The following is a 67244-nucleotide window of genomic DNA, read 5'->3' as shown; positions in this document are numbered from 1 at the left end:
TGATACACTTGATTTATTTTAAGCGGCTTGCTATCCTTCTAGAAGCAGAGGGTTTACTAGTGCAGAGCAGCGCAGAGGAACAGAGCTTCCACACAGCTGTGTGACTTCAAGCCCCTGGGCACGCGGGAGGTTTGGACAGGGAGTCTCCTCCGTGCTGTAGGCCCCTGCTTGCCAGTCCTTTCCCCCTCAGCTTTATTTCCTCTTTCCTTGTCTTTAATCTTCCCGCTGCCTCCTTTCTCTCAGCCTTGAACATGCCTGATCCTCCCCCGGTATTGAAAACATGTTAATAAATTGTTATTAAATAAATCTGTCAGATTTGGGACCCATTTCTAGATGTTTTTCTTTATCTTTAATTGTTTTAATGACCAAACTGCTCAAACAAATACATGTATTCAGTATCCTCACTTTCTTAACCCTATTCAGTCCTCCACTCACTGGAGTCTGGTTTTTGTCCCTGACGCTCCACTGAAACTGCCCTCGTTAAAGTCACCAGTGGCTGCCTCCTGCTGTGTTCGAGAGCTCTCTGCAGGTTTTGCTGCTATGGCCCTTCCTTCTTTGCACTCCGTCCTCCCTTCACCTCTGCACGTCCCCATTTCCTAGATCCCCTCCTGCCTTTGTGATCACGCCCCCTCTATCACCTTCTTTAACTGGCTTTGCTTCATAACAGACACATCTGTTTGTGCACCAAAATGCTCACCTCTTACACGATAAAATCGGGACTCCTTAGCATGGGCTGCAAAGCCCTTCAGGGGCGGCCCCTACCTGCCTCTCCCACCCACCCAGGAACAGCCCGTCTTAGGCTTCAGCCATGCCAACCTTTTTACACTTCCCCAAACATGTCATGCTATTTCACGCTTCTGTACCTTTGTACAGAATGTTCTCAACTCCACCCCCGTCCTCCCCTGAGAAATTCCAGCTCATCTTTTAAGACTCAGAACAAAGGTGAGCCACTCTGGGAGGCCTTGTCTGCCCCCAAATAGAGGCAGCCATCCCACCTGGGTCCCCAGCAACTGTGACACGTCTTCATTGTAGAGCTCTGCACCCTGTGGCCTCACCCAGATCCGAGTCCCGTGATCCAGAGTTTACCGCAGCACCTGCTACACGATTAGGGTGCAAGAAATGTCACACTTCTTTTATTTCTCTGAGTTGAATTTCATTTGACCTGTACTCCCTATTCGCTCCATAGAAAAATTTAATCTCAGTTATTACTACTGGGACATCTCCGTTCCCCAGGGTCAGGTGGAGGGTCCTGGTGACTTGCAGGACATGGAACATGCAAAGAGGGCGCCCCAGACTCTGTCTGCACAGTCACCACATCCAAATCTATTATCCAGACCTGCATGGAGCCACGAGGGAGGTTCTTCTGAGGCTTGGGACTGGGGATTTTTCACGGGGATTCTCAAGGACACAGCCCTTAATGTTTAGTCATTTCTAACCCCCCTCTCCCCAACCAGCCTCCTCAGCTGCCCCCATCGTGGGTGCTGTTGTAAAGCAGGGTCCAGACGACCATACCTCATGGACACCCCAATGATCTGTTCTTTCTCTCACTTTCAGGGACTCCCTCAGGCCCCAGTCAGCTATGCACCCTCACACACACGGAGCAGCAGGATTCCCCTCCGGGAGCACAGGCAGCGGAAACAAAGAAATAGGGATGTCTTCTAGAAAGTCTGTTTTCAGCCCAGTAACTAAATAGATCTGGAAGACAAGAGCATGACAGGGTCTCGCTACCTTCTTGAGGCTGAGAAGAGTCCCCACAGCCAAAAGAACAAGACACAGATGAATAGCTGCATAAACTATTCTGCCATACAACCCTCCAGGAATTTGTTTAATTCATTAAAAGCAGAAATGTCCATGAAAGACACAAATGGAATCGCTCTCCCAAAGATAGACACCTCCACCTGGCAGCCCTCTTCTCTCAGCCTAGTCCTCCTCCCCGTGCCTTCCCCGAGGAGGGAGCCCTAAAATGGCGGGGGTCCTCCATCTGTGGCCCAGGAACACAGCTCACATGGCTGAGTTTATTGGAGCTGCTGACTGGGGCTGCTGACGCAGGGCATTTGCCGCAGCTGCACTAACCCACTTTCTCTCATGGATGATTTTAATCTCTTTAATTTTTGCCCAGCCTGTGAGAAAACTGAAAGCATGGTTGGGAGGGGGCGGGAGATAGAAGTTACAGGTCATGAGCTGAGTAGCAGCTAAATCCTGTGGGAGGAAGCGACCGCGAGTGTAATCCTTTCAGGAAAACAAGTATTACTGGAGAGGAGAAAGCTGCCAATGTAACTTTGTTCCAAGAATAAATAGCACATTTTCCCTCAGTGTTTGCTTTTCTCTCTTTGATCCCCTTGAAACCCTCTGGAAATGCCTGGCCAGCAATTTTTCTCCCCGCTGAGGCTGGGCAGAAGGAGCCACAAGCACTCGCTTGAGATTCCTCCAATGAAGGCAAATGCGGGGGCTCCCGGGCGATGCTGGAGCCACGCACGAGGCTGTGGCAGCCAGGGATCCTGACGTTGGAGTGAGGCTTAATCACCACAGATATGTCACGGTGTTTCCAAACATGCTGTCACAATGCCAGAAGCAGTTTCAAAGGCAATAATCCTGGAGAGGGTCTATTTGACCAAAGCCACTGGGAGTTTGAAAATGGGAAAGAAAAGGCAAAGCTCTAGTGGGTTAATGTTTAGCTTTGGTCCCAGGCAGAGTGAATGCCTGCACACACCACGGCCGACAAGAGCATGCCCTCACCCTGGGGAGTTTACGGCTCAAGTGCTCTAGAAACCACGGTCCTTAGTTACTCACGTGGTTTCCCCCCTTCTCCCAGAAGGAGATGAAACGAAGCTATCTGGGAGAAGTGACCATGAAAGATGAAAGTCTTGGCATCAGAGAGACTGCATTCAGTTCTGGTTCTTTCACTTACTAGTTGTGCTAAGACAAGCTAAGTACTCGGCATCCTTGTCTGGCAGATGGGAATAACAATACTTATCTTATGGGATGGTCATGAAGACTATATGAGGTGATGGATGCAAACACTTCACATCACGCTTGACTCCAAATGTTCAATAAATGTCAATTCCCTTCCACAGCTGCCTCCCCGCCCCCCATGGCATAGCATTCAAATCAGAAAATACTTACTAAGCACTGATGAATGGAAAGACTTATACCAGCTTGTGCAGGAAGCCAAGAGTATAAAACCCATTCAATTAGAAACGATATTCACAGTGAGGATCCAAGCCTGGAAAGTGTCGAGTAACAGGCACAGGTGATGTCATAACACTGCACACGAGGCACTGATTAACGGCCAGCCCTGACGGTCAGTCCTAGGGATGCCCCTGAGGGTAGAGGTTTCTAAGGAAAAGTGTTATGGGCTTGCTCTGCACAGAGAGGCAAGGAACAACTGGGCATATTTTGGAAAAGCTAATATACGTGTATCTGACTTAAGTAGGAACATCCTAAGGGACTTTTGGGAGATATCTGGAAAGGAAATTGGGAAATGTGGTAGGTTAAACATGGTGGTGACAAATTCTTTGTCAGTCTCCCCATTGAGAAGTAGAGTTTATGTCTCTTATTGAATCTGGGCTGGTTCAGTGACTGCTTCACACTAAGATGTAGCAGAAATGACGCTTCACCCCTGGCCCTTACGAGAACCAATAGCTTTTGCTTCCTGCTTCCTGGCACTTTTGCACTTCAGACACTGTCTCTTAGAATCTAGCCATCGTGCTGTGAAACATCCAAGCCAAATAGAAAAGTCATGTGTGGCTCTTCAATCAAAAGCCCCGACTGAGCTCACGGCCCACAGACAGTAATAAAAACCAGTCATGTGAATGAATCATCTTGTATATTCCAACCCAATCAAGCCCACAGATGACTGAAGCCCTAGTTGATACCACATGGAGAAGAAGAACCACCCAACTGATCCCAGGCAACCCATAGAAGCTTGAGAGATTGGCACTTGCTATTAGTTACAAATTATCTACACAACAATAGATAATTGAAACAGGAAGTCTTAGAGAAGGCATTGAACATCAAACACCAAAATCTATATTCATCATCATTATCATCATAGAAACCATTAGTAAATGATAACTATGGGCCAGACACTGTAAGTTTTTATATAGGTTAAAAATTTAGGCCGGGCGCGGTGGCTCACGCCTGTAATCCTAGCTCTCTGGGAGGCCGAGGTGGGCGGATCGTTTGAGCTCAGGAGTTCGAGACCAGCCTGAGCAAGAGCGAGACCCCATCTCTACTAAAAATAGAAAGAATTATATGGACAGCTAAAATATATATATAGAAAAAAAAAATTAGCCGGGCATGGTGGTGCATGCCTGTAGTCCCAGCTACTCGGGAGGCTGAGACAGGAGGATCGCTTGAGCCCAGGAGTTTGAGGTTGCTGTGAGCTAGGCTGACGCCACGGCACTCACTCTAGCCCGGGCAACAGAGTGAGACTCTGTCTCAAAAAAAAAAAAAAAAAAAAAAATTTAACCTACTTATAAACCTGTGAGGTTGGTACTATTACTCATATTTAATAGTCAAAAAAACTAAAATTTAGGAAGGTTTTGAAATTTGTTCAAAGTTATACAGCCAGAAAATAGTAGAGATGGGATTCAAACCAGTTACATTCTGACCACTCTCAGAAACCTGCCATCTTTCTGCAAGTAAAATAAGCAATGGACATACTGATAATCTAGAGACTTACAAAGAACTCTTCCAGCTGGAAATTGGCAACCAGTTTGAAAAACCATAAGCTTCCTGGGCTTATCAAATCATTCCAGGCAAGAAAACGGCAGGGTGTTTAACTCTTATTGTTTAGTGACTGTATAGCTACATAAGACAATTTGAGACAAACAAGAATGAAAAGTTTATTCAGGAAAATAGAAGCCACTTGTATTAGTTATCTATTTCTGTATAATCACCCCTTCCAAAGAAAAACTTAGTGGTGTAAAACAACAACGACCATTTATTACCTCTCATGGTTTCTAGGGGCCAGGAATTTTAGAGTGGCTCACCTGGGAAGTTCTAGCTTGGGGTCTCTCAGGAGGGTGTAGTCAGATGCTGGCTGGGATGTAAGTCATCTGATGACTTGCCTGGAACTGAGGGTCCACGCCAAGGCAGTTCACATCCGTGACTAGCACGTTGGTGCTGCTGGTTGGTGGGAAGCATCAGTTCTTCAGCAGGTGGGCCCCCCCGCAGAAGGCTGTGTGAGTGTCCCCATGGCTGGACAACTGGCTTCCCCTAGAGCAAGGCTTCCAAAAGGCAGAAGCCACAGTAGCTTTTAGGATGTAGCAGCCTCAGCAGCCACACACCAACTCTTCCACCTTATTTTGTGGATGCACAGGGCCATCCCTGATTCAGTGTGGGAGGGGACTCCACAAGTCATGAACACCAGGAGAAAGCAATCACTGGGGGCCATGTTGGGGCTGGCTCACACACTCCACCATCTACTCCAAGTACTATAGGACATTTGGGGTTTTTATATGTGTCTATAGGGCTAAAGAGAAGCCATTTGTGATCATCCTAGCCTGCGTCACTGACATAAGAAGTTCTGAAATACTCGTGTGGAAGTTATTTCGAAAATCAGGAAACTCCTACCATGTATCTCAGCCAGCGTCTCTGAAGTGAGAGAGTCTTTATAGGCCAACACTGGCTGTCTCAGCTGCCTACAGTACTAAAGAGGGTTATTCACTAGAGAGTACAATGGAGCTGCTAAAAGCCTTGTATCTGCCTTCTGCCTCTGCCTGCAAGTACTTCCTGCGAGTGTAGCCTCTCCCTCTCCTCTGATTTCCCGTCTCAGGCAAATGCTTCTTATGGACTGACACTAACCTAGGATCACAGAGAGAAGGGAATTCTGGGAAATGTCATCCTGGCCTCTCACCTTGGCAAGGCAGGGAGTTCGTGGAAGCAGGTGGTGGTGGTGGTGAGCTGAACACATGTCATCTGGCCCAGACTTGGGGGAGTTTTGAGCCAATGTAGCATGCGTGGTGCTATGCATTTTGACTTGAAATTCTCCCTCTGCTCCAAAATAATTGTAAACTGTCTCACACACACACACACACACACACACACACACACAAGTAAGATACAGCATGCTCACAAACAAAATAAATGATTCCATGGATGAGACAGTAATGAACAGGGGCTAAAGCCATGAAGCTATAGATCCAGAAATGGGCAGGTGGAGTCGGAATTCTACCCCTTTAGATAGTTCAAGTTCTGAAGGGTGACAGGACTCAAAAGCACCTTGTGCTGGCAAGAGACCGGGGAGCTGGGCTCACTCCTTGAAAGAAGGTTGCTCAAAGCTGAGACCACCAGCCAAGCCTATGGCTTGGAAAAGTGGTACACCTATGACTCTATTCCGAGTGATTGCCACCCATCCCCAGCATGAAGAAGAGAAAGGCCTTGCATGTGTTATCGCCTCACTGAAATCCACCACTTCTTCATATTAGCGTCTTTTAAATTCCTCCCCAGATTATTTTATTAGACTTATCAATATATTTTACTGATATTTTTGCTCTTTTTTTCTTACACCCCATTTCTTCCCTGTGAATTTATACCGCTTCTTGCTAAAGTACATGCTTTAGTAACTTTCTTCAATGGTTTATAAAAGGTATAAAAGATAAAAGCTCATACTTTTTATATTTTTGAAAATATCTTTATTTTTTCCCTCCTGTAAAATAGTTTGGACATAGAATTCTAGGTTGACAGTAATATTACTTCATAACTTTGAAGATATTATTCTATATATTCTGGCCTCTATTGGTACTAATGAAATGTCTTTTGCCAGTGGGATTGTTCTTTCTTTTCTCTCTATTAACATTTAAGAATTTCTGGCTGGTCACGGTGGCTCACATCTGTAAACCTAGCACTCTGGGAGGCCAAGGCAGGAAGACTGCTTGAGGCTGAATTCAAGACCACCCTGAGGAATAGTGAGACCCCCCTCTCTACAAAAAATAGAAAAATTAGCAGGGCGTGGTGGTGCCTGTAGCCCCAGCTACTTGAGAGGCTGAGGCAGGAGGATGGCTTGAGCGCAGGAGTTTGAGGTTGCAGTGAGCTCTGATGACGCCACTGTCCTCTAGCCTGGGCAACAGAGCAAGACTGTCTCAAAAAAAGAAAAAAAAAAGAATTTCTCTTTATCTTTTATGTTCTACAGGTCCCATGAATATGTCTGGTTGTGAGTTTACTTCATCCTGCTCGGCACCCTGTGTGCTCTCACAGTCATAAAACTCATGTTTCTCTTTAGTTCTGACATGCTGTTATGATTGCCTATAATATCAATTTCCTACCATGTGCCATTTCCTTCATTTTATGCTTTTTAATTCCCTATTTAATTTATGTTGGAACCTTTTTGCTCGCCTTCCATTGTCATCTCATTCATATTTTTTATCTCTTTAGTGCTTTTTGTGTGATTCCTACCATACTCTATCCCAATTTATCAACTATCTCTAAAGAGTTCCCAGTCTAGAATAAATCCCATGTATTGATCTGTGTTTTAAATTTCAGAGAATATATTGACATTTCCAAGATTTATGATTCTTTTTTTTCTATGTCAGTATTTTTCATGTTCAAGATTCATATTTTAATTGTTTTTGCTTCACAATTCCTTGTACTTTTTTATGAATATTATTCTGTCCTTTAACCCTTCAGATATTGCGTTCATATGTGCTAGGCACATTAATTCCCTATAACAATTCTATAGGGGTACTCTTATTATCTCCATATTACAGATGAGGAAACTGAGGTGGAGAAAGATAGTTGAGTAAAAGTCAGTCTTCTGGAAAAGAGATTAAGATAGAGAAAGGTAGATCTAAAAGGGAAAATGAAAAATATTTGGCACAATATTCTTGTCAAATTAACCTGTGCAATTTGAATCAAAATTTCAATAGGCATTTTCATTGAAATAGGCAAATTGATTCTAAATTGCATATGGAAGAACAAAGGGCCAAGATGTAGCCAAGATAATTCTGAAAAAGAGGAACAGAAACAAAGAACTTGACCTACAAATGATATAGGCTTACTATAAGCTAAAATAGTAAGATAGTAAGCAAGTAAGATAGTGCCAGTCCAGAGACGGGCAAATGGGTCAATGGAGTAGAATAAAGAGACCAGAAACAGACCCAAGTATAAGAGTCCTTGGTATAAAGGAGATGAGGTAGTGTAAAATCACCGGGAGGAAGACAGAGTACTTAATAAATAGAATTGGAACAACTTGATTTCTATATGGAAATTTCTGTTGCTGGAAAATACCACTAGATCTCCACCTCACACCATTACAAAAATAATCATATTTAAATGACCTTGAAAAGGGAAAGAACTCCTAAGCAAGATACAAAAAAACAGAAATCATAAAGGCTTAATTACTTTGGCTATATCAACACTAAAACTTCAGTACAATTAAGGCCACATAAAAAAAGTTTGTGTTTTTAAAAGGAGACCAGGGACACAATAGAACACATTTTCAACATATGTAATTAATAAAGTTGAGTAAGCTTTATTTTTTTATCCAGAAAAGACTGACTTCTACAAAATAAGAAAAAGACAAACAACACAATAAAAAAGGGAGGGACAAGTGTTCCTTCCTTATGTTCACAGAAAAACATAAAAGGATGATTAGCATATGAAAATACTAGCAGCAGGAAAATGAAATGTAAAGCAGCACCAAGGTTCCACTTAACATTTCTCAACAGGGCAAAAGTCTAACATATTCCTGTTGGCCAGGATGAAGGACAACAGGAATTGTCAAACACTGCAAATAGAAGTACGATTCGGTTCAACCACCTTGGAGAACTGTTTCATAATAACTGGAACCCAGAAGTTGACAATCCAGTAATTCCAAGTCTAGGTTAATACCTCGGATAAAGTCCTATACACGTGCTCTGTAAGAGAGAGGAATATTCACTTTAGCTCTGTTTGTAATCAGAATATTGGAAACATCCTAAATGTCCATCGTAAGGAAAGCAGATAAGTAAGTATTGGTGAATATGTACAATAGAATACCAAAATACAATCAAAATGACTGAACTATATTTTTTACATATCAACAAAAATAAATTTCAACAACATAATGTTGAGTAAAAAACATTGCGTAACATTATGTACCATATGATACTATTTATGTATATTTTATGAAAAACACAATTTGATATTGTTTGCAGATATATATTTATTCATACTTCTATATGACAAATTCATGATAGTACTTGCTACTGGGGAGAGAAGAAGGTGAATGAAATTGAGGAGGTGAGCAAAGAAGAATTCAACTTTATTGTAATATTTTATTTCTTTTTCAAAAACTAAAGAAAATAGAATAAAATGTTGGCATTTATTTATTTTTGAGGTTGGTATTATAGGCTAATGTTTGTGTCCCCCTAAAATCCATATGTTGAAACCTAATCCCCAGTGTGTGGGTATTTGGAGGGGAGGCCCTCGGGAGGTGATTAGGTCATGAGGGCAGAGTCCTCGTGAGTGGGATTAGTGCCCTTGTAAAAGAGACCCCAGAATAGTCAAAGGTTAGCTAACAAACAAAAATACTGCTAGATAGAAAGAATAAGTTCTAGTGTTCTACAGCACTATAATTAACAACGATTATAATTGACTATAATTAACAATAATTTATTGCATATTTTTAAACAGCTAGAAGAGAGGATTTTGAATGTTCTCAGCACAAATAAATGATAAACATTTGAGGTGATAAATATGCTAATTACCATGATTTGATCATTACACATTATATATGCATATTGAAATGTCACACTGTACTCCATAAATATGTATTAATACAACTATTATATGTTAATTAAAAATAATAATAAAAGCAAAAAATAAAGAGAGAGGGAGAGACCCCAGAGAGCTCCCTTGTCCCTTCTGTGATGAGGGGACACAGTGAGAACTAGGAAGTGAGTGGGGACTCAATAGACACCGAATCTGCTGGCACCTAAGTCTTGGAATTCCAGTCTCCAGAACTACGAGAAGTAAGTTTCTGTTTTTTATAAGCCACCTGGTCTATGCTATTTTGTTATAGCAGCCTACATGAACTTAGACAATTGGGTAAATCAATAGTTTCTGTAGTCCTTTTGTGATTTTTCCCCAGTGAAAAAATCAAAGGAGTGTGCCGTGGCATGTGCTTTGTAGTCCCAACTACTCAGGAGGCTGAGATGGGAGAACTGCATCGAGGCCAGGAGTTTGAGGCTGCAGTGTGCTATGATCACGCCTGTGAATGGTCACTGCACTCCACCCTGGGCAACATAGTGAGACCCCATCCTCCCCCCCAAAAAAGAGTTATTACCCTTTTTATCAGAGTATGTGAAACTATGAAAAAGTTTTAACATTTTCTCATGTCTTAGGATATGCTAAGAGTCAAACAGAATAACACCAAACACTGAGGCTGGGCTCACTCAGAAGCTCCAGAGGTCTAAGAGGAAACAGCCATGATGAAGTTGGTGGTCCCAAGTCAGTCAGAGGACCCCATACCCTGCAGGAGCAATGCTGAATGCTGCCAACCTGCCCTCTTCAGCCATCTTAAAGGAGTCGTCTTGCCTCTAGAGCCTCCCTAGCTCACGTGCCCATCATGGCCAGGTCAACCCACGGGCAAAACTTAAGAAACCTGACCAGGGCTGCATATAGGAGGGGGCCAAGTGGTTCATAAAATGTGCAGCTATACTAACTCCAAAACTAGAAAAATGCGTGCACCTGTCTGAACTCCCTTAGAGTCAGCATCAATAAGGAGGGGGTTTTATCTCCACCAAATGCTCAGGGATTTTATTACCTAATCCGAATGGTTCCCAAACTCTTTCTATACCAAATTCTAACCCTAATTGTGCTAGCAGTGATAAGCTGATATCAATTAAGTGAAATTAATTGTCCAGTCCCAAATCTATACCATACCAGTTTGCTAAAGGAACGTATAGAATATGATCAAGGAATTAGTCAGTAATTCCCAAGAAAAATCAGGGATTGAAAAAATAATAATGTTTCAAACAGGGGAAAAAGAGGGTCCCTGTAACTGCATGTCCATAAGATGGAGTCCAGGGCATATAAGTGAATATGGAAACAGAAGTATGAATGGAAGGTAATATTCATAGTGGTTACGTGTATGGACTTTTAATTAGGCAGGCCTTGAAGGACAGCTCTACCCTTTAAGAGAAATATGGCCTTGCAAATTTACTTACCTTCTCAAAAGCTCAGTTTCTATTTCTGTGAAATAAGGACATTAATATCTACTTCATAGGATTTTTTGGTAAAGATTAAAAGTGGTAATGAATGTAAGGCATTTAGCATTGAACCTATATGTACCAGTTGCTCAATAAAAGGCAATCATGATGATGGTGGTGATTTATAACCATTGAAAGAGAAGTCAGTAATCATTAGACACTGGCGAAGATTTATTAATACTTATTCCAACTAATCTCATTTATTATTTTATTTGCTTCTAAAGTTAAATAAATTAATAAATCAAGGAAATACCATTAGCCCTAATTAATCTGTCTTCATTTTATTAAAGCATTTAGCAGTTCTTTCATTATATCACATTTTTATACTCAAAATGATATTATATTGTTTATGAGGAGGAATCTTTAAGTCTGTGAATGATCATACCAAGCCACTAAGTCTATGTCAATCTTGAGGGTGGCCAAGGTATTTATAGCAAAGATACTGCCCTGTTTAATATGTTTATTGTTTATTAATGGTTTAGATGGAGTCATAGTAAAGACATTTACTCATTTAGGCCTCCATGAAATTAAACTTATCTTTTCAGATTAAGACAATCTGTATTCTGTGGAACATAATAATTGTATAACTTTTATTATCACTTCCCCTAAGGAGAAAATTTTAATTTGATTTAATCTCTCCCTGAGAAAAATTAAATATTAAGAAATAAGATTCTGTTGGATAAGGCTGAGCTTTGGAGAGCCACAAACCATTAAAATGTCTAAGATTTTTTTCACTAATCCCTTCCATGGTGAATGCATGAGTTAAGATAGGATACATCAGATAATTTTACATGAATAGACATTCAGTGTGAGTTAACAGAGAGATACGGCTGCTAAAGGAGGTATTATAGTCATGGGCTGTGTCAAAAAGGCAAATGTTGAAGGTAAGACCAAGTATCAAAGAGGTGGTGGAAATTTTAATGTACTTTCTGTTGGTGAGACTTCTGGAGTGTTGAATCTACTCTAAGCAACAAACCACCAGCGAAGTTCTGCTAGGCTGCAAGCAATCAGAGTTGTGAAGGCGTGCCAAATATTACACAAGGAGCCAGATTATATGAGGAACTGAATCATAAAGAAAAAAGTCAAGGGACTCAGAATAATTAGAAATGCATAAGGAACATGATAATTACATTAAAATATTTAAAGGAGAAAAACAGGGGAAAAATTGCGACTCAAGAATCTACCCACAACAAGGCTGCCATTTATGAGTTGAGGTAAGAGAAAGACATTGTTAGCTATGCAAAACTCAGAAAACATATAACTCAGCTACCCTTCTGAATAAACTACTTGTCACCACGTTCTGAAAGTTGAATCCTAAGTGCATTAGGATTCTGGATTGCATCTTAGAACAGAAAAAGGATATCAGTAAAAAACTAGGGAAATCTCAAAAAAGCCTATGCTTTAGCCAGTGTAGGATACCACTGTCAATGTCTTAGTGTTGATAAATGTGCCATGGTTATGTAAGATATTTATTGAGATTCCTCTGTTTTTCTCCTTTAAATATTCAAACTTTATGTTGAGACTTATGAAGTTTTGAGTCTAGTTCTAGGCAGCAAACCACCAACTTAGGAAAAGAATTTTAAATCCATTTTCAGAAGCCATATGCACAGATGCTCACTACGTCATTATGTATACTAGTGAAAAATTTGGAAACAAAATGTTCAACAACATAGGAGTTCTTAAATCATGATACATCTCTATGATTAAGCGCCTTAAAGGCATTATAGATGTAATGGTATTACATGATATTAACATGAGGAAATGCTTATGATATAAGATGGAATTTAAAAGCTGGATACAAATCTGAGTTGTAGCCCAAATTGCTATGCTACTTAAGCAAATAGGGAAAAAAAAGATTAGAAAAATAAGATACTCAAAAATAACATACATTTTTCTCTAGGTTTTGTTTTTCTCTTTTCTTTTTCTCTATTTTCTAGTGTTCTCTAATAAGCATATATTACTTTGCTGATGAAAAAGAAATCCATAAAAATATTTAGGCTAGTTTCCTTATGTAAACAGTTTAAAGGTCAAAATCTCTCCCCTCTCCCCCCAGGCTTTGATTAACTATAGGATGTAAAGTCTGCAAATGAAAATCATAAGATTGCACACCATAAAATAACTCATAAGGATTATTTAAGAGCATGGACTGTGGCTAAATCCATTAGAGTTGAAAGAAACCGTCTCCATTCTTCCAAGCAGTTACCAATGGCTTAGAGGCAAGAGGGCCAGCAAGATATTTAGAGGAACGTGCCAAAGATATCTCATTTGGACATAAGTGTACCATACACAGAGATAGAAAACAAAACCAAAACGGGTGGGATTAGAATGTGTCCCAGACCTTGGACAATAAACCAAAATTATGTTTTAGTGCCGACAAATGTTCATAAAATAAGTATGGCAATAATCCAAGCTGAAAAGTATATAGTTAAGCATGGCATTTATCCAAAACAGAGATTTAAGTCTCATTATCAAAAATGCTTCATGCAACCATCAAATGCAGAGTAGAGAAAATTCAAATCAGAGAGCTGTAATGCTACAGGCAAAACACAGAACACAAAGTATACAGGGATCACATTGTATCACCAAGAGCTTTTACTTGAATAAGCCAGTCATTCCCTCCCCATGAGAGTTCCTTACAGAATTCTGATGAAAACAACCTCATGCACAAAGATGAAAGAACATCATCCCATTTAGACAAAGTAAAGGTGGCCTGGCCAAATGATACCAGCACCTGAGCCCATCTTACACAACAGTCCTGGGTATTCAGGAATCTCGATACTGTTGCAGAGACCATCCATGAGTCAGAAATCTTCCAAAGGCACCCTATCCAGTTGGACATTTCATTTTTCCAACGATGGACCACACAGGTGTGTGGACTGTTTATAAGTTTTACTGAGAGTCTGTTTGTTGGCCAGAAATATGGATTTTTTTTTAGCTCCAAGACCAAAGCAGATCAAAACAAATTTTAATAAATGTTGTTTCTATAAAACATTTATAGGCCTGGTACTAGTCTTAGTTCAACTTTGGTCTTGTTAATTATAGAATGGTATCAACAAGCTAAGTTGTTATCAAAACTATGGAATATAAAATTAAAAAAAAAACTGTGGAATATATTCACAGTTTGGTCTAGTATGTTTATCTTTGTCCCCAAACTTGAGGAATATGACTTCTTCCTAGTGGACACAATGCATTTGTAACCCAAACGTACACAATGTTAGAGCTAATGTTTGGCAATTCTACATATCCTGAGATTTCCTTCCAAAAGCAGCTATAGAAACTTAAATAATGATTCATATGCATTAAAAAAAATCTGAGACTCTCTTCTGATACTGTGACTTCATGTCCATGAAACAGCTACAAATTTCCACATATCTGTATTTCCAGTGAATTCAACACAATTTGATAAAGAAAAATACAACCAGTTTGAATCTGAATACTTAACTTCCTTCAATAAATTACAAGTCTTCACGACTTTTCCCCCTAATAGTTTCAAGATTAATGTGTTCAAATGTCTTGTCACATCCTTAAAGACATAAAATTCTCTGAACTGGAGGAGCTTGACAAATGAGGTCTCTTGGGGTATATTCATTTCCCAAAATCCTTGATCTATGAACAAAGTTCAGTAAGCCTCTTCTGAATACATTAAATAAAATATAAAGTCCTAGTTTCTACTGCAAGTCATTGAAGTATCAAACTGGCAACGATGAAGGTATAGTCCTGAAAAAAGTTCAGCCTTGCTCACTTTCTCTGTCTAATCATCTTAAGAAAACAGCTATAAACATTTACAGGAGAAAATGTCTTGGATAGAAGATTACTGCAAGCTGGGATCATCCATCTTTTCTGTTGACATAAATGTGGGAGCTAGTTCTACTTTTAATTGTAGTGGCTCATCTGTGGCATGTGAGCTGAGTTTCTTTAAGGTATTGTGTATATATATTAGTAAGGAGGGGGGCCAAACCCAGTAGGTATCACTCCAATATCAAACGACACATTGACTCAGATGTAGAGTTGATCTTTTTGATCCTTTCCCATTCTTACAGGTAGGATCAGAAAATAGAGAGCCTGGGGCCCTTATAGTGAGTAAGAGAGAAAGAAGAAATCAAGGGCTGCTCGCCAAGACTCACGGTCCATGAGCAGGATTTCCCCAGGTCCACCTGAAGCAAGGCCTAAGAGAAGTTGCAAGGGCACATACTTGTCATGGGCTTGAGCGACTTACAAAAATATTGCCCCTGAGCCACAAGCCACAAGCCACAAGCCACGCCTGCTCTGTGTGATTTGTGGCCAATTTCCCCTTAACCCAGCCAGGTTTGTTAGAGGACAAGCTTTGTTCTCAGAGGACTCATCAGTGAGTGACAGCTGTGGAAGTGTTGCAACTTGAAAATTGACTCAGATATGAATGTGTAAAGTATATTCAAACACGATCGATAAATGCAACTCATAAGTCAGGATGGGGCCTTTAGGGAAATTCTGGTAGACAATACAGTCAAGGATAAATTTGATGATGGTTTTTCTTTTTACCTAATCTGGGTTCCTTCCTTTTATTTATCCTCTTTAGCTTAAGTAAATAATCAATCCATCATAACTATGCCTAGACAACAGTCTTTACCTTAATGAGACCAACTCTTCCTCTATTCTCTCTTTCTCGAGGGAAGCATTTAATATTTTAGAAGTATCAGACTGAGTTATGCAATATAAGTCAGAGAAGATGACTTCTGATCTTCCCATTCAAGATGGCTGACTGATCACACATGGCAACCTCTTCCTTCTCCCCAAATTCTTAGAATAATTCACTCTGGAAAACAAGATGGAACCTCAGTGGGTCAGAAATCAGAAAAAGTCACCAAAACATGGCATATAGACAGGATTAGATTAAAGAAGAAAACCACAACCAAAATGCACAAAGTAGAGGGCAACTACAAAAGGTGAGGCAAATCCCACCATAAGGTCCCACACGAAGAGCCACCAGGTGTGTGGAATCCTCCTCTTCTTCCACTTTCCCATCTTCTCACCCTTCCTCCTACCCACACCACTTGTATCAGACAGCAAGCAACAGAGCTGACTGCACTCAGAGATGAACAATGAGTGTGTGCAAATGGACAGAGAAGCAGTTTAGTTGCCTTGGGCAACTGACAACCCCCTGCAAGTATGAGTAGTTCTCATGCCTAAGAGTCTAACTGTCAAAGTAACCTAGCTGGCAGCAATTGGCCCCTCCTTAGGCTAAGTACACGTGTGTGGTACAAACACAGCAGCACAGAATGCCTCTCTCACTTGCCTCTTACCCTATCCTATGCACGCATGCAAGCAGATAACGAATGCATAGCAGCTCACAGGGGAAAAATAAATACAAAGGATCACTCATAATCACAAAGCATTAAACATTTAAACAAAGCTAACACCACTAAAAAGAGGCACTTTTAAACTCAAAGAATAGATGAACCTGGCTAATGGAAAACAGAGGTAATAAGGTAAGCAGAAAAAAACAACCACAAAACAATGTTAAAAGAGACATACTCGGAGAAAATATTGGTAATGAACATGACAAAGGAATAGTATGCAGGATATATAAAGAACCTCAATAAATCAGAAAGAAAAACCTCTCTCCACCGAATACAGTGAGAAGACAGCCATCTAAGCCAGATGGAGAGCCCTCATTAGAACCCAACCATGTGGGCACCCTAATCTCCAACTTCCCAGCCTCCAGAATTTTGGGAAATAAAAGTATTGTTTAATTCAAGAAGAAAAAGAAGAAGAAGAAGAAAACAATGCAATAGGAAAATAGGAAAAGTTTCTTTAAAAGTCACTCATAGAAATAAAAATATAAATAGTTTAATCTCTATTAATTGGAGAAATGCAAATTAAAATATATTTTTACCTTTGAGATAAAAGTTTCTTAATATAAAATGATGAAAAAATAAGGGGAAATGGGTGCTCTCATGTAATGCTGCTACTTTGGAGCGAGATTGGGAAATAACTGATAAAATTAAAGTTTCAGATCCTTTGACATAGCCATTCCATTCTCTGTAGCAGTTCTGGAGAAACATTCACGTATGAGCACAGTCACATAGACAAAGATATTTGTGGCCACATTATTTGTAATAACAAAACCTTGAAAATAACCTTAATGTCTGTGAATAAGGTAATTATTAAATACTATGGCACAGCCATATTATACAAAACAAACAGAAAAAATTAGTTTTCTTCATTTATAATAATATGGAAAACTCTCTAAGCTATGTTATAATATGAAGAAAGCAATTGTCAGAACAATATGTACAATAAATTCCACATGTGTAAAAAATTAAAACATAAAAGTATGATATAATTTTACAGGTACCTATACCCATGTAAATACATATATAAAATTTTGAAAGGATATACATATATGATTCACCCTGAGGAGGAGAATGGGGAATGGGAGGCGGCAAATATGGATTTTAGCATTATTTGCAATATTTTAATGGTTTATAAACAGAATATATACACATATTACTTGCACAAAAGGTAACTTTTAAATTCAGAAATAAAATTAAACTATTGATCAAGTAGGGAGATAATTATCTGTTAAATGAATAAAGAAAATCCAGCACCCAAGGTACCATTGGTGGCTATTTTTGCAAAAAAAAAAAAAAAAAAAAGGTGAAAGAAAGTAGCCATAAAAAACATTTATGTTCTTCTCCCAAGGAAAAGAATGACAATCAATGACAAGTCACAGCTGCATAGATGCAGACCCACGTGTGAGCACAGGAGGTAGCGTAGTGCTTCCTCTCTTTGACTAGCAGGGCTCTTAACTTCTCTACTAAAATATGAGAGAAAAATTATCATTGAAAATAATTTTAATATATATCACACCTTTTTGGAAAGTAGGAAAACCACACTTATCTCACAGAGAGATCATCTCACACCACTGGCTTTTCAGAAAAATTGTGAAACATGCCCTGTAAGACAGCCTTTTAAGGACAATATTCCACAAAGTATTTTATTAAACATTGTTAAGTAGAATTTTCTTTGTTAGTTTATGCCCCAGCACTCATAATTATGAGTCCCCTGTGATAAGCAAACAAAGCCATTATCTTTGAACTGATAACATCATGTTCTCAACATTTACTGGTTGTTCTGAGAATACTGACAGGTTTGTGACAAGTTTACTGGGAGGGAAAGTGTCTATTCATGCAAGAATGGGGATAGGACTTTGTGATTAATGAGTCTTCGAAGTAGGAAAAAAAAAATTGGTTATGCAGCATGCTCCTAACTCAGAAGACACAAAAGAGAGAGGCGGCTTCCAAGTGATGTCTACAATCTTTGGCTAGATCAATCAGGCTTGTCAAGACTATGCTACCATGACAAACATCCCCCAAATCTTAGTGGCTTCAAGCAATAAAAATCCCTTGATTGCTAACAGTACATTGTAGGTCAGCAAGGAAGCCCTATACATCACAGTCACTCATGAACCCAGGCTTACAGAGCAGCTGCCATCCGGAGCATTGCCACTCATGAAACAGATGGAAAGAAAAAGAATTCTAGAGGATCTTGCACGTGTAATAAAATGCTCTGGCCAAAAAGGGACACATATCACTTCTGATCATTGGCCAGAGCTAGATATATTGTCCCGTTTAATCATAGGGTGCCAGAAAGTGCAATTGTATCATGTGCCAAGAAGAAGGGAGAGCCACAAATATTTGGCAAATACTAATAACTCACATTAGCCTTGTCCAGAGTCATCAATGACATATACACTGGGGATCCCAGGCCAACACCAAGTTAAATGAAGGGCAAGTCTGGTGAGAACTTGGAAGCCCCACGTTGGCTTAACCAAGAAGTAGAAACAACTCGTCCTGCCCAGGAATCTTAAAGTAAATGGAAAAATCCCAGTAATGTCTAGTTTAGGCTAATCTGTGCATGTAGGTGTTGTTGGGACGTTTCTTCCAACTGTTCACAAATGATGCATGATCGGTGGTTTTCAAAGCTGCCTGATCATCAGAGTCACCTGGAAAGCTTTAAAAAATAGAAATGCCTGAGTCTTATTCCTAAGAATTCGAACTCAGTGTACTGCTGGGACAGGTCCCAGGAATCTATATACTTAACCTCTGTAGTGCAGTTAAGAACACATATTTGGTCCTTGTCCCCAGTTCCTGGCAAGAGCTTCTAATAATCTTGGAATTTCCTGAGTGGTAGGAGTGATAGGAATGTCTTCTGTTATTCATAACAAGCCTCTTTCAAACATACCTGAGTTTATCCTAATGAGGTGACTCAGGGTGGGCCCCAGATAGCTTCAGGTGGAGGCTGGTTCCAGAGGAAGAACCATGTGAGTAGACGGTTGAAACTTAGCTCCACTCTTGAACTTCCAGGGAGGGGAGAGGGGCTGGAAATTGAGTTCAATCACCAATGGCCAATGACTTATCAATCATGTCTATGTAACAGAACTTCCATAAAAATCTCTAAATGAGGAGCTTCAGAGAGCTTGAAAGCTCACAAACACATCCCTATTCTGGGAGGGTGGTGCACCCCAACTCCGTGGGGACAAAGACTCCTGTGCTTAGGACATTTCCAAACCTTGAACTATGTACTTCTTCATCTAGCTATACTTTTGAATCCTTTACAATAAACTTTAATAGTAAATATAGCATTTTCTGGAGTTCTGTGAGTTGTCCTAGCAAATTACCATACCTTGGGCAGGGGAAGGGTTGTGGGAACCCCTGACTTTGTGGCCAAGTTGGAAACAAGTGCAGGTGACCTGGGGACCTGGTACTTGCAACTGACACCTGAAGTGAGAGCAATCCTGTGGCATTTAACCTTTTAAAACACTGACTGCTGCACTAGAAAAAAAAAAAATTTCCCTGGGGCAACAGTGTTTTATTAAAACAAAACAATCCTTTCTAATTTGTTATTTTTTATTGTTTTCTATGCATGAGTTACATGCAACACAATCCACGTTTTTAGAATTAAATTATCAATATTAATTGTAACAATAAGAACATCAACAAGAAAGATTTTCAAGAACCAACTGCAAGGTTTTGTTTCATAGGGCCCTGGGCTCAAAACTAGCCTGAGTTAAATACAACTCACGGCAGTCAATGTATTAATCCTGTGGAGTCAGATGGTAACTCTGGGTAGTTACTGTGAGAATAGAATTGAATTGTAGGATGCCTGGTTGGTGTTGGAAAATCAGAGAATTGTTCGAGTGAAGGACAAAACCCCTCACCCTCACATTCCAAGGATTCTCATGATCGTTAGGTATGGTGACTTTTGCTGAAGATGTTTAATCATCCAGCCGTGCTCATGCAGGTTAACGCACCAGCCTTTCCAGCTTCACTGACCACTGAGACTGTTGAGTGGCCCCAAAAGAGCCATTGAACACCAACAAAATAGAGTGAAAGAAACACTGGCTGAGAGTCATAACGCCCACTACTTGGTCCTAGCTCTGGTTATCTATTGCTACATAGCAAACCATCCCAAAACTTAGTGGCTAAACATAGCAACAAGCAGTTAATTTGTTCATAAATCTGCATTTGGGGCAGGGCTCTGCAGAGATGGCTATTTTTGTTCCATGCATTTCCAACAGGGATGGCATGAATGGAGCTAGAGGATCTACATCCAGGCTGGCTCCAAAATGCTGACAGTCAACAGAGGCTGTTGAACAGGGACCTCAACTCCTTCCCATGTGTGTCTCTATGGGGCCACTCAGGCTTCCTCACAGTATGGCATCTGGGTTCCAAAAGTCCAAGTTCCCACAGAAGGAAATGGAAGTTTCTGGTCTCACAAGCCCTGAGGCCAGAAACTGGCACAGTGTCACTTAGGCAGGCCAAGCAGTTAAGGAGCCTGCCCAGATTCAGGGAGAGGGATATAGTTCCCAACTTTCAATGGGAGAAGTGTCAAGGAATTCATCGTCACCTTTAACCTACCACAATCCCTACTCTGACCTGTGGGCTTCAGGGTTCGCACCTGTGAAATCAAAGCGTCTAACTGGATTATCTTTGAGGTTCCTTCCAATCTGCGAAGGCTTTGAATCTCATTCTCTAGTATAATTTGCTGATTGACAAAGAAGCCCATTCTGTGAGTCCATGTCCTTTGTAGGCCTGCATATGGCGACAGCTCAGCTCAGCTCAGACAGACACACAGAGCTCGCGGGCAGCAAGGACCTGGGCACCCAGGCTCCTCTGCATTTCCCTCTAAACACACTGCTGCTTTTCTCCACTAAGCCAAAGTCCTATTCTAATTCCTGAAACCTGACGACTGCTGCCCCAAAGCCTTCCTAACCATCAACATCATTCCTGCCCTCTCTCTTGGGCAATAATTCATAAGCTAAATATGCAACAAGTGTAGAAGAAACTTCAACAAGAGATCAACAATGCTCACAAGTGCAGTGAAGGGGTTCAGTGAGTGGGCTCCAGAGCCAGACAGTCTGGGTTCAAAAACCACTAGCACTACATTTTAGCTGTGAGACCTTGTACAGAGTAACTTCATCATTTTAAATTTCATTTTTCCATTTTTAAAATGGTGATAGGAATAACATCTACCTCATAAAGTCGTTAAAAGTGTTACCTACCTGAGATAGTGTATATAAAGCACTTAGCACAGAGCCTGCTCTATTATAGGCACTTTATAAATATTAGCCAATGTTTTTATTAAGTCATAATGCAATAGTCACTCTGGCTGTTGTTTGTTCTTCGTTTCCCAGGGGCAGAGAGGGTGGATCTTGCTGGAGCAAGTAGTGTGAGGTTCAGAGCTGCCATATTGCAGTAGGCCTGGCCACTGACCACTGGCCTCCCCCCAGGATAAGAGAAAAGATGACAGAGTTAGCATCTTTTGCCCACCCAGCATCAGAGTGAGAATCCTGCATTAGCTGGACACCTCTAGTCAGTCATTTCCTGATTCCAGTGTGGACAAATGGCTCACATCCTAGGCTACCCACAGCTTGGAGACACTTGTTGGGTATCTATCATGAGCCTACTGGGTGCTGAGACTACAGCAGTGAACCAGCCAGCCAAGCACCCTGCCCTCTTGGAGAGCACATTTCACTGTTCCACCCTACCTGAAAGGCACACCTCCTAGAGGCACAGGTATAAAGGCCCTTAGCTGACTTGTTCCCGTCTGCCCTGACCTCCAGTCTCATTCTGGAATCTGCAGCTTTCTCTGACACCTGAAAGCTGGCTCTGCAGACTTTCTTGGGCATGGGGTGGGAGATGGGAGGGGAAAGACTGTATACAGTGGGGGCAACACTTGTATGGCCACGCAGGAATGTTCTGACGGTGCACTGGAGTGTAATTCCTCAGTGTTATTACAAAAGTGCCAGCTCATTTCTGAAGAAATACAAAATACAAACAAGCTGGCATTGTTTGCTTTACCAATGCTGTACTGTGGTGCTGACTCTAGGGAGGCGGCTGCCACAACAATTTCTTGTAATAGCCTGACTCTTTCGCAAGATGGCTGCAGGGCTCCAAGGCTTCCTGCACAAGGAAGAAAAGCAGTGTTGAATATGAGGCAGGGCTGGAGGCGGGGGCGGAATTCAGACATAAAAGAAGCAGGCGACAGAAAACACAGAGTCTGGCACTCTAGTGGACGAAGGTCAGCTCCTAGGAAAGGAAGGACACAGGCCAGCTTAGTCACAGCCATGTGCATAGGGTCCCTTGCAGACATACGCACTCTGGCCTTCACTGTGACCTTTCCCAAGGTTTCTATTCTCAGGCCACTCACTTCCTTGCTCTGAGTGCGCTATGCTGTGTCTTTTTGCTGGTAGATCCTAAATAAAGATACAGAGCCCAGGCCTCTCTCTTGGCCCCTCAACTCTACCTATCCAGAGGCCTCCTGGACATCGTCACCTGAAAGTCCTACGTCCCTTCAGACACAAACTTCGAACTGTTAGGGGTTGAATCCTGTCCTCTCCCAGAAGATGTGTTGAAGTCCTAACTGGCAGTACCAGTAAATGTGGCCTTACTGGAAAATAGTCTTTGCAGATGTAATCAAGAAGTCATTAGGGTGGGCTCTAATCCAACATGACTAGTGTCCTTATACGCAAAGAAAAGCGCCATATGAAGACAGAGACACACAGGGAGAAGGCCAGGTGATGACAGAGGCAGAGACTGGAGTGATGCAGCCATAAGCCAAGGAACACCAAGGATTGTCGGCCATGCCTGAAGACAGGAGGAGGCAAGGAAGGAAGGATTCCCTCCCACAGGTTTCAGAGGGATCATGGCCTTGCTGACAGTTTTACTTTGAACTTTCAGCCTCCAGAACTACAAAAGAATAGATTTAAGTTATTTTAAGCCATCCAGTTTGTATAACTTTGTTACGGCAGCCCTAGGAAACAAATATACTCAGCACAGCCCAAAACAAGTTCATTGTTTTCTACTTTTCTGCTACCCTCTCTACTAGTATTTCTTGCAATATCTGAAACAAGTTGCCAAATCAGAAATCTGAGGGCCATTTTGCCTCCCTCCCCATGCCACAGCCTTCAAGCACAAGTCACGTCAACTTGACCTCCTTTGTACGTCACCAATCCTTCCTCTGTTGATAACTACCTCCTTTCTGTTGTGCTTTTGGCCAACTTCCCTTTATCTGACATCATCTCCTGTCCCCATGCTAAACCACCCTTATCCTGCCAGTGTGCTCCAAAGCCCTTCATGTCACGCCCCTGCTTAAACCTTCCTCATTAGTCCCCTGTGTCTACCTTCATTACAAACTCTAAACCCACAGGCATCACGTGCAGAGCCCTGCCTGAATGATTTGGTTTCAGTACGACATATACTCCTTTCCTCATCCTTGAACTTTATGCTTAAGCAATGCTAAATTTCTCTTGAGGTTTTCAGAATAAGTCATGCTCTTTCATGCCTCTGTGCCCTTGCAGGAGCTGACCCTTGTGCCAGAAACATCACTCCAGCCTCTTATATTCCTGGTAAATGTCTATTCATCCTTCAAGTCTTAGATTAAGTGTTTTCTCACTGTGAAAGACTTTCCCCAACCAATTTTGGGTAGCTTATGTTCCCTCTCTCCTGTGATGATAATCATCTTCTTATATTATAACTAGACTGTTTGAATGCCTGTTTTTCTACCACACATTTTGAGGGCACAAACTGTGTTTTCTTTGCACCTTTAATGTTTGGCATTTACTTATTCATTCATTTCTTTCTTCTTTTCTCTATTCATTCAACAAACGTTTATTGTATTTATCTCCTACAACAAGCTAGAGAAGGCACAGGGAACACCATGAGACTACTCCTGCCCTCTTGGAACTTGGAGTCTAGTAGGGGATAAAACTAAATAGGTGATCACAGGGAGGGCAAGAATGCCACCAGGGACACAGGTACAGGTGCTATAGGAATAGGTAGGGAGTACCTTGCCCAGCCTCAGACAGTCCCACGGGAAGTGAGGTCAAGGTGTATGGGGAGTCCAGCCTGGTGTCAAGAGTGCTCCCAGTCCTGCACAGCTGGAGAGCAGAGGGAAACAGCAGCGTGAAGAGAAAGGCTGGTGCTGTGTGCAGAGACCAGATCCCAGGGGCCATGTGGTGGGTTAAAGAGAGCAGACTTAACCTGAGGGCCCAGTGAGTCATAGGAGTGTTTTAAGCACTTTGTCCCTTTTTTTCCCCTTTAAAATTGCCTTTACTCAATTGCTTTTAATTAAAAAAGAAGATTCTTGTAATGAGCAAAACAGCCAAAGACAGAGAAACAAGCTAAATATCATTCCCTCTTGTTCTTTGGCCCTGAGGCAACTTACACCGTTACACTGCACTTCTTCAAATTGGTATAACATATACACATGCAGAGCAGGCATGTGGGCTGGGTTTTTTCTGTTTGTTCACATTTTTACAAAAATGAGATCATAGTATAGACATTTTCCCACCACTTGCTTTTTGCACGTAGTGTATATGATAGTATCATATTTCTTCATGTGAACATATTGATAGTTGGCTCTAACTCATTTATCCTTCTTTGTTATAGCTGCATGTTTATTTGGCCATTTTATTGTTGACAAATAATTGTCCAATGCTCAGTACTTTGCCACGGGGAACATTGTTTCTGTAAACACCCTTGTCAATATATTCTTAGGGACTGATGCTTTTATACCTACTGGAATGACTGCCCAAGATGGGGTTGCTGAGTTAGCGGGTGTGCATTCTGAACTCCAATAGACATTGCCAGATTGCTTTTCCCTAGAGGTCTGAGCAGTTCACATTCCCACCAGCAAGATATAAACGTGCTCGTGCACAGATGTTACTGGTCTTTTTCATTTTTGCCCATATGATGAATGAATAATTAAATTCTACTTTTTCTGGTGTGTCTATCCCACCTAAATCTTCATTTCCTCTTTTGTGAATTGCTTGTTTATATTGTTTCCTATACTCTTATTGCTTTTGCCCACTTTATTGCTAATTTTTATGAGCTTTGGATGAATTAAGGAGAACATCCTTTTGTATGTGCTGCAAATGTTTGTCTGAGTCTACAGTTTGTCTTTTGACTTTGTTTATTTAGTTTTTTTCTTATAATCTGAAAAACAAAATGAGGGAATAGGTGTCATTTGTTTTCCCCTTCATGGATTTTGGGATTCTCACCAGCATTAAACATATCTCCTCTACTCCAAAGCTATAGAAATTTTCCACTAGACTTTCTTCAAATATTTTTTGTTTATTTATTTCTTTACACTTACATCTTTAACACAAACCCATCTGGGATTTATTTTTGCACACAGTATGAAATGGTGGTCCACCTTACTTTTATCCCCCAGGTGGAGAGCCCATCAGGTTGACATCATTTCTTGAATCAATCATAACTTTCCCACTGAACTGAAATCTCATCTTTATCAAATACTAATTATGCAAACATATGGTGCTTACTCCCTAATTTTAGCCTGTTCCAGTGGACCGCTTATTCATGTGCCAAAACATTTTCTTTTAATGACCATCACTTTATCTTAAATTTCGATATTTGGTGAGGCAAATGTCCCCTATTTCCTTTTCTAGAATTATCTGTCAAAGTCTACAAGACTATATTACAACACTCCACTATAATTATGTTTTTAATTAAATTGCTCTTGTGTTCCGAAGAGGAGGTGGTTAAGAGTCATAGCTAATCCTGGATGAATGTGAATGAACACCCCGTCATTCATGCAGCCAGAGTCACCCAGACACCCTCACTCCCAGGCTCACACTCTGATTCCTGCCCACCGACTGACTCGAAAGCCCCCAGAACTCTGGCCCCTGATGGCTACACTCTCCTTTCCCTGAGTGAGTCCCAGGGCTGCCTCAGTCAGAGGCCAGGGGCCACCTGTCTTCTGCCGACAACCCCCAGGCTAAGTGGCTGCCCACTTGGAGCTTTCCTCCCCTTCAGGGTCCTGCTAGCCCTGAGCACAGTGGGGTAGAGGACCAAATCTCTGCACCCTGGTAACTGCCCTCCCACATTTCTGCAGCTGCTCATGGGACATCCATGTGCCAGGCTGCTCTCCAGCACACACTCTCCTTCCAGAAGATGTTTCCTTGCTTCTAGGCCACCCTGTGTTTCTTCCTGGGACTCTATTCCTGACCCTCCCTGGGGTGGAATCAGCTCTGGCCTCCTCCTCGTAGGCACTGCTGATAGCAGGAGGAGGGGGTAAAGTCAGAAACAGGGTGCCATGGATTGAATCGTGTCCCCCTAAAATCCATAGGTGGAAATCTAACCCCCAGTACTTCAGAATATGGCTTTATTCGGAAAGGCCTTCATCCAATACAATTAGTGTCTGTATAAAAATCGGAACTTTGGACACAGACATGCACACAGGAGAATGCCATGTGAAGATGAAGGCGGAGATTGGGGTGGTGCTTTTAAAAGCCAAGGAGCACCAAACAGTACCCTGCAAACCACCAGAAGCTCAGGGAGAGGCAGGGAACGGATTCCCTCCCACAGCGCTTGGAAGGAATCAACCCTGATAACCTTTACCTGGAACTTCTAGCCTCCAGGACTGGGAGGCAATACATTTCTGTTGTTTTAGCCATGTCATCTGTGGTACTTTGTTAGGGCAGCCCTAGGAAACTAAGATGCATAGCAACCCAACACAGATGAAGGCGGGCGGCCTTCTCCCACCTGAGTTCTTCTCGCTGACCTTTGCTGGCTAGGGAGTCAGATCACAACAAACTTCCAAGTGCGTCTGTGCCTGCAATAACACTGACCTCAAGAACCGTGGCTGTCGCCTGGTATGGAGGTTTAGCAGAGCAACGCAGGCTCCCCATTGCCACCCACAGCCCGGTCCCCATGCAGAAGCAGGCAGAGGGCTCTGCCTTCCCAGTGGGGAGCGTTGTGCCCAAGCCTCAGTGGTTCAGCAGGAAGCAAGCGGTTAGCACCTGCTCTGCAAACTCAGCCGGACATGCTGAGGTTTAGGACTTATCCTTTAGTGCCTCCCCCACTGTCTGCCGTCCCCACAGCACAGGAATCCTCATTGTTCTGAAACGTGCAGAGATGACCTGTGGGCATTCCTTAGGACTGTCCGGTTATCCCTCCTGATGTCCCAGCACCTAGCTCAGTGTCTGCCTCGCAGTAAATGCTCAGTCTTTGTTTGCTGGGTGTATGGACAGACATATGCACAGGAGACTCTTTGGGCCAGTACCTGATTCAACAATGCAGCTCTGAGCGCATCACCTAGAGGAGCTTCTAGGAGCTGAGGCTGCCATTGAGTCGCTGCGGATTCCCGTTCTGGCCATATGGACCCTGCTTTCTTTCTCATTCTCTCTGGGCTGACCCTTGGCGTTCAAGTTCTCTTCCATTAGTGCTCTCTCCTGGCAGCTCTCTGCAGCCAGCTTCACACAATGGAGGTTGAAACAGCCTCTGGCAAGTCTCCCTGGAATTCACAACTGGCTTCTCCCACCCCCAAATCTACCAAAGGCCTCAGACAGAACTCAAGGGGAAACCCTGCATTTAAAAAAGAATCTCTTTCCCTGATGCTTCAACAGTTTTCTTTTTAGAAAGCACAAGCTCATCTTGAAACAACCATCCCAGGGAAAGCACGTGAAGGAAAAACAAAGAAACAAACAAATAAAAAAACCTTGAGGCTTCCCTGACATTATGTTCCAGAAACTTCTACATATAGGAATTGCAGTGAGGACGGCAGTTGCCAGAGTTGGAGAGAGACTTCCAGAGACACTGGGGACTTGAGAGCTGGAAATGGCAAGAAAAGTGCCCCAAGCTCCAGTCCAATTTGGCTCTTAAAGAGAAACCCACCACTCATTAACTGGCCCTAAACCCTGCTAAGTGAAAAAGAAAAATAAATGAGCTCATTAAATCCGGAAGGAGGGATGACCGAGAGCGTTAACCAAGGAAATTCCCAACACCCACTTAGAAAAACAAGGAGGTGTTTGGCACAATAAGATTCATATCCAGGGAAGGGGTTGGCCCCCAAACAAGGGGGCTGAGTCATCCTGTACCACCACAAGGGGCTGGACTGGTTCCAGCTCTGCAAACAGGCGCCTCGATAGGGGTCCGCTGCCGCTCTGTGCGACCGACCAGGATGGTTGTGTGGCTTACCAATTCAACAAGTCCAAGTCTTTGGTCAAACTCATGGGGAAATCAGTTGGGAAATATAGTGGGAAGTTCCAGGAGCATGACGAGTTCTTAAGAGAATTATGACTTCAACCCAGACTGCGGTAACTGCCTGTGACAAATACAGCCTCAGGTTTGGCTTAATAAAGGCTGTTCATCATTCTCCATCCTCCTCCCTCATTCATCAGGGGCTTATGTGCTGGCCCCATGCTAGATGCTGCCCTGACTTACTAGCATTGCTCCCATCAGCCTGTCCAGGTTCCTGCTCCTGGCCCCAGCTTCACCCCCGACCATGTCCCTCTTTGGTTTTGGGGTTCTGCAGACTTCCTTCAGATCTCCTTATTCTTGAATACTTGGGGCTCTGATCATTCCTGACATCTGCTTTTGTCTTGAGGAAAAGAGAACTCCCCTCCCACCACTCTCTGTGTAGCTCCAGGCCTACACAAACAATGACTGTACCTAGATGAATGCTTGTGGCACTGATGCATGAGCAGGAACAATGGGAACGCAGAGGAGGGTGCCTAACCCCACCTGTGTGTTTGCAGACAGCCATCAGGGAAGGAAAGACGTTGAGGAGGTGACTCATCAGACTTTCCCCTGCTGGGGGCGGGGCTGGTGAAGGTGACTCCAGGCAGAGGAACAGTGGGGCAGAGGCCCAGAGACATGAAGAAGATGAGGACAGCCAGATTAACAAGAAACCGCCCACTGCCAAGGGAAAGACGTGGTCAAGTTTATTTCTGTGCCCTTTGCTTCCACTCACTGATTCTCTTTCCCCTGGGGACAGTATGTCAGAACCATGTTCACGACTGCCTTATAGGCAAAGTTATCATTTATCTAAACTTGAAACCTTATAAGATCCTCTACAATATGGCAAGATCCATCCCCAGCTACCTTCTCTCAGCCACCCCCTTCTAACATGGACACCATTCTCAAAAGGCAATATATAATTACAGGAGAAGAATGAGTTTTAGAGTCCCAAGATCTTGAATCTCAACTTGGCTAATAACTAACTGTGTGACACTGGACTGGTTACTTAACCTCTCTGAGCCACACTTTTCTCATCTGTGAAATGGAGGTAATAATACCAACCAAATAGAGTGGTCATGAAGAGTCGAAATAATATATACAACGTGCCCCCCCCCAAATGTTTGCGTATAGCTCACGTTCAAGGATGGCAGCTAATATTATCTCACATTGTGAGCTGGACTGCCCCCCTCGGAAGACCTCTGCTTCCATCCATGCTTGTCCTACTCAGTGAAGGTGGGATGTGGCTTAGTTCCTGGTGTGAAATCCAGGACTCTTTGTCAATTCCACTTTTGCAACAAAAACACTAGGCTCCCCACTCTGCATCTTCATGAAGTCTACCCTTTGCTCTTGGAAGCTTTAAAAAAACGAATTGTCACGCATGAACATGCCCTTGGAATCCAGAGTCACTTCCTTAACAGTCAGAAGGGTCAGACTGCTACACGGTTTTCAAATGCACTCCCAGAGGTCTGCTCTGAAGGTCAGGGCCACAGATTGTTCTAGATCTTAAAGCATGTTACACACATTTTTAGTCTCTTTGAGGCAGGTGACTTACAAGAGGGGTGCTGCAAAAGATTTTTAAAAATTAAGTCTGTAGTCCCCTTCTCTGGTGAGAAAAGTGCCAACTTCTTCGTCTTGTAGACCTGGACAGAAAACCAACTTGGCCTCAGGGCGGGTTGCTAACCTGGAAGGGGAGGGGAATAGGTCGGGCACCCCTGAATCCTTTGGGAGTCGCTGGGGGTACTTTTCTCAGAAGTCTGGATGGGTGGCAAGTAGCCCCGTTGTCCAGGAAGGGAGTGGGGGCTGGTAACAGGACCCTTTGTATTTTGAGTTGAGAACAAAGGATGGCTGGGATTCGTGGGAGCCTGCGCTGCCCTGGGGCTCCTGGGACCAGCTGGCACCTGGAAGGCGGCTGTGAAAGGAAACTGGAGGCAGAACTCAGCTGAGCTGCAACCTCGTGAGCTCCCGTGGGGGTCACCCCTGGCTGAGGTTACCGCTGAGGGAACGGGGTCATCCTCCCTGGAGAACCTCCGCGGCTGTGCGGGCAACACGGACAAAAGCCGCTTTGTGGAAGGCCGAGGGACCGTGCAACGGCGCCACCGTGTGGCAGCACGGCGCAGCGGCGGACAGAGCGTTCTCCAGCCCCGCACCCTGGAAATTCTCTGCAGGTGAGAAGAGAGACTTACGGAGATGCTGGTTTTCTGATAACAATGGATGGAGACTACTTGCCATGCAATTGGAAAAAACGAGAGCGATATGCCCATCTTTGCGCTCCAAGTGTGTGGAGCAACCTTCACCATTTCCATATTCGGCTGAATTTGGTCCCAGCCAATAGCCCCACCTAAAAATTGATGACTAAAGACAATTCCAATTGAATGAAGTAAAGACTGATTAAGCATTATGGATGTCTAGTTCCTGGGCTGTTTCCAGGTTCCTGACTCAAAGAACAGGTGTTGTGTGCATGCATGAGCGAGGAAATAAGAGAGTAAATTGAGAATTTCTGAATTTGACATCCCACCTTGCTGGGGTTTTTACCTGCAGTCTACCAGCACTGTTCCATGGGAATTTCCTGGCCTCAGTCTCAACTGTGGCACAGGTATGGTTGAGAGTTAGACAGCCCACAATGTGCGGAATTCACAAAGGGAATTTCTGAGAACTGCTTCTGTGATCCTCGAACACACCTAGAGAGGAGGAAAGGGAGGGGAGTTGTGGAAGGTTCCTTTGGAGGGCACTGCTGCCAAGTCCCCACCTCCCTCTGGAGGGTGTGGAGGGGCCGCCTCCTTCACTCGGCTAGCAAAGGGGCTTCCGTGGGAGCAGTGAGCAATCTCACTTAATCAAACCGTGTTCCCACTTCCTGGGGGCACAAAACCTCGTGCCTGACTCACACTGAGATGACCAAGGCAGCCTGTGCAGCAGGATGGAAGGGGCTGCCCTGCAATTGGGCTGCGCTCCCAGAATTCCGCAGAGCAGGGATGTGTGTTTCCCAGACCACGAAGAGGCAGAAAAGCCAGAGGGTGCAGTTTTAAGTCCTGCCTGACAGCAGGGCCTGGGGTCTGAGGGGCCCCCAACAGCCAGAGGGCCATCGCTGAACCAGAGGCTCAGGGCAGACGGAGGAGACATGCAAAGGGACAGAACGCAAGGTCCACATCACAGGGCCTGTGGTCAGCAGAGGTCTCTGAAAAGCCCAGCAATGTGCCACAACTGAAAGAGTCAGCTTCAGACAGCGGCCTTGTGAGAAAGCTCCCCAATAACCTCGCCCCCAGCCCAGTCACCAACCTTCCTTAGCAAGTGGGGTGGACAGGAGCAGAGAAAGCGAGAAGCGGGCCCCGGGGCCTTCTCAGAAAGCAGGGTTTCACCTGCCTTCTCTCCAGCTAGGAGGAGGGGACAAGAGTGAATGCCAATTTAGGTTCCGAGTTTTTATTATTCCACAAACTAGGCTTTGCAATTACTCAAGTGAGACTATTTGCAGCTAAGTGACTGCAAGGCTGTTATTACCTTAGTGACAGGAGAAGTCAAGGGTCCAGGGCAAATAAATTTTAAAACGATAGTGGGAGACAAAAACTAAAGATGTGTCTTAGGACCCACTTGCATTTGTTCAACATACAGGTTGCTGTATATGCAGTGAGTCTTTACCCAGTATCTTCTCTGTGCAGAGACTCTGGAAGGCAGAAGAGGAGGAGGAGGAGGAGACAGAGCCCCACCCTCAAGGGCCTGCCAGTCACCTTGGAGAGAGAAGCCTAGTTAGTTCCCCCACTCTACTCGGGGACAGGCAGGAGTCCAGGGCCTGAGCGTCACTGCAGACTGGGTGCCTTTGAGTTCAGAGGTCATATTTGCAGCCAGACACCCCTTGCTCTCTCCACTGAGAACTCCGTAGCGAGAGTTTGCTCATGTGGCCTCTGCTCAGCTCTGGGAGGAACCACCGTCCCAGGGCTGCCCGAAGCCCAGTAATGCAGTCCAGGGCCTGGGGAGAGGGCTGACGTGGAGTCTGGGGCCTGCACCACTCTGATTCCCCCAGGTCACAGCTTTTCTCTGCTCTCCCTGCTCCACCACCATCCTCCAACCATCTCCGTGGCACCAATTCCTCCCCATCGCCTCACGTCCCACCCCTGCGCCTGCGTGCCCCTCTCCAGCATCCATTTCTATCTGCATCCTGACCTGGCTCCCTCATCTCCCTGCTGCTGCTGGGGACAGATCTGTCAGCAGCAACCACCATCTGATGTCCCTCTTCCCTCCCTCCTGTCATGCTGCCCTGCCTAGAGGTGGGACCCTGCCATTATCCTCACTTTACTGATGAGGGAGGCAGTGACTTGTGGGTACAGCAGAAGGGGCATCAGAACTAGAGGGGGTGTGTCTGGCTCAGGATCTGTTCACCTAGAGAAATAAAGCACATTTCTTTCTTAAATCTCCTCCAGGCCTAACTTTCCCCCTCAACTGTTGTACTTCTCAACTGTTCACATCCCTTCAGTTATCACCTCTGGCCTGGGGCAGTCTAACTCCTCTCTGCAGGCCGGGCTGGGGTCCCACAGTGCACAGCTGAGCTTCACCCCCAGTTTAGAGACGAGGCCACAGAGAAGGGGAGAGAATCAAGTGCCTTTCCCAAGCTCTCCCAGACCTGCCAAGGTGCTACCACCGTTCCACATCCTTGTGAACGGCCTGCACTCCTACACCCAGGGGCCCAAGTCAGCACCATGGGAGCCGCCATAGCTGCTATCTCCTTCTTTCTCACCCCTCACATCCGAATTGGTCCCTAAGCTTCCATTCTCTCTCATTCATGTCTCGGGATTCTCCCCTTTCCTCTTCATTTCTGCTGCTTCTGCCTCAGCTCAGACGTGACCACTTAAGCAAATGCAATATTATCAAGCACCCCTGTCTGTCAGGCACTGTATGCATCACGTCCGACTGAGATGCAGGGGCCGTGCCAGGGAGTTCCGCAGAGGGAGCCGCATACAGAGAACAGATTACAGTGGTGCAGGAAGAGCCTGAAAAGCCAGCAGGGAACAATGAAGCAACAAGAAATTAGCAAGAGCAGGAGGCTGTTAACATCCCCGAAGCTAGAGGGACAAAAGGAAGAGATGGTGGTATCAGAGCCAGAAGCAGTGGCCACTTGGAAGGAACTTGAACCTTGAAGACGGGGGTTGTCCAATAGCAGCTGGGCCGTTGGAGGAGATGCTGATATTATCAGTCCCTGCTGCTCAAAGCAGAGAGAAAGGGAGTAAAAATACCCTGGGCTTTCCCTTCCTCCCACCAGCACCTCCCAGTGGCCAAACCCAGCAGGAAGCCAACTGGCAAGTCAACCTAGGCAATGTAGTTTGCAAGGGTCAGCCTCTGTGATGCAGAGCAGAAAAGCTGAGGAAATCAGAAAGCAAACATGCATTTTTCCAGGATGAGCTCTGTGCTGGGAAGTGGGGGTAGAAAAATCTAACTAGACAATCACAGCCCACAAGGTAGCCATAGATACACAGATAGTTACAGTGCAGTGTGCTAAGTGATGGAGGGGTCCGCGTGGTCTAGCAGGTGCTGGGAAGGGCATCCAAGTCAGCCTGCCCAAGGCCAGGTAAGTAAAGACTCCTGGAGGTAATGTAAGAGCTGAAACTTGAAGAATGAATCAGAGTTAACCGGATGAGAAGGAAGGTGGAGTTGGGAATACCGTTTCAGGGTAGAGCACGCTTGAAGGCAAGGAACGGATAGATCGTGATTTCTCAGCCAGATGGTGGCTCACACCTGTAATCCTAGCATTCTGGGAGGCTGAGGCGGGAGGATCACTTGAGGTCAGGGGTTCGAGACCAGCCTGAACAAGAGCAAGATCCCATCTCCACTAATAAACAGAAAAAAAAAAAAAATTAGCCAGGCAACTAAAAATAGAAAAAAATTAGCTGAGCCTGGTGGCAGGCGCCTGTAGTCCCAGCTACTCAGGAGGCTGAGACAGGGGATAGCTTGAGCCCAGGAGTTTGAGGTTGCTGTGAGCTAGGCTGATGCCATAGCACTCTAGCCAGGGCAACAAAGCAAGACTTTGTCTCCAAAAAAAATTAAAAAAATCATGCCTTCTCCACAGAAATCCTTTGGTGGCTTCTCCTTGTGTATGGGAGGAAATCTAGGTCCCTCTCCAGGTAGTGCAAGGCCCTGCTCTCTCCATTCCCAGCCCTTTCTCCAGAAAGCCACCTGAGACTTCAGCTGCTTTGTACTTCTTCCTGTGCATACAGATAGGGCTTTTGATTTCCCGCTTGGTGCCTTTGCATAAACCTTTCCCGCTGTTCCCTGGCAAGATTCTTTTCAAATGTCACCTGCTCTGTGAATTTCTCTGACCTTCGTAGATGCAGCTATGCTCCTCTAGGACTTATGTGCGTTGCCTTTAAATCCTGTGCATTTGTGGATTTGTTTCTGCAGCTGACTGCCTCCAAGGAACCGTGGATAAGGTCCCCACAGGGCACTTCTGCATATGTTACGTGTCCTTAGTGCTTGCAAAGACCCTGGCACAAAGTAGGCACTCAGAAAACTGGGAGAGGGTGGAGAAAACAGAAAGAGAGGGAAGAAATAGCCAAGGTTTGTTGATTTTGAGGTCACACCGCTGGTACTCTTGAAAGCACTCGTATTTGTGCTGGAACTCAGAGAACTTGTGACGTTTGCATTAGGATATAAGCACACCACACTTTTGTGAATATAAATTTCATTTTCAAAGCCAACATTCTGTGTTTCTGTTTTCAAGGTTGTAGTGCATTTTAGAATCTACCCCACGATGAACTCATCCTCAGGAAGATGAAAAGTCTAGTGTTCGCCCATCTCCATCTGCTCCTACAGGCCACTCCAGCTAGCTCTGAGATTTCTCTGCACACCACCCATTTCTACTTTGCCAAGCTCCAGAAGATCCTTCAGCTTATTTGTTTTTCTTGCAAAACACCCAGATTAGCTTTCAAAACTGCAGCAAATAACTTACAAGAAAGGCGAAGGCGAGTCACTGAGTAATTATTACCTGCTTTGTCCCCAGCTGCCTGTACGTTGGCCACACTCTCCAGCTCGTCTTGGCACAGCCTCAGAGTTTACCCACCGGCCTCAGTGTCCAGCAGCAGGGCCTCGGCCAAATGAGGTGTGGTGCAACCACATGACACAACACTCGGCAAACATTGAATGTGATGTTGAAGGTGCATGTTTACTGACACAGGAGAATGTGATATCTTCATAAGTTGATATATACAGGGCCTTTTAAGCAGAAGAAAGGATCTAAAATATATAAACCAAAATGTTTGTTTTTCTTTATTCTGTAATTTTCAAAATGTTTAGTAATAAACTTAAATTGTGAAAAAGTAGTAAACTTAAAAATTTAAACTTAATCAAAATACAAAAGGTTAAATATGTGTTTTTAGTTAATCATGGGTCACCCTTACGTATATTACAATTTGAGTCAGGAGGTCTAGATTCCTCACTTCTGTCACCTGGCAAAGTGCCACTCCTGTTTCAAGACTTAGCCCAGTTGCTGCATTTCTGGGGGCTCTTCCTGCCCAAGTCTGGGTAAAGTGCCGTTCCTGACCATTCCCCTAGCCCACTTAGACTCCCTATACCAGCAACCACCATACAATATTATAATGGGGTTTTTTGCAGCACACTCTGAGCCCTTTAGAGAGAGTTATCCATTACCTTGCAACCCGGCAATCCCACTACTGGGTATCTACCCAAAGGAAAATAAGTCATTTTGTCAAAAGGACACCTGCACTCAAATGTTTATTGCAGCACAATTCACCATCACAAAGATGTGCAAGCAATCTAAGTGCCCATCAATTCATGAGTGGCTTAACAAAATGTGGCATACACACACACACACACACACACACACACACACGGAGTACTACCCAACCATAAAAAGAAATGAATTAATGTCCTTTGCAGCAATGTGGATGGGACTGAAAGCCATTATCCTAAGTGATGTATCTCAGGAATGGAAAAACAAACACCACATGTGCTCTCTAATAAGTTGGAACTAATTGATGGGCACACATGGGCACAGAGGGAAGTAAAAGTCCTTGGAAATCAAGAAGGGAGCAGAGGAGAGGCAGGCAGGGGTAAAAACCTACCTAACAGGTACAATGAACACTATTAAGGGAATGGGCACAGCAATACCCCTGACTCAAGCTTTAGAAAAGCTATCCATGTAACAAAAACATTTAAACCCCCTTAATATTTTGAAATTTAAAAAAACAGAGTTATTTAGCTCCTTGTGCCTGGGTCTACTTGACACATTGAATAAATGAATGACCCAACACTTTGATGTGTGATATTGAACATGTCATCGTCCTCCTACCAACCTCAGTGCCTTCATCATTAAAATGGGGATAAATATGCACATCCCTGGAACAGCTGTACAGATTAAACAAACGTTTTGTGCACTGAAGAGCACTATGGAGATGTAGTGGAACTCACAGGAAGGGCATGTGTGACACTCAAACCCAGAGTCCATGCCACAGGTTTCTTCTTCCAGCTCATGCTCCGGGTTGTTTGCTAATGAGACAGAAAGTTCATTTTTAAAATGACTGTACAGGCAGTAAAGAGCACTTGTGTGTCTGTGTTCTTATTTGTTGTGTTAAATGAGATTATGGTCATTCTCAAGCCCCCAGTTCTCCTAAGAGATCCCACCAGGAGGCAGCCTAAGTCAAGTCGCCAAGTCTTGGTCTTCCCCAGTACCTATGTGGTCTAGAGACCTGGGTTCTATCTGTTGCTGCAGGGAGCTGTTGTGAACAACAAAATGGTTTTATTTATTTATTTATTGGAGACAGGGTCTCACTTTGTTGCCCAGACATGAAGGCAGTGGCATGATCATAGCTCACTGCAACCTCAAACTTCTGGGCTCAAGCGATCCTCCTGCCTCAGTCTCCTGCGTAGCTGGGACTATAGGCACATGCCACCACACCCAGCTAATTTTTCTATTTTTTGTAGAGATGGGGTCTGTCTATGTTGCTCACACTTTTCTTGAACTCCTAACCTCAAGCGATCCTCCTGCCTCAGCCTCCCAAACTGCTAGGATTACAGGAGTGAGCCACCATGCCCAGGAAATTTTGATTATTCTTAATGTAAAGATTTCTAAACTGCACTGTAAATCAACACAGCAATGTAAATAGGGTTTTATAACAATTTCATGTCAAGTTAGGCTATGTTTTATCTTTTTGGATATTAACTTCATATACAAATAATAATAATAGCTAACATTTAGTTTAGCCTTAGTATGTTGCAGCTGCCGTTCTGAATATTATACATACATTTGCTCATTAAATCTTCATAACATTTATAGGATGAGGAAATTGAGGCCCAGAGAGGTTAAGCAAGGTGCCAAGGTCACAAAGCACAACCTGTAAACCCTAGCACCATGGCTCTGGAGCCACATACTCAACACTGAACTTCAGCCGTCCAGTCTCAGAGCTGTGCAAAGAAGAGTACATGATGGAGAGAGGAGTGAGGTGTGGACTGTGCATTCATTTCTTAAAAATGAAGTTTCCACTATCAAATGAGCATTTCTATATATCATAGAACATATTGAAAATAAAATAGAAAAAACACAAGACTAGTTTCTTTTGCTGTGAAATTCATGTAAAAACACACACACACAAATATGTATGCATAGTAAAAATACAAATATTCAATAATTTTTATTTTCCATATATTTCCTCCTCTAGCTCATGTATTTTTGTGAAACATTTAAAAAGTGAGATCTTAGCATTTAGGTTATATTTGGACTAGTGCTTTTCAAATTGTGGGTCATGTCCATTTGTGAACCATAATTCAATAGGTTACAACCAATATTTTTTAATTAAATAGAATTGAATAAAATAAAAAATTTTAAAAATATATTTTGGCCAAACCACACTAAATAAGGATTGTGTGCCTCACCTTCCTTCCCTCTTCATCCTCCAGGGACATCACTGAGGGGTCCTGCCCCACCCCACATACACACCTGCAATCATCCTTACAATGTTCTAAAGCCCTTTCAGAGTCTGTCTCTCCCTGGACATGCTGAGAATTCTTTCACTGAGTCTGCATGAAGCATTTTCTGCTGGGCTGCTGCTGCTTCAAAATGCCCTCAAATGTAAATGAGGATTTATGAGACTACTAGGAATATTGAGGGCCAATGGACACAGCACAGTGGTCACTCCTACCCTGTACTCCAGACTCCTCCCTGCTCCTCAAGAGGCCATGCATTTGCTTTTGCTCATTCATTCATTCATTCAGTGTTTATTGAGTAGCTACTGTGCACCAGGCCCTCAGCCCTTCAGGGTCTGAGGCCTAATGGAAGAGACGACTAATATTAAAAGGTGGTGACATGGATCACTGGACAGACACAAGCTGTGCTGTGAAGAAAGCGCACAGACAGCTGAGAGGGGACCCAATGTAGATGAGAAGGGTAAGACCTCGAGAATGAGGAATGAGACTGGGAAAGAGTAAAAGTGATTCCAGACTGAAGAAACAGCCAAAAACAAGGCCTGACACATTTGTCTGTCAAGAGGCCAACAACATGGCTATTGATAAGTGGGGAACTTGCCAAGAGATGCGTCTGGCAGGTGCAGGAGCCAGATCTGGGAAGGCAAAGGGCTGGTGTGGACACACTTGGGACCGGCCCCTAACTGCAGTGAGCAGCCAGTGAAAGGATTTGAGCGAGGGAGCGGCACGAGAAACAAAACGCCATCCTTGCCCTCAAGGAATTCACAATGGCATAATTAGATTAGAAGCTCCAAAAATGTTAGCTTAACCTTGGGTAAAAAAATAAGAACACAGAAATGACCCTAATATTTTACTGGAGGACTTGGGAAGATGTAATCTTGTTGACACTCACTACTCTGAGAATTCCATGTTCTGTTCTGGCTATTACCCTCTCCGTGAAGATAAGGAAAGAGCAGGTTAGGGAATATTTATATTCCAGAGCCCACAACTCCAACACCTCCGTTACTGGGCTGTCATACTCCAGGCCATTATCCTTCTTTCCTAAGCAGCCCAGGGCAAGGTATCAGTCAACTAAGCATAGCTCCCATCCCCAGAGCTCCCTGGAATTATTCAAACTAGTCAATCCTAAACCTTCTTATCCTGCCTTGCCCGTCCCCTCCCACAGAAACCACAATAAAGTCTCTAGCCCACAATTCCCCCCTCCTTCTGCCTCCGACCAACCCAGTGTTTCCCGGGTGGCCCCCTAAAGTGTGGCATGGCTTCTCCTCCGGGAGGAACAAACTGTCTTTTTGATGGCAATCGTCTCCTGATCTGTTGACCTTACTAGACCTTAAATGTTCTATTAATACACTGTATTTTAAAATATCGTGTGCTAAGAATGGCTTTTACATTCTTAAATGGTTAAAAGTATCAAAAGAAGAATACTATTTCATGACACATGAAAATTATACAAAGTTCAAATTTTGTTGTAACCCAGCCACACTCATCCCATACATAACACATTTGGCTGCCTCTACAGTGGTAGAGTTTCATGGTTGTGACAGAGACATTATATTAATAGCCTGTGAAATCTAAAATATTTACTGTCTTTACAGAAGTAATCTACTGACTCCTGCCTTAATTTATGGAACTTGCTTGCTATTTTATTTGCCTGTTTAAGCTATAAACTTATGTGACCCATTATTCTCTATGTATGGTAAAGAGCTGTTTATAGTTTCCAAGTTGCAGAATCTCTAGGTCTAGCTTTCTTGTAGAATCTACCCCCCAATAATTGATCCTCAGTAAGAAGAATATTTTATATTGTGACTCAGGACACCCACCTAAGTAATAGAAACAAATTTCATGAAACATTATTCATCTTTATGACATGTGGATCATTTTGATGGTTTCTGTTCCTTCTATTCCATTTTTAAAATGTACTGGTCAAAATTTACCAATTTCACAACTCACTCATGGGTCAATGTGCATGTATTAATAAACATCATGAATCTAATAGGGTCTAATCTAAACAACACAAACTGTTTCTTCTACACAGTCTACTGAGGAAGACAAGTATGGATATAGATAACAGCAATAAAACACAAATGATATAATACAACTTTAAAAGAATGCTCTAGAAGAAAAGAGGAAAAAGCTATTTTTTTCTTGGAGTTATTAGGTAGTTTCATCAAGAAAGTAAGATTTGAACTGAGTCTTGAAAGATGGTCAGAAAATCCTGATAAAAAAAGCAAGAAAAGGGCATGATTCACCCCATGTCAGAATGACATGCTCTGTAACAGAAGCTCCATAGGCAAAGGACAAGGGCTTACTCAATTTTTTATTTCTAGTTCCTGGTATGATGTTTCGCACACAGTAGGTGCTCAATTATGGTTTGTGATGGAGCCATGCAATAGTTTCCCCAGGATCTATCTGGGCCCAACTCTATCACCTTCTAAATATGCGAATTTGAGTTCTTATGTTCTATTTTTTTTTCTTTTTTACCACTTTCAGTTCTATCAGGGTCATTTTTTAAAATTTGTGCAACTAATATTTGTTGAGGGCATATTGTGAATAATATTTGAAACCGAGATCCCAAATCCTGAGTCACAATGTAAAATATTCTTACTGAAGATCATTTTTTAAAAATCAATAAAACACTGGAGGCTGTTATTTGGGGTTGACTCTAGGAAATTGGTTTCTACTGCTCTATCTGCCATGTTTGGTTCTTAAGAAATTTATCAGAAGGGACCCAGCAGTCAAATCCATCCTGCACTGCTATTTGTCTTCCAACTTGAATTTCCTTGTCTCGTCTTCCATTTTCCAGCCTCAAGGACCCCCAGTATGTGAGCTTAAGGCCTAAGAGGCCAGACCAGGGCTGCCTGCTCTATGCCTCCTTTCCCTGCACTCACCCAGGGCCCACCTGCCTCTCCCTCTTATTACACAGAAGCCAAGAGGGAACAAATGAATTTCTGCCTTCTTAAACCCACACCCAGAAAGCTCTGCCCCTATGCAATGTTGTGTGAAGGCCAGTGCCCGCTCCAAGAGCCTGCAGGTTCTTCCTGGCCTCTTTGGCTGTGAGTCCTGGCTCTCCATGAAACTCCTGATGTCACTGTGTTTACTTCCTATAATGGGCTGTTCTCTCTCATCTGTCCTATTTCCATGATTTGCCATTCACCCCAACCCCAAGTCAATCCACAAGGCTTTTCCCAAAAGTTTGGGGCAATGGAGAAACTTTACATCAATATATTTCTAGGTATTCTCCTCTTCCTAAATATTACTTGTTTTCTGTTTTCTAGATCAAGCATGCCTCTCCTTTCAGACATAGCTTAAAAATCAATAACTGGCTTTCTTATGCAGATAATTTTAGAGTTCCCCTCCCTTCTAGTTCTGGACCTCTCTGCCTGTCCCAAACTCCTCCATACTGGGCCAAATGAGGATTTCTCCATTTCAGTGGTGTACTAAGTGGGGGTGGGGGAATGGAGGATGGGAGTGGTCCACCTTGGGTGCAATAGGGGAGTGCCTTACTTTAAAGTAAAGACTTTAAAAACAATAATAAAATCAACTAAAAGTGGGTCTTCTCTCTGTTGTCACTATGTATCAGCAATTCTAAATAGTGTCAGTAAAAAAATACTGCTCCCCACTGGGGCCACTCCCACTGTTACTCTTGCCCACCCCACTCTGCCCCACTTTGATAGGCACTGCTCCATTCAGGAACACAAAACATGCAGACACCTTGAAATGTCCATTTTCTCATCCTCTCTGCTAGGGAGATTTCTTTTTCCAAGCATAGGAAACGTTCTCCTTCTTGAAATTCTGTGCTCCCTTGGCATCTATGCTACCACTCTTTCCTGGTTTTTCTCCTTTGCCTCTACCTACACGGCCCTGGTCTCCTTGCAAAGTTCTCCCTGCCCTGTGATAAACCTCTTCCCTGAACTAGGCAGGAAGGAGGCACGATTACTTGATCTTAAGGAGACACTTACACAAGCAACCCTTGCCCAAACGTTGCCATGCAAATGGAGCCAGAGAAAAAATAGAAATGCATATTCTAGAGAGTGTTCCAAGGCCCAGCAAGAGAAATGTGTCCAAAATGTGGATTTGAAGTGATCAAGAGAAGATGGAGTAAGTGGAAGGCAAGACAGGTCATTTGGGATATGAATGAAAGCAGCTATCCTGAGGTCTCTTGTAGAAACATCCCATATAAGATTGACATGTAGGATTTCAAGAATGAGACAAAAAGATATAGTGAAACATTCTCTGGCAGAATTATATCATTCCAGAGCACAGCAGCAGGTTTGACTCCTTCAGACAATAGAGATGGTGGTGGGTTTCCAGGCTAGAGAGGCAAAGGATCCAGGAGAAGCATCAAGAGTAGTTGACCAACCAAAGCAGCCTATGGGCTCCTCCTCTAGGCTTAGCTTGGCATGGGTACTTTGTGCATCCCTCAAATGAGAGCTGCTCATTGGAAATGCCGCATCTTACATGTGGCTAGCTAGGGTGAAGTGAAGAGTTTGGCCTGCTCAACCATAGTGTGATCCACAAGCCACCTAATGGCCCAGGGTCTACCCAGAGATGAGTGTCTAAAGAGCATATCAGCACTGTGGACAGGGGCAGACTGCAGGGCCCAAGCTCAACACCTGGGAGAGTAGCCAGTGGTGTTGCTGGTATAGGAGGAAACAGCAACAAGGGAATGCAGTCTCTTCTATCACATGTACCTGTAAGTGCAGAAAACATCTAAATACCCATGCTGTGGGCACTAACAAAGAAAGGAGTTGTTCTCCCAGATCTGGAGGTAGAACTCTCCAGTACTTCCTTACCTTCCATGAGGTTTATCAAAGACACAGACACATCAGCCACTCTGACCCAACATACAGTGGGCACCTGAGTCCTTCCAGAAGTGGGCCCTCAGCACTCACCTTATTCCACTCCAATCGCATTGTTGGATGTTGAGTTCCACGCAGTTTTTGGCCACATCCACACATCTATGCCTCTCTTCTCTGCCTTCCCACTCATATGCCCATTCACTAGAGCCTGGGCATAGTAGCTTTGGCACCTGTTTGGCATATCACATCACCAAATGCCCTGCTCCAATGAACTGCAGAGAGTCAAATGCAGAGTCCCCGAGAATCAGAGAGGTACCAGACTGCAGGAGGGAAAAAAAACCCCTTCTTTAGGTACCCGACCAAGATAGACAAGAATACTATAAGATGAAAATCACATATAATGAGGGCATTTTATTTAGATATTAGAACAGTTGTAAAATTTGGGGGATGAGGAGTCCTCCTTAAGAAGACACAAAACCCAGAAGCCATAAAGGAAAAGATTGATATACTGGACTGTTATTATTATTTTTTTTTTTGATGTGCCTGATAAAAGTTACCACAAAGAAAATAAAACAAAAACAGTAGAGTGGACAAAATACTTTTAAGCACATGTGCCAGACAGGTTATTGTATCTAATATACAAAGAGTGCCCACAAACATTTCAAAACAGATCAGTAGGAAAATGGGCAAAGGATGTGAACAGGCAATTGATAAAAGGAAGAAATGCAAATAACCAATAAATCTGTGGGGAAAAACTCAATCTCACTAGTAGGAAAATGTAAATTGATATAAGAATGAAATATCATTTTTACACATCCCAATTTGGCAATTTAAAAAATAACTTTAATAAAAAACTTGAAAGAGCTAACATGCAGAACTAGCAATGGAAAAGGAAACAGAAATGCCTACAGATTGTTGATGGTAAGGGAAATGCTATAACAATTTGAAAGCTATTCTGACAATTTCTAATAAAGTCACAAATCCACATACTTTTTGGCCTGAGAATCTCATTTTGAGGCTCTATTCTACAGACACAAAATAGGCAGTATTTATATGCAAAATCACCACTGATTTTAGTGGAAAGAAAGAAAGAAAGAAAGAAAGAAAAAGAAAACGTGTCAAAGGGAAATTTTTCACTTACATTTGCCCAGGAGACAACAACATAAAATAAGGTATTTCATCCTCACTGGTTGATAAAAGACCATGAACTTGAATGACCCTGGAACCTAACAGGCCTACTAGGAGATCTTTTTTGACCAGTGAACAATGGAAGAGACAGACAGACTCATTCAATTCATAATTAGCATGCCAGTGTGAATTCCTTCTTTCCTAGTACATAACCCCCACTAACTTTTTCCTCTTCTGCAAAGTTCTCAGTGAATGTCTTCATCAATGTATACTCCTTGTCCGGAAATTTGATAAACTTTGTATTTCCCAATACTCTGGTGGTTTTTATTTTATTCTTTGACAAAAGAAAAATTAAAGCAATGAGTTATGGTTTGGATGTACTGAATTCTCGTGCCCATGGGATGCGTCCTGGGCTGAGGCCAGCAGGCAGTTGCAGATCTGTATCTGAAGCTTGGCTGAGGTGTTTGGGAAGAAGTAGATCAAGAAGCCATAGGCAAAGAGGTGTTAGTTGAAGCCACAGATAAGAATAGGATCTCAGCTAAGTGGAATGTGTTACCTAAGAAGGTAAGAAGGTTTGAGTGGAAGCCCCGGAGGATTCTCTAAAAGATACCAAAGCAGAAAGTATGAGTGTATTTGTGATCATTTAATTGAAGGGTTCATTCTTTACTTGCAAGCAACCTCCAATACTCAATGCCTCCTTTTGCTCACAGATTTAAATTGAGTACTTATTCTCCTTCCACATCTGTAATTTTTTTCCAGACCTTATTCAGGAAACTGGGGAGCCATGTAGCCATCTCTGATGAAATAAGCATAGATGTTTCAGGAGGTTCCCATAAATTATCATTATTTTTCAGCATTGATAGGAAAACAAGACCTGTCTTTGTTTCAAGGAGGAATCTCGGTCCTTAGATTCATGTTAAAGGAATATAGCTTCATTTAGATTTAACTCAACTTGATTTCTATGTGGAGCTCCATTGCCACATTTCCATGAGGAGAATGGAAATTTAATTTCAATATATTCAGGTTTACCCCCCACCCCACCCCACAGAGGCTGCCACCTTAGTTCTTTCAGGTGAGGCAGCAGCTGTTGATATCCTCTATGCCTTTGTTGAGAATTAACAATCAATTTCCTGGCCGGACATGGTGGCTCACACCTGTAATCCTAGCACTCTGGGAGGCCGAGGCGGGAGGATCACCTGAGGTCCGGAGTTTGAGACCAGCCTGAGCAAGAGCGAGACCCTGTCTCTACTAAAAATAGAAAGAAATTAGCTGGGTAGCTACAAATAGAAAAAGTTAGCGGGGCATGGTGGTGTGCACCTGTAGTCTCAGCTACTCAGGAGACTGAGGCAGGAGGATTGCTCGAGCCCAGGAGTTTGAGGTTGCTGTGAGCTAGGCTGATGTCATGGCACTCTAGCCTGGGCAACAGAGCAAGACTCTGTCTCAAAAAATAAATAAATAAATAAACTATCAATATCAATTTCCCCACAGAGATATTGCTGCCTGCTCGCTGGTCTCAGGTCCCATAAGACCTCTCTGGCCCTTTGCTTTGCCCCACACCCCGAAGAACTCTGCCCAGGTAGCACGATGCATGGCCCTTCTTTTCAGGACCCACCCAATGCTTTAGGGGCCACTAGGAGGCTATGGCCCTTCCCTTCTGGGTTCTTCCCAACCCTTCAGACTCCAACACCGGACATCCGCCCAGCCCCATCCCACCTAAGGGAACTCTTAGTTATCATTTTAGACTCAAAGGCACTCCCTCTATTGTGCTCACTCTCTGAGGCAATTGATTAAACTGACCCGTCTTTTTGAATACATGTGGTTGGAGGAAAAGTTGAGAAATTTATTTCTAAGAAAGGAAATATGCAAGGAGAAAAACATCAATTAATATCTCAAAATATTATCTAATTGTTGTGTTTACTTGTATTTTCTCAGACAAGGGCCCTACATCTCTGGTCCAGATCACTGTGTTGTACCCTAGACTCTTACATCAGCTGACAACTCACCATCTCCACTTGGATATTCAAGAAACACGATAGGACACAGTTTTTGCTGTTTTGAGCATTAAAATTTTCCATTGACACTGAATGCCTGACACAAAGGAGAATTAGAAATAACTTCAAACCTACACCTGAACAAGCCACAGGTGTTACCTGTAGAGGTGACATCATCTTTCTAGTATCTCCTCACTGCAGAGAAAAGTCCTGCAGCACCTGTGAACCTGGGTCACCTGTGCTGAGAGACCCAGCATAGGGAGTAACTCTCTGACAGGGTCAGGAGAGTGTTAGCAGGTGGAAGATAACGGTTTCTGATTGGTAACTGGGGAGTACTATGCTAATTAGGAACTTTGTGACATAAACATTCCTTAAGAAATAATATTTAATAGAGTCCAAAGTGCTTGTTAAATCTGTGGAATGTGATTATTATATATATATATATTTTTTAATGGCTGTACGTATTGGGGTAAGAGAAATGTCTTCATCAACAAAATAGAATATATTTCCTAGTCCCAATAGAGGCAAATGGCAGATAAATATACTTTTGGGGATCATTTCTATACTATGTTTCTGGAGAAGTGTTTCTGAGCAGTGTAGGGTATCAAAAATCCCAGCCATGAGCTGTGGAGCGCTCTCCTGAATGTGACGCTGGCAGGTGGCGCCACCTGGTGGTACCTACTGCTTGCTGTTGGTGAGCATTCTTTTCCTCCTTTAGGAAGGATAAGGGAAAGAGAACACTCTTATTCTTCCTAAAGGATAAGCTAAGGGGTTCCTTTCTGATCTGATTGCTTGTATAATAGTTTGTTCTTCACTCTTGGGTTTTCATTTTTCTGTAAAAGGAAAGGGTAATGCCTAATATCTTCCTTCACTTCAATTTTCTTATGGCAGTATTAAAAATGCATTTGGTAACAAAATTCTCAAAAAGACAAAGGTTTAACTCCTTTTTGGCTTACCCATCCTTTATCAAAATCTTTCTTTTTCAGGTAAAGCAGTTAGTTCTTCTTTTCTTTGTTTATTTTTAATATAACAATGTATGATACTGTTTCATTTTTGAGCCTGTATCTTCTCACTGAACATCCACATTGGTTACATGCGTATCTAATTTTTTTATCTGCCATGAAGTATCTTAAGATTTAAATAAACCATAGTATATTTATCCAGTGATGGGACATAATATATTTAACCATCAGGTCTTTCAATTCTTTGCTATAACAAGCAGTGCTTGCAATGAACATTATTGGGTGTCCTTGTGCACACGTATGAGTTTTCCTTGGAAGTAAATAAAATGTGGAATTACTGAGTCAAAGAGAATGTACACTTCAAATTCTAAGTTACTACCAAATTTCCTTTCAATTCAGCACTGAAATTTTATACCTTATCAACAGTGTGTGGAGTTAATAACCTTTTTCTTTGGTTTTATTTTTTGTTTTATAGACAGTGTCTCACTCTGTCACCCTAACTAGAGTGCAGTGGCATCATCATAGCTCACTGCAGCCTCAAACTCCTGGGCTCAAATGATCCTCCTGCCTCAGCCTCCTCAGTAGCTGGGACTACACGTGTGCGCCACCACGCCTGGCTAATTTTTCTATTTTTGTGTTGATGGGGGTCTTGCTCTTGCTCAAGCTGGTCTCAAGCAATCCTTCCACCCCAGCCTCCCCAAGTGCTAGGATTACAGGTGAGCTACTACACCTGGCCAGTGGAGTAAATACCTTGACGCTGTTCCTATTCCCTCTGCCTCTCTCTTTCTCTTGCTCTCACTCTCACTCTCGCTCTCACTTTCTCTTTCAGTCTAAAGAGAAGAAATGATATTTTATTACTGCTCTAATTTAATTCCCCTGATTACTAAATAGGTTGAAATTATTTTTATATTTTATGGTCATTCGTATTATATCTTCTGAAGATGGCTTTCATATATATATTTACAGTTCAATATTAAATTGTTCATCTTTTTCTTTTTCATATGCAGAAGTTCTTTGTATATTCTGGATATTAATCCTTGGTTGGACTGGTCTAGTCTTTAATTTTGCTTGTGGTATCTTGTGTCATTCAGAAGTTACCAACATTGATATAATCAGGTTTATCAAACTCTTTTGTGGTTTTTTTCATTTATGTTTTAAGAGGTCTTCGCAATCCTTTTATATGTTCTTCTACGATTTTATAATTTTTATATTTATTTCTTTAACTGTATGGAATATGGTTTCTATAAATGGTTCAAGGATCTATCTCAATTTTTCCATATATGTAGACACTATTTGTTGAATAGTTTACCTTTCTGAACTGATTTGAATAGCTACTTTTTTCATATACTATACTAGACTATAAATTATAAGTCAGACACTAGGCTTTTAAGTCATTTGCAGAGAAAACTGTATAAAGGAACTAGGAACTGGCATAGTGTGTGCAATTCATGTTTTTAAAATGGTGTATTACTTTTCCATCGTAAAACCCAAACATGCTTATTACAGAAAATGTAGACAGAAAGATGGATAAGGCAGGAGATCCTCTTAGTCTCACCCACCAGTCTGTGCTTAACTGGTTACTCGTTATAGGTGCCTGGAGACATCGCGATAACAGTGAATATCAGCAAAATCAACAGCTGATGTTTAGGGAGTGTTTATGAGACTTTCCAAGCGAGAGAGTGTTGAAGCTCCGCTTATTCTGGGCCCCTTTGCACTGATGTGGGATTAGGAAACTCACTGCAGGGTCCTGAGTCAGCTTCCTTCCCATACTCATGCCCAGGCCCGTCACTGAAGGGTCGGATGCCTTCAGTCTCCCTGAATGCAGCGAGAATTCTCTGCTGGGAGCAAGCAAAGACTGTTTCCTAAGTCTTCTCCTTTTATGCTCCCAAATTGGAATGATTTGTTGTTATTTCAGGGTTCACATGGGCCCTGAGGTCATGCGGTCATATGGCACAGAGACTACTATCTACCCTGCCTGGAGGCTGCTCAGGGGCCCCAAGTCATCTGCATCTCATTCATTCGGTCTACAGGAGTTTGCTGGGCAGCTTCTTTGTGCTGGGTGTCTGGGACACAGTGATGAAGGGAAAAAATGTCAGTTTCTGCCCTCCACAATCTTAAAACCTCCTGAAAGAAAAAGAATTACAAATTATCACCACATTATGACAAAGAACACAAAGGAAAAGCCCAGGAAGCCATGAGAAAGGAGAACAGGGGGTGACTTCAATTCAGGGTGCTGAAGAAGGCCAAGGTGACTTTACACTGAGACCCAGAGAGCAGCAATAGAAGAGAAGGAAGAGTGTTGCAGGCAGAACAAGGTACAAACCACAACACACCACAAGCCAGTGTGGTTGGAATGCGGCGAGCCAGGTAAAAAGCGAGAGATGAGCTACAGGGGTGGAGAGAGCCCTGGTCACAGACAGCCTTGTAGATGGAGGATTTTTTCTAGGTGCAGAAGGACACCAGCAGAGTGGCAGGGGAGTACTCATGTTGTGCACAGAACGCCTTTATTGGAAAATCTACAAACGAAATAAGAAAGGAACTCAACTCTTTCTATATGTATGACCACATATAGGTGGTAACCAGTCAGGTCCCGTTCTGTCCCTCTTATTTATTTCAAGAGAAGAAAATCATTCATGACAAGTATCAGCTGCCAGAAAGGAAGCCTCATACTCAGGGGAAAGTGAAATCTCCCAGCACGCAAACCAGTGCACAACAGCTTCAAGTATCCTTCCATGGACAGGGAAACTGGAGACTGAAATAGGCTCACCCACTGGTACAATCTCCACCCTTCACGGTCTTTGCACTGTTTTACAATTCTGTAAGTTGTAGGAAACTGACAGGAATATAACTAATTGCTGTCCATAGAAAACAGTGTTTGGTGGAATGCAGTGATTGCCCTGTGGTATCTACTTGTGAATTCATTCAGCACTCCTTACTTGATTATAAATGGGGGAAACTTCGAATCTCCTTGGCACCGGTTTGTAACATCTCACTGCTTTCCTTATTCATGAGTGAGCTAAAGAAAACCTTTCACATGTGTTCATTTTATATTTGCATGAGAGTCATGATTTTATTTTTTTAAATAATTATCTTTTAATGCTAGTAACATACTAGAAACATATCAACAAATATATTGTCATACAATAAAATGCATACTTTTAGTTGAAGGCGAGAAATAAAAATAAAATTCTCAGTCACTAATCAACTGATTTTACCCTCTCTTGGCCAAGGGGACCCCAGAGAAACCTTAAAAACAGAAATCCCGGCCATGATGGTCATACTCCCTTGTTAACCACCATTAGGCTTTCTTCCCTAAGGGTTAAACAGAGCCAGTCCTTGGGAAAGACCTGCTCCACTGCTGATTTCAAGCAACTGTCTAAAGCTACTCCTCCCATTTTGTGGTTTCAACACAACTAACCAGCATTCCCTCCTGATAAGAGACAACTGACCATGCAGTGGTTCTGACCAGACTATGGAGGCTGCACTCGGAGGGTTTTCATGTCCTCTGCTTCACCTTTTGACATCAGAGAGTGGAAAACTCCACCCTCAGATCACGCTAATGCCACCATTTTTCAAACATGGGCCCTATGAAGCAGCGTGAAGCTCAATTGTGTATGCACATGTTTCTCCTTTCATAAATATTCATGACTCCTCTTATAACTTATTATATATGTATATTTGGCCACTCTACTCAGCATAAATTCCTGTTCCTTTACCCCTCCCTCTAAGTGCTTGTCTTAGTTTCTGCCTGAGACTATGCTTTCCTGCCTGCAAAATGGCTGCCTGCAGGCTGCAACACTTTACAAGAAATAAAGCTCTCCTTTCCACATTTATGAATCTTGTCATTCTACAGTTGACAAAGGAAACCCATTTGCATTTTCCTTATGCAGAGATGTTTTTCGTCCCATTGACTCATTGAAGGAAAGAAAAGCTCTACAAAACACCCCCTTCAAATAGAAAAGATCAATAAGGTATTCTGAATGCTGTTGAGAATTAGTTCTTGGCCTTTAAGGATTGGACATTTCTCATGAACATATTATTGCTCAGCAGCCAATTACAAGCTGGCTGCTTGCAACTGTTAATACTACTCTGTAGACATTTCTGAGAAAGTTTGTACACTGTGGTACAATTAGACAGATATGAGATGCAAAGGTGGAGAAAAACACTGCTCAAATGATGATAAGTCACTTAAAATACTGATTTTTTTATAGCAAAAATGCCTTTAAAACTATTTCCAAAAGAGGAAGTAAATAAAATACAAAAGCTAAAGTATAAACTTTAGATTTGTTATAGGTTAAAAAGTACAAAACTAGAGACTGCCTTTTTCTTAATAGATAGCCCTGAAGAAGGAAGTCATGTTCTTTCCTTCTCACTTTCCCCAAAGAAAAAGGAGAACAGTCACAAGGAAGTGTCAGTTGCCACCAGAGAACACCAGAAGCCAGGCTTATGCTCAGGAGCACTACAACTCACCAGCACGGTTTCCAGTAGTCCCCTACAAATTGAGAAACACTTCTATGGCAATTCACTATAAAAATAATCCCTGAAAGTATAGTCTTAGTTGGCTTGAGTGCTCCTCAGGTTGGCATTTTAAAAAATGCACATTTCACTAAGGGTGAACTTGTAGTCTCACTGACTATTTGGGGAAAAAAATACTGCAATAAACCCTTCTAGAAAACTCCTTAAAACAATGAGAAGTTTCTAAAAAGGACTATAAACTCTGTTAAGTACAATTTTATGAAGAAATCTTTGGTTTCCCAATTTCTAGTTAGCCTAGTATTGTTGTTGAAACCACAAGGAGCTTTTAGTCTAGGTCCAGTTGCTTGCTACATGAAGATCTAATTATTGAGATAACGAGGATTCCCAAGGAAGAAAGGAATTTTTTAATACAACAGACATCTTGTTGGGAGAATGGGGGAAGCTGCCTCAAACCTGTCTCTCCCACAAATGGAGATCATGGGCTTTTAAAGCAGGACCCAGGTGTCTTGGGCGGGTTGTGGTGTCTGTGTGCATTAGGGGATGGTGAATCATGTCTTCGAGTCTGCCCCTGGGCCTTCAGAAGCTCAGCTCCTTTCTCTTGCAGAAAATCCACGCTTTCTGGGGAATAACTCAAAAGGTCAAGTAGTTAGTTCACAGGGAGGATTATATAGGCAGTCATTGAAATTTATTCAGTGGGGTTGCTGGTTATAGTATAACCCAACAGCCAATCACAAGTGATTATCTATCAACAAATATAATTAATATTTCCCCAGAGAAGTGCATAGTAAATGATGTGCAAATAAAAGTTATGAAGGGAATAGAACTTTGTGATAAATAAATCACAAAGTGATGAAGTGTAAAAACTCCATCTAAGCCAAAATTAATGCTATTACCCAGGCCTTTTCTCTGTAGAGACAGAAGCTGTGGGACTCTGTTTGGTGGGCAATACCTTGGCAATACCCATAAGGGAGTGCCTTCCTATTGTAAAAATTACATTCTAAATGCATTTCAATGAAAATATTTATAGTTTAAGCATTAGTGAATGTCTTGCATAGGTGCTTAATCATTTCCAGAAATGGATGATTTTTGTTCTTAGTTGTTTATACTTAGATGTAATCAAGAACATATGGTATTTGTGACTTTTTAAAAACTTTTTTGTAGAGAGAGGGTCTCGCTATGTTGCCCAAGCTGGTCTCGAGCTCCTGGCCTCAAGTGATCCTCCTGCCTCTGCCTCCCAAAGTGCTGGGATTATAGGCATGAGCCACTGTGCCCAGCCTGATTTTATCATAATTTATATTTTCTTAATTATAGTAAAAATGAGATATTGATCTAATTAATTGTTAATTCTTTCATAGTTTTCTGTATTATGGAATTGTCAGAATCTGATTAGTCATTTCTATTATAATGAATATTGAGTTTTAACAAGATTTTATTGAACAAATTGAATGAACACCTTTGGGATGACTGTCATCCTACCAGAACATTCTAGAGCTCTCAGATGAGTTTATCCTTAGTGTGGATAAGATGTAGAGAAGCTAGTTTAAAATGTTTAATATGTGTTTCCTCCACTTGACATTGTAAATCTTTCAATATTTTTCCCAGTCAATAGTGTAATTTCTAAATATTAATCATTTGTCTCCTACAATTTGAAAGTAATTTTTCCAAGTCAATCGTTAGTGTTTTAAATTTGTTTACAGTACCTGTTTTTTATCTAGAAGCTTTCAGTGGTAATTGGGTCAAATTTATCAAAGTCTTTCTTCATGGTTTGGGGTTTTTTTCAATTCTATTTAAGAAGCCATTACAATTTATATTATCTTATAATGCATTGTATTTTTTCATATATTTCTTTATTCTATCCAAAATTTTTCATTTTTTAAATTTCAATTTGTAGAATAGGTAATTATATTTACAAGATTTATAGTCAAACAGTATAAAACTGTATACAGTGAAAGCTCTAGCTCCAACCTTGTTCCTTCTTTTCCTAAGCCTTTTCCATTTTATGAACAGTAAGTTTTTCATTCTTTCTTTTCTTTTCTTTTTTTTTTTTTTTTTTTGGTATTCTTCCAGAAGTCCATTATGCACATCAAGTAAATAGAAATATAAGACAGCGATTTTCCAAAATTGTGAGGTATGGATCAATTATAATTTTTACACTGAATGTGCAATTGTCTGAACGTTAATTATTCAGTAGCCCATCCTTTCTGTATTGATTTTAAATGCCAGCTTTCTCATATCATAAATTCTCATATGGATATGTAACTATTTTGGACTCTGCTGCTTTATTTATTTGTTTTTGTTACTTTTGTTCTTTATTTGTTCTTCCTGTGTCAATAATATAATTTTTTCCTTGTTTCTTTATTTTTAGGAAATATATATGTACTTAATTAAAAGCTAAAGAAGTTTAAAAAGGTATGCAGTGAAAAATAAGATACTGGGGCCCTAATCACTCTTGCCCTGGCTGATGGGGTGATGGTTCCACACCAGGAGAAGCAAGCCAAGAAGACCTGAGCCTACTGCCTTTCCTTCACCAAATGCTCAGCTTCTAGAACAGGTTTTCACTCAGAAAGAAGCACACTGCTGTCCTCACCCAGCTCCAGAGCCTTGTCTGACTAGGATTTTGCCTGGGTAGAGAAATAGGCCATAAACCAGATAGTTCTTCATCTCTTCCCAAAGGAACTGACTTCATTTTCAACAGAGAGAGAGAGAAAGAGAGAAAGATGTTTAAGCCTAAAAGTGCCATCAAGAACAGTGGAGGTTGTGGTGAAAGGCAAGTGGGAGGAGGCTCAAGATACAGGTGAAGTTTGCAGGAGAGAACCTGGAATAAGACAGCTGGGATCTGCATGCGGTGGCACATGCTTGTGGTCTCAGCTACTCTGAAGGCTGACGCAGGAGTATTGCTTGAACAGGAGTTCAAGTCCAACCTGGGCAACATAGCAAGGAAAGGTGCACGTGGCAAGGAACCAATGTTACCAGCCAACGGCCATCAAGGACCTTAGGGCCACCTCTAGCCACACGAATGAATTAATGAGCTGGGAAGCAGATTTTCTCTCAGTTGAGCCTTGAGATGAATACAGCCCCAGCCAACATCTTGATTGCAGTGTTGTGAAAGACCTGGAATCAGAATCACTCAGCTAAGCCACTTTTGAATTTCTGACTCACAGAACCACACAAAAATAAATGTTTATTTTTTAAGCTACTAAATTTAGGAGCAATTTACTAAAAAGCAAAATATAGCTAATAAAGGTGTGTATGTTTTTTTTTTTTTGTGTGTGTGTGTGTGTGTGGGTACTTATGAGGCAATATCAAGATCTTTTATCCAAGCAGAATATGTACCTCAAGGCCTCACATGTAATATTTTTTACTTTGGAAAATTTGTCATGGCCCTGGGTCTACCCTTTGGCTTTGGAAGCTTGGAACCTGATTTATCAACACTGTATGAAATAGATTCCTCTTTTAGGGAAGACTCATGTGAACTGGATTTATAAAATCAAATGCTAGTTATAATTTATAACAAAAACAAATGCTAGTTATTAATTTATAATTAAACAAAAAAAGCATGCTGACCAGAATATTACAACATTTACATCTCTGTGTTCAGTACTTTCTGTCTCTGAACAAAATTTAATGTTAAGTAATGAGGGGGTTGCTTGATAAACACAGAACAAAGGCAGTTTAATACAGGTTTCAAGTGTTTATTGGCAGCAGGCTAAGGCTCACATTCGGGATAATTTCATCAGAGAAATCAGACAACTTGACAACTGTTGGCAAGTCACTGTGTCTATCTCTTCCCCTGGAAGGACTCATCAGTGGGCCTGGAAATTCCCCAAATTATTATATTTGGCTAAGGCTTCTTCCTTTTCTGCTGGGTCACTGACCAACTTTTCATGTTGTAACTCCGGTTTTTCTAGACTACCATGATGGCCAACACCTCTTTGGAATGGGAGACTGTTTCTTTGATGTATTAATACATGAACAAGATTATAGTTTCCTTTTTAAAATGTATTTATTTATTTAAAGACAGGGGTCTCACTCTGTCAGGCTGGAGTGCAGTGACCCGATCATACTCATTGGAACCCAACTTCCTGGTCTCAAGCAATCCTCCCACTTTAGCCTCCCAAGAATCTGGGACTACAGATGTGAGCCATTGCACCTGGCCACAAAAGAAGGGTTTTTTTAAAAAATGAGGTTATGGATATGTTAGCTCAACTGTAGTAATTATTTCACAATATATACATGTATCAAATCATCATATTGTACACCTTAAATACATATAATTTTTAATTTCCAATCACATCTCGGTAAAGTTGGGAGAAAGAATTTATAATGATCCACACATCTGTCCAAAAACTCTATTTATGCATAATCTCAATTTAACCCTTATAACAACCCAGTGAGGTAGGTATAATTATATTCTATTACCAATAAAGAAACTAAGGCACAGGGAAGAACCTCTCTGAAAGTTTCACAGCTAGTATGTTTCAGAGCTTTGTTCTAGCTGACTCTACGTCACAGATAGATCACTTAGCCACCTTTTTCTCTCTCTGTTGCCTCATCTCAGTTGTTCTCAAACTGGAATGATTATCAGAATCACCTGGAGGGGTTGTTAAAGCACAGATTTCCAGGCTCCATCCTCAGAGTTTCTGATTGAATACATCTGGGGGTGGGACCTTAGAATTTGTATTTTTAACATATTCCCTGGTGGGGCTGATGTTGCTGGTCAAGGAACTTTACTTTAAGAAAAACCATTTTTTTCCTCCAGATCAGCAACATCTCTCTTTTGGATTATTCCAATAGTTTCCTGCTTCCCACTCATTTTCTAAAGTGTAATCAGAGTGATCTTCCTAATTTTAGTTGGAAATATTTATTGGGTGCCAGATACTCTACTAGACATAGAGGATGTATTAATAATAGCGAGCAAAACAGAGAAGAATCCTGATGTCACAATAACCTGAAGCAGAGAGTTTGCCTGGGACACTTTCTTCACTTGGCTGAACACCATGTAATGATGTTCATGCTCTCCTTTCTATGGGTGTAAAATACAGAAGTATATAATTAAAGTTCTATTCTTATAATCAGCTCATAAAATGGTTGAGCCAGCTCTGTGTTCTTTGATTTTGCTCTGCTAAGGTGTTTGATGGAATAAGTAAAACCCCAGCTTGTTCTTCACATTAAGGTCAGAATGACCTGATGGATGCTGGATGAGCAGGAATATGGGAGAAAATTAAATAAGATTCTTTAGGCTCTTTCTTCCAGTTTTTAAAATCTCTACAAAACCATTCCTTCATCTTTAGAAGGAGGTAGATGCAGCAGGGATGGCTTGGAAATGTTTAATAAGTCCTGCCCTCCTCCTGTGAAGGTCTGTCTTTTATTTCTCTGCCCCTACCCATAGGACTAATACTAGCGAGAGTGAAGGCCAAGTGTTCTGGATGTAGTTAATACAGTAAAATATTTACCACTACCAGTCACAATTATCCTTGTCTCTCCTCCCTTTTCCTTTTCCTTAATGGTTTGAAGTCTACTGTTCGGGTGGGCAGAAGAGCCAAAATCTTGCTCATCTGAAACTTTGGTTGTGGGATACGTTGTGATTTACAGGGCAAATCTTGTTCTAATCAAGGAAGGTGGAGTTAATGTAGAAGTCCCTGTCTTTCCTCACAGCACTTTGAGTTCTGTGCTCAAAACATGGTCCTCTTTTTCAAGCTGATCTAAGAGTTCAGGCATCTTCAGGATAGCAAGCTAGAGTGTGGGGCAGGCTGCCAAGGTTGGTCGCTTTTTCGAGAATTTGATTTTTATCCCAGGGTCAATAGTAAACTATGGAATGCTTTAGAACTGGAAAAAGACAAGGACCAGGTATGCATTTCTAAGCCATCTTTCTTGGCTGCTGTGTAGAGAAGGACTAGAGGTAACTAGAGGCATGAAGACTAATCAGATGGCAGTTGCAGTGATCCTGAGGAGAAAGAATGGTGGCTTGGATTAGAAATACGGATAGGAGGATGAGAAAGTATAAGGATTCTTGAGATATCTGGCGGGCCAGGCATTAGTTTTAGGACTTTTATCCAGGAGAGACAGGGAGGAATCAAGGATGGCACTGAGATTTTTGGCCTAAGCAACAGAGTGGATGTTGAAGCCATTCCTTGGGTAGCCAATACTAGGGAAGAAGTTTGGAGAGGAACATACTACACTCAGTATGGACATGTTGGATTTGAGGTAGCTTTGGGACATTAATTGAACTGGAATGACTAATAAGTAGTTAAATAATCACATTACCCTTAAGTGCTAAATCCTTTCAGTATGTCACCATTGCCGACAGGACAAATTCCAAATTTCTTAATAAGACTTACAATTTACCTTTTTCAGCTTCATCTCTTCCACCTATCCCCACTCACAGCTCAAATTGCCCTGCTCAAATTCAATTTTAGTTCCTCAAAGGGGTAAAGCTTTCCGTAGTTTCAGGGACTTTATGCTAGTAGTTCTGTAGCGAACTATTTTTTTTCCCCTCGTTTCTGTGCATTCAGCAGGAGGGACAGGTACGTGTTAGGTGCTGGGATAAAACGGTGAGCAAAAGAAGACTTTGTCCCTTCTCTGATGGAGCTGACAGTATAATGGCAGAGTTAAGTACTAATCTAATAATTACACAAATAAGAAAAAATTGCAAACGAGATCAGAGCTGGTACTGAAAGGTACTTAGTAGGAATGAGAGCCTACAATGGGGTTTTGACGTAGGGAAAGCTTGACGAGAAAGTGAAGATAGAGTTGATTCAGAGGGGTAAGAAAGAGCTTCTTAGGCTGGGAGAACATCCCTGCAGAGGGGTGTAACTTGGCACCTTATGGGGAACTAGAGAAATATACACTTCTCCTAGGACTTCTAGGAAAGGGGGGGAGAGGCCTGTCTATTTTGTCCCATTGCAGACACCATCCGGCTGCGGTGGTTGCCACCTCGTCGCACTGAGTACTGGGAGTTGTAGTCCCGACCTCGGCGAGCAGGCATGGCGGCCTGCATGGCGGGAAGCTGCAGGGCCGCAATGGGCCCGGCTGGGAGTTTTCGAGCCGCTAGGGCGCTTCTCCCCGCGCCGGCCTCCGTTGTCTGCCGTAAGTGGAGCGGGGCTTGAGCCGTGGCGCGGGAGAGGCTCAGGGCCAGGCTGGCGGGAGGCGAGCCTGGAGGTCAGAGTCTACCCCGGCGTTGGACCGCGGGTTGGGGGAGATTGCAGGGCTCTGCAGGATCTCAGGGCAGGCCCGAAAGTCTTGATCCCTGTCGTCCGCTCCCACAGGGGTCCGTGCGGGGTCCGGCCGGCAGCAGAGCACTGGGCCTTCCGAGCCTGGAGCGTTCCAGCCGCCACCGAAACCAGTTATCGTGGACAAGCGTCGTCCCCCGGGCCAGGAAACCAGGTGAGGCCCGGACCTGGCCGCAATGCCGGCTACTTGGGTCAGTGCGCGCGTGAACGTGTTCAGCATTAGAGGTCCCTGCTCTAAAGTGGGGGCTGGAACTCGCACTGCACAAACGTGTGTGTAAGATTCAGGAGCCCGCGTACGGAGAACGCATCCAACTCAGTTTTGTCTTGCTCGCTTTTCCCTAAGCCAGAACTTCTTTGCGGTTTTATTAAGTCCTTCAAAATAGGGATTCCCCGGACTTTAAGCTCTTTCCTGGTGTTTGTCTTACACCTGAGTTTTTCTCTGAAGCACATCCTCTTTATACATGTTTAAGTTCAGGAGCCGATTTTTTCCTGCAAAAGACCCTTAACCCTGCGTAGGAATCGATTTTTCGACGGGAGTTGCTGGCCGACGTGGTACTCTGGTAAAAATCAGCACTAAATTGTGTTTGAAATTTACTCTTCAAAACAGTGTGAATAAAAACCTGGTTCACTTGAATGAATGATGGTAACCTTGGTAACCTGTAAATGTAAATGACCTAAGATTTGAAGAAAGTGATTCTGTAGAGTTGTGTAGCAGCCTTTTAAAAAAACCTTTTTAAGAGGAAAAACTTGATGTGATTATAGGCTTTCTGAAAGGGCTGTAGGTTGTTGATTGGATTGTCTCTGGGATTTTAAAAACATTTTAAATATTCTAGGTTTTAAATTGAAATTAACTTGGATTTAGGGAACCTAGAGATTCAGAAAAAATTTTCTTATAAAACTTTTTTTTTTAAGTGGAAATGGAATATCTCTGTCAAAGGGCAGCATTTAATAAAGTTCAGTCAAATAAGAATGTAAATTATATGTTCTGGAAAACAATTTGGCAAAATTAAGTTTGTATGTACCTTTCCACCCGGAAGGTAAACAACTTAAACTGTAACTTAAACTAACACATATATTCAAGGGGACAGGTACAAAAATGAACACAACAGTATAGTTTATAACAAACAAAAATTTAGAGGCAGCTTAGATATCCACAGTCGATGAATAGTCAAATACATTCATGTAACAGAATATTATTCAGCAGTGAAAGATAAATGAACTAGAGCCAATTTTTAAACATGGATGAATTTCATGAATATGTGTGTAAAAAACCAATCTTTAGAAGAGTTGATATAGTATGATGCCATTTTTTTGAAGTTTAAAACTATACTAAAAAATATTATATGTTGCCTAGACATGCATGCATATGAAGAAAGTATAAAGAAATGTAAGAGGGACATCTCCACCTTCACTAAGCATTCAAACCTAACTTTTACCAATAGTGGTACAAGCTGATATTGTTACATGCCTCCTGGTATGATAGAATAAGAAGTTTATATCATCACTTCTGTAATATTTCTACCAACAATATTTAACTTCCTAGCACTTTCACAGGTCCTCCCCTAGGCAGTGGGGCCAGGATTTGGTAGCTGGTGCTGAGAGAAAACCCTTGATTGCATCCTTGCCCTGGGACTGTACCAGTGGCAGCTGTCACTCAATGGGACAGAGACCATTCTTTGGCATCTTACTCAACTTTGTGCCTTTCTCCTGTTACTCTAACCTTAGGCTCTCCTTCCTCCTTTTTATCCTTTGCCATACAGAAATAAAAAGAAAAAAAAAAAATGTTTAACGTTAGTTTAGGCATGTGGAAATAACAAATCCATAATCTAGGGATTGTCTATAAGATAGTAGGCCTTGACTGTTCAAAAAAGCCAATATTATAAAAATACAAAGATGGGAAGTAATACTAGTTTAAGAGATTAACAACCAGATACAATGTGTGAAACTTGATTGTATCTTGGATTGGGCAAAAAATACATGTAAAAGACCTTTCCAAGATAATTAAATACATTTGAATATGAACTATATATTAGATTATCTAATAAAATTAATGCTCATTTCTTTAGGTGTTATAAAGGTACTGTGATAATCTAGGAAAAAGTCCTACATTATTGAATGAAATGCCTTGCTATTTGACATTTTCAAATGGGTCAGGGAGAAAAGTAATATATGTATATTAATATAAAGCAAACAGAGCAAAATTTTAGCAGTAGATAAAAGTAGGTGAAGGATATTTGGGTGTTTATTGCATTACTATTTCATTTTTTTGGTAGGTTTTGAAAATTTTCAGAGTAGAAATTGAGGAAATATAAGAAATTCATCGGAATAATCACCAAATTTAGGATAGTAATTAACTAGAGGGAGTAGAGAGGGATGTACAGTGGCTTCAACTATATTGATACTTATTTCTTCAGGTGGGAGGGACATGAGTAGTCATCATAATGTCATTTATACTTTTAATATAGATTAAATATTTCATGAGTTTAAAATCAGTTAAACAATAAAAAGATTATTTTAAAAGCTAGTTTATAATTGGTGATTTATACATTTTATATCTTTTCCAGCATAATTTATTATAACATACATAGCTCAGTATGAGGCCATAGGCTTTGAAGACTGACAGACATGCCTACATTTAAATCTTGACTTGACAAATTTGTAGCTAATGTAATAATGGATTAGTTATTTATCTTTTCCCAGCTTCAGTTTCTTCTTCTGTAAAAAGGAGATGATGATACCAAAGCTACCTGTTTGCTATTAGGATTAGTTTATGCTATAGATGTTTAATAAAGTTTGTAACAAAATACCAGGTGAGTACTCAGGAATTGTTGACTATTTTCATGAGCAGTAACAATTTAAAAAATAAAATATACTTATCTAGGCAATGAAGAGTAAAACACGTCAACACTATATTTCATTTCTTTGTAAAGCAAGTTTTTCTTCTAGTGGCCTTTTAAGTTTACTTTTAATTTTTTTTTTTGGTTTATATTTTTCACAGGTTTTTGAGTCCTGAATTCATTCCTCCAAGGGGAAGAACAAATCCTCTGAAATTTCAACTAGAAAGAAAGGATATGTTAGAAAGGAGAAAAGTACTCCATATTCCAGAGTTCTATGTTGGTCAGTAATAGCTGGATGCTTTTATTATTAGTGGTTGGAGGGTTAGTTTTCTTTGTAAAGAGAATATTGTTTTTCACACATCTGGGTTTTGCCTGTATGAGGTACTTATTCCTAATATTATATGAAAATATTTAGGAAGTTAAGAAGTTACCTAGAAATGTTATTTGTTTCTGCATCTTATATAAAAGTTCACTTCTCTTTTGCATTTGTAGGAAGCATAGTTCGTGTCACTACAGCTGACCCATATGCCAGTGGAAAAACCAGCCAATTTCTGGGGATTTGCATCCAGAGATCAGGAAGAGGCCTTGGAGCTACTTTTGTCCTTAGGAATATTATTGAAGGACAAGGTGAGTTTCATTTCATTATTTTGATTATCTAAAAAGTGTTATCTTAGGATTCTTTTTTGTTTTCTGCATCCAGGGATAAGAAATCTGAAATTTGAAAGTGAAAGGGAATTCCAAGGGAAGACATGGAGCTGTGGCTTAGAGTGGATTGATAATTGAGATAATGGGTTAAACGCGGTTGGTGGTCTACTTTCTCCTGAAGGCTTCTTGTATTACAGGGACAACAGCCATTAGAAGTAGACTTTCCAAACCATGGCCACGTCAAGGGAGGAAATAAGTGACTATAAAGCAGCGTGGGGACATTCATTTTAGGAGCCAATAACCCAGGAGACCATTAAGACAAACATAATGATGTCCTTATGAGTTACTTGCTCCTAAAATAAATGCCTGCATATTGCTTTATATTATGACACAGAATTATCACCAAAATTATCACTGTTTTATAAGACTTGGAAGCATTGAAAAAAGGCAAAGTTATGTTTGTATACTATGCATAATAAGGCAGAGAAACAAGTAGGAAAATTCTAGAAAGATTATGAATGAAAATGGCAGGAACAGTAAAGTTTTTGTACTTAAAGTTGTATACTTCATGATTCCCAACAGTGAGGTGTTATTATTTTCAAACAAATTGAAAACGTAAGAGCAGTTGCTGTCTTACTCTGTATTGACCTGTGGTGCTGGCATGTGGGAACTTCAATCATACTGAGTACTTGGAGAAGCCATCTAATAGAAAGAAATGAGCATAAGTGTGAGTCAGATGGGCCTGGGTTTGATTTTCTTTAAAATTGAGATGTTAATCTACGTCACAGAGTTCTAGTCAAAAAACTGTGACATGTTGTACATGAAGTACTGGGTATAGAATACTCAAAACGTATTAGCTTTCTTTTGCCATTCTCTAGTATGTTTGAGTATTATAACCTGCCTCAACCTTCCCCATCGATACTCCCTACTTGAGTGGTTCCTTCTCATCCAGTGGCTTTGTATACCACCCATATGATGATAACTCTCAAATTTATATCTCTAGGACTGACCCTTTTCAAGTTTCAGACTTGTACATGCAACTACCTGATCAACATCTCTGTTTGGATGTCTTATTAGCATAAAACAAATTGAAAATAGATCTTCTTTATTTCACCTCATAGGGTGTTCCTTTCACAGTCTTTTCTATTTTCATAAATGGTACTACTACCCACCCACTTACTTAATCCACAAACTAGCAACTATTTTTATTTCCTTTCACACTTTCAGTCAATCAACAAGTTTTCTTGGCTCAATTTCCAAAAAATACATCCCAGTTTTGTCTGTTCCTCCTTTTCTGTTTCTTTCACTCTCTTCCGTGTCACTATCATCTCCTGCCTGCAATTGTACAGTGTCTCTAGTTTACATTTCTAGTGTCTTAGTCCATTTGTGCTGCTATAACAAAATCCCTCAGACTGGATAATTTATAAAGAACAGAAGTTTGTTTCTCATAGTTTTGGAGGTTGGGAAGTCTAAGACCAAGATGTTGGCAGGTTTGGTGTTTGGTAAGACCCTTGTTCCTGCTTCCAAGATGGTGCCTTGTTGCTGTATCCTCTGGAGGGAATGAGCTCTGTGTCCTCACATGGTGAAAGGCAAAAGGACAAAAGAGCCTAAACTAGTTCTCTCCAATCCTTGTGAAAGCGTTGGAGAGTTTTTTAAGGGTTTGTAGAGGCTGAGCCCTAATGACCCTAATCACTTCTTCAAAGTCCTCACCTCTTAATACCACCACAGTGGGGATTAAGTTTCAACATGAATGTTGGGGGACACATTCAAATAGTAGCACCTGGCCCACTGAGTTACTGTGCTCCAGCCAAATGGGCCTTTCCCTAGTATTTCCAACATGGCAAATTTGTTAACATCCCAGGGCCTTTGCATTTGCTATTCTTTCTGCCTATAGCATTCTTGGCCCTTTCAAAGAGGCTTTCTCTGACTATACTTATTTAAACTTGTCCTCACCTTGGTCCAATTTTTTCATTCTATATTGTCTTAACTGTATGAAATTACCTTGTTGGTTTGTCATCCACTAGTGTAAGCTCTGTAAGAGGAGAAGGATCTTAACCTATTTTGATTTTGCTATAGGCACAACTTCTCTAGATCTGTGCCTGGAATAGAATAGGTGTACAGTAGATACTGAATTGAATCCTAATATTAAATACTAGAAGCTAATGTTGATCATATAAATAATATTTGTATTTCTCTTGGGATTGTTTCAGAAAACCTCAGAATACACTCTTACCCTTAAGTATTTGATAATTCAGATTATATTAAACTGTTACTTGTGGCATCTTGATGTGCTCAAAGCTGTTCTAGCTTGCTTCATGCAGAGGGCCCTAGTGTGTTAAAAAAACCTAGGCCATCCTTAAAGAGAACTTCTAACCAAAGTTGGAACTTAAAATTTTAGTTACTCTTTTTGAATCATTAATCCTATTACTCTTAACATGGAAGATTGATCTTTATTCAGGTAATTGGAAGATAAACAAGAACATGACATAGTGAAGAATTTACTCAGACTTTCTCTAAGTTAACATACTATCAGGATTGAGGAGATACATGACTCAATATATTTATAGAAGACATTTTTTTCTTTAGACTGTCATTCTATTAATAATTCAGACTTTCTCACTTCTCCTTTAAATTTTATTTCTATTTCTTTCAGCAATCTTCATCTTAAAAATGACAATCTTATGTCATGTTTCCTACATTCAAAACCTTATGCTATATTTAAAATGCTTCTACTGTAGTTGAGGCATGTACAAGAATCTGGACTTTGTAAGGATGTTTTATTTTCTTTTTAGGTGTTGAGATTTGCTTTGAACTTTATAATCCTCGAGTTCAGGAGATCCAAGTGGTCAAATTAGAGAAACGGCTGGATGACAATTTGATGTACTTAAGAGATGCCCTTCCTGAATATAGCACTTTTGATGTGAACATGAAGCCAGTATCACGAGAGCCTGGCCAAGAAGTTCCTGTTAATAAGGTATAGGTTGAATATTTGAAACTGGAAGTTTAAGTATAAAATAAGAAAGAATCATTTTAATGAAACCTTTAGAAGAATTTTTGCTTATGTCTATCAGCCTAATTCCTTTCTTTTGTATCTTCCTTAGCTGAAAGTAAAAATGAAGCCTAGGCCGTGGTCCAAACGCTGGGAACGTCCAAATTTTAATATTAAAGGAATCAGATTTGATCTTTATTTAACTGAAGAACAAATGAAAGAAGCTCAGAAGTGGAGTCAGCCGTGGCTTGAGTTTGATATGATGAGGGAATATGACACTTCAAAAATTGAAGCTGCAATATGGGATGAAATTGAAGCATCAAAAAACTCCTGATTTGAAAATAAATTTGGTTCCCTGCAGAGGATAGATATATTGACTCCCACAGGATTTATTTTGAGACCAATTTAATTTCATTTATAAGAACATAGTCATTAAATGAACTAAGCATTCATTGTTTTATTAGTACTTTTTAAAAAAATAACATTTGCATACCAGTTTATTACTCTAAAAAGAGAAATATACATGCCAGATGGTCTGATGTCCATTCCCTCACTGGAGGCAAAGCTACTGTAAAAGTCACAGCATCACCAGAATGTTCCTCATTCAACATGGAATCTGAGCAAGGAGAGCGGTACTTTAAATTATGAAATTGTAAATACAGAACAATATGTGATTTAAAGAATAATAAAATGAACATTCATGCACCCACCACCAGTTTAAGAAATAGAACATTTATTGAAATCTAAGACTGCTGTGTGTCTGCAGTTGTGTCCCTCCCTTCTTTCCGATGTAAATACTGTGCTGACTTTGTGTTAATAGTTCCTTTGTATTTCTTTTAGTTTATTGCCTACATATATATATATATTCTTAAACAATGTATTTAGTTTTGAAAAACCTGTTAGCAAGTACAAAAGAGCAATATTGCCATTATTACATGAAGGCTTCACATTCCCTGGAAGTCATAGTCTGGCTTCACCTTCCCTGGGAGTTTACAGCAGCCACCTTTGAGGAAGTTCGTGGCTAAGGTTATGTATGAGTGAGTTCTGCTAAACAGAAGGCTCACCACAGGCCATCTGGCAGGGTTACAGTGTGGTCTGGGTAATTGATGCCTGGCAGAAATGTGGTCTGAGGTAGTAAACTATTTTCTGATGCTCAGAACATGGTGAGTCAAACTCCAGCTCTTAGGAGTAAGTGAAAACAGAATACCTCTGTGGGTTGCTAGGAGTGTCCTTGCTAGTCGATGCAGCTGAAGCATACATGTAATTTGGTTCAGACTCACTGGGGCATGCTGTTCCTCAGGGTGAAAAGAGTGGTATCAGCCTGCCTGTGATGAAGTCAGCCCTCCGCTTGTCAACTGAATTATGCTCAGCTCTGCCCTCTAGTGTGTAGCTATCCTGGAACTTTCCTGTGCTGAGCTGTATTCTGGATTCCATGTTTTTCATTTTATTGGTTACTAATTTGTTTCATTGGTACCTTCTAGAGAGAGTGTGGAGGTAAAATTTTTGAGAACTTGTATGCCTATCACATTTGATTGATACTTTATATAGAGTTTTAAATG

General features: G+C 41.6%; 1 protein-coding gene, 2 non-coding genes and 1 pseudogene across 3 annotated transcripts; 3 read left to right on the top strand and 1 right to left on the bottom strand.

Annotated features, from left to right (window-relative positions):
* The first annotated feature begins 47082 nt into the window (after positions 1-47082).
* LOC138400330 (small nucleolar RNA U3) lies at positions 47083-47293 on the top strand. The gene has a single exon (XR_011236238.1). It is a non-coding gene; the product is annotated as a small nucleolar RNA U3 (small nucleolar RNA).
* Positions 47294-51861: 4568 nt separating this feature from the next.
* Positions 51862-52065, bottom strand: LOC138400332 (small nucleolar RNA U3; annotated as a pseudogene).
* Positions 52066-58962: 6897 nt separating this feature from the next.
* On the top strand, positions 58963-66361 carry MRPL19 (mitochondrial ribosomal protein L19). The gene is made up of 6 exons (XM_069494509.1): positions 58963-59071; positions 59251-59368; positions 62213-62331; positions 62544-62678; positions 65489-65670; positions 65798-66361. The coding sequence occupies exons 1-6, from the start codon at positions 58969-58971 to the stop codon at positions 66017-66019; spliced, it is 879 nt and encodes a 292-aa protein (XP_069350610.1). The 5' UTR covers positions 58963-58968; the 3' UTR covers positions 66020-66361.
* Positions 60754-60882, top strand: LOC138400443 (small nucleolar RNA SNORA30/SNORA37 family). The gene has a single exon (XR_011236326.1). It is a non-coding gene; the product is annotated as a small nucleolar RNA SNORA30/SNORA37 family (small nucleolar RNA).
* Positions 66362-67244: the final 883 nt, after the last annotated feature.

Source organism: Eulemur rufifrons, chromosome 19, assembly GCF_041146395.1.
Source record: "Eulemur rufifrons isolate Redbay chromosome 19, OSU_ERuf_1, whole genome shotgun sequence".
Lineage (NCBI taxonomy): Eukaryota > Metazoa > Chordata > Mammalia > Primates > Lemuridae > Eulemur > Eulemur rufifrons.
The sequence above is the reverse complement of the archived record's forward strand: the minus strand, read 5'-3'. Positions and strand labels throughout refer to the sequence as shown.

What these genes read in the sequence shown, in the direction of transcription:
- MRPL19 (XM_069494509.1), top strand. Translation starts at nt 58,969, where the DNA reads ATGGCGGCCTGCATGGCGGGAAGCTGCAGGGCCGCAATGGGCCCGGCT. An exon ending in GCCGGCCTCCGTTGTCTGCC is followed by an intron (nt 59,072 to 59,250) that starts GTAAGTGGAGCG and finishes CCGCTCCCACAG; the next exon opens with GGGTCCGTGCGGGGTCCGGC. An exon ending in CCCCCGGGCCAGGAAACCAG is followed by an intron (nt 59,369 to 62,212) that starts GTGAGGCCCGGA and finishes TATTTTTCACAG; the next exon opens with GTTTTTGAGTCCTGAATTCA.